Source organism: Anabrus simplex, chromosome 10 (genome assembly GCF_040414725.1).
Source record: "Anabrus simplex isolate iqAnaSimp1 chromosome 10, ASM4041472v1, whole genome shotgun sequence".
NCBI lineage: Eukaryota > Metazoa > Arthropoda > Insecta > Orthoptera > Tettigoniidae > Anabrus > Anabrus simplex.
Genome location: NC_090274.1, coordinates 18,393,795 through 18,465,883, shown reverse-complemented (window position 1 = coordinate 18,465,883; position 72,089 = coordinate 18,393,795). Strand labels below are relative to the sequence as shown.

The window sequence follows — 72,089 nt, the reverse complement described above, 5'->3', positions numbered from 1 at the left end:
GCGGTAGAGGTGGGATCCCTTGCTAAGTCCGAGGGAAAAACCGAACCTGGAGGGTAAACAGATGATGATGATGATGATGAAACACCAAATGTGTCACCAGAGATCTTTTACATGCCGACATCGTACGACATGGAGTATCGAATGGACTTTTTTCCGCCCTTCAAAAATCCGACTACCTCTGCCGGGTTTGAACCCGCTATCTTGGGATCCGGAGGCCGACACTCTACCACTGATCCACAGAGGCAGCCACAGAAAAGAAACATGAACTTTCATAATAATTTTATTGGCTTTTCATCCCTCTAACTACTTTTACGGTTTTCGGAGGCGGCGAGGTGCCGGAATTTAGTCCCGCAGGAATTCTTTAACGTGCCAGTAAATCTACCGACACGGGGCTGTTTGCATTTTGTATGTTACTTATGTTTTATGAAAATCTACAGCCTGTTTCCAGTCATGGAATAAATGAAGCCCCAATGAGCGGCGAGGATAACAATTGTGCCAGCTGCCAAAGCCTGTCGCACTCCTTTGAGGCAATGACTAATGACTGACAGAACAAATGAAATTATATTGGAGAGTGTTGCTAGAATGAATGATGACAGGGAAAACCGGAGTTCTCGGAGGAAAACCTGTCCCGCCTCCGCTTTGTCCAGCACATATCTCACATGGAGTGACCGGAATTTGAAGCACGGAACCCAGCCATTAGAGGCCGGTGCGATGCCGCCTGAGTCACGGAGGCTACACTTATGTTTTAGACTGTATTTAAATACAGTTCGTTATTTGATTTTAATACTGAACCTGTAAAGTTATTATAGGCATAATTACTTACAAAAGAAAGCTTTGTATAGTTTGTATGAATTCTCCTGTAACCGAGCAAGTGGCCGTACGGTTAGGGGCTCGCGGCTGTGAGCTTGCATTCGGCAGATAGTGGATTCGAACCCCACTGCTGGCAGCCCTGAAGAGGGTTTACCATGGTTTCCCATTTTCACACCAGGCAAATGCTTGGGCTGTACCTTAATTAAGGCCACGGCCGCTTTCTTCCCACTTCTAGCCCTTTCCTGTCCCATCGTCGCTGCGACGTCAAGCAACTTGCAAAAAAAGAGAAATAAAAGATATGTAGTTAGTCATTTCTTAATGAAGATGCACTGTATTTAACAGGCTGGTTCTTTTACTTGTACAAAGCAACAGACGAAACTCGTCAGGAAGGGCATGAAGCCATAAAACTGGGCTCAGTCCACCTGAAGTGCGGACAAAGCCAGGAAGAAACATTCCAGTTGACACGTAATACTATATCTCAGAACCTGAAGCTCGTGTCTGTTTGTTTATTTGTTTGTTTGTGTGTGGCCTATAAAAACTTCTCCCAAGGTAATGTGAAATGTTAGGCTGCAGCAATTAGAACTCGCGGTCTGCGTCACCCGTGCGTAGCGAGTTTACAAGACGGGACCAAGACATCTGGCGTGAACTACTGCGCAGGAACACAGGGCGACCCGCAAGTCGTCTCGCTTAAACCTTGTCCATGAGCGCGAATACCTCCTTGTAAGCTCATGGGACTGTTGATGGACGTGTTCCTATACTCCTCTTCACCCCGCTCCCTCTCCTGACAGAACACTGGACTACACGGCTTTTTCTGTCTGCCCACGAGAGCGGAAGATGGCCTGCCCAGCTTCAGGTCAAAGTTTAGCTCGTTCGTGCTTTGAGATGTAAATGCGCGCCGCAGAGAATGCAACTGTTTTCTCTCTGTGTTTGTAAAACATCTGCATTTGACTCTCAATAGCTAGAGATCATTCCTCACTTGAGGTACGCTCGCAAAGTGCGGAAGGTCATCTTAATGGCTCTAGCTCAAGAATAACTTCCTCAGAGGTAGAGTATCGGGTTCAAACCCCGTAGCGGTAGCCGGTTCTTTGAAGGGTCGAGAAAAGTCCGTTAGTACGATGTTGGCATGTAAAAGATCCCTGGTGATACATTTGGTGTTTACCTAAGAAGATTTAAAAAAATGTTCCACAGATCACGGAGCAAAGATCCGGTATTCTCTGCCATCTGCTAGAGGGAAACGGAACGTCGAAACTGACGGGAACGCTGCCTAGATGACCTCAAATCCTTAGGCCATACGATTATTATTTCATTGCTTCATCCTTTGTTGTCCCTTCTTCCTCCAACACTCTTTCGTCTGCTTACTATGTCTCCTTTCCCTCTCCTCATACCATTTTCAACCTCCCAACCTACTTTGGAATCCTTCCATTTTTAACAATTTCTTTCTCTCTTATGTCGTTTCTTCCGAAATCTTCCTTGACTTCATGAATCCAGGTTGTTGTTGACTTCTTTTCCAAAGATATTTGAAGATCTGTTTTGTTAATCTGTTTTCATCCATTCTGTGTAAATGTCCAAAACAATATCAATCGCCTTTTCCGCATTGTTTCTGTTATGTTTTCTATGTTCCGGTATATTTGATCATTCATCATCATCATCATCATCATCATCATCATCATCATCTGTTTACCCTCCAGGTTCGGTTTTTCCCTCGGACTTAGCGAGGGATCCCACCTCTACCGCCTCAAGGGCAGTGTCCTGGAGCTTCAGACTCTTGGTCGGGGGATACAACTGGGGAGTATGACCAGTACCTCGCCCAGGCGGCCTCACCTGCTATGATGAACAGGGGCCTTGGGGAGGGATGGGAAGATTGGAAGGGATAGGCAAGGAAGAGGGAAGGAAGCGGCCGTGGCCTTAACTTAGGTACCATCCCGACATTCGCCTGGAGGAGAAGTGGGAAACCACGGAAAACCACTTCCAGGATGGCTGAGGTGGGAATCGAACCCACCTCTACTCAGTTGACCTCCCGAAGCCGAGTGGACCCCGTTCCAGCCCTCGTCCCACTTTTCAAATTTCGTGGCAGAGCCGGGAATCGAACCCGGACCTCCGGGGGTGGCAGCTAATCACGCTAACCACTACACCACAGAGGCGACTATATTTGATCATTACTTCTTGATTTCCAGAGCTCTGTAGTTCTTAGCGGGCCGAGTATTTTCCATATAATTTTTCTTTCCAGAACGCCAGGCTGAGTGGCTCAGACGGTTGAGGCGCTGGCCTTCTGACCCCAACTTGGCAGGTTCGATCCTGGCTCAGTCCGGTGGTATTTGAAGGTGCTCAAATACGACAGCCTCGTGTCGGTAGATTTACTGGCACGTAAAAGAACTCCCGAGGGACTATATTCCGGCACCTCGGCGTCTCCGAAAACCGTAAAAGAGTAGTTAGTGGGACGTAAAACAAATAACATTATTATTATTATGCTTTCCAGAACTTTTAATTTATTTCGTTTGTAATTCAGTAGTAGACAACCAGGCATTCCGGTTTGACTACTATGTTTTAGTGTTGCATTTTGAAATTTTTAGATAAACATTTTTTCTTGTAGATATTCCTAGTTATACCGTATGCTCTTTCCACCTTGCATATCGTTTCTTCTACAGCGAACGTTTCCAAACCATTTTCTTAAATTGTTTCTCCCAAATATCTGAATATTTACCTTCCTTAGTTGACTCATTTCTCTCATTAGAAATTCTGGAGCATTTTTTAATATTTGTCATAATTTTTTTTTTTACATTAATTCCTAAACCTGTTCTGTTGGCTATTTCTTCCAAGAGATTGACTTGCACTGCTGCAATTTTCATGTTTTCTGAAAGCATGGCAAAATCATTTGCAAATGCTGGACAGTATAATTCAACACTTCTGTTCTTTCTTCCCAGTGCTACTGGTGATAGATTGTGTTCTTTCAGCTTTTCATTCGAAATTCTTACTATTTTCTCCAGGACGCAGTTGAATAGGAGTGGAGATAAACCATCACCTAATTTACACCTGTGTTTATTCCGAATGGATTAGATACTTCATCCATAACTTTAAATTTTGATATGGTCTCTGTATCTAAGATTATTATTGTTATTGTTGTCAGAAAGAGTCTGTACAGTAGGTATGAGGCCAGACCACCATGCTGCTCCGTGACTCAGCGCGTGCTGTCAGAGCAGATACGTGCTCCATGGCTACTCAACTCACTGCTCCTACAAGCAGAGGACACAACGCCTTGCCTCCCACGTTGTAGACATAGTTCAAACATAAACTGTTAATGGAAGATCAATAATAACAATGACTTACTTATTTCCTTTAATTCCAGGTGAAACATAGGGTCTCGACGAAATTTTGTCCAGCTTGTTCTATCTGCCGCCAATGCTTTCACCTCCCGCCATGCCTTGTTAACTCCAGATATCTCCTTGTCTATGGTTCTCTTCAAGGTAATCCTCGGTCTGTCTTGCCTGCGACTACCTTGTGGATTCCAGCTCAATGCCTGCCTTGTGATACTTTCTTGCGGTGTGCCCAATAGATCTCCATTTTCTTATTATCTCTTCCTGTATGGGATTTTGACTTGTGGCCTCCTAAACATCTTTGTTTGAGATGGTCTTTGGCCACCATACCTCAAACAACGATTTATAAAAGTCTGTAACCTTGTGGTAATATCTTTGGTCACTTTCCAGGTCTCACTTCCATACAGTAATACATATTTAACATTTGAGTTGAATATCCTTAACCTTTTTATACGAATGTGAGGGGATCTCCATATTGGTCGTAACTGTGCAAAAACTCCTTTGGCTTTATTTATACGACTCACCACAACTCCGTCCGACTCGTTGGCTGAATGGTCATCATCCTGGCCTTCGGTTCAGAGGGTCCCGGGTTCGAATCCCGGCCGGGTCGGGGATTTTAATCTTCATTGGTTAATTCCAAAAGCCCGGGGGGCTGGGTGTTTGTGCTGTCCCCTACATCCCTGCAACTCACACACCACACATAACACTATCCTCCACCACAATCACACGCAGTTACCTACACATGGCAGATGCCGCCGACCCTATCGGAGGGTCTGCCTTACAAGGGCTGCACTCGGCTAGAAATAGCCACACGAAATTTATTTATCACATCTCCAAAAGCACCTCCATTCTGGCTTACCATGCAAAATTCCTCTACCCTTTCTATACAATCCGTTCCATCTAGAGTCAAGATAGCAGTAATAACAATAACGTATCTATCGTATGGAATAAGTATCAATTTGACTATATCTACAACTACACACATATTTATCTTCCAGAAGCAAGCCACCCCATAGCAACCTCCGTCAGTTGTTGCGTTGTGTTACAGAGTGCACACAGTCACACTCACAGATCTGTGTTCCTTCCAGGTTCTCTCTCTCTCTCTCTCTCTCTTTCTCTCTCTTTCTCTCTCTCTCTCTCTCTCTGTTCGTTTAGTCGATTCCGACTGTCCGTGACCCCATGAACTAAAATACGCCAATTTATTCTGTCTTGCATTGCCTCCCGAAGATTGTCCAAGCTGGAATTTAGTACTTTCGTGATGCCATCAATCCATCTCATTATTTGTCGCCCTCTTCTCCTTCTGCCTTCGATCTTCCCCAGCATTAAGGTCTTTTCTAATGAATTGTGTACCGGGCGAGTTGGCCGTGCGGTTAGGAGCGCGCAGCTGTGTGCTCGCATTCGGGAGATAGTGGGTTCGAATCCCACTGTTGGCAGCCATGAAGATGGTTTTCCGTGGTTTCCCATTTTCACACCAGGCAAATGCTGGGGCTGTACCTTAATTAAGGCCACGGCCGCTTCCTTCCCATTTCCAGGCCTTTCCTGTCCCATCGTTGCCATAAGACCTATCTGTGTCGGTGCGACGTAAAGCAACTAAAAACAGAATTGTGTCTTCTCATGATGTGTACAAAGTAGCTTTGTTTTTGTTTCAGGATTAGGCCATCCAAGGAACACTCTGGTTTTATTTGCTGTAAAATTGACCTATTTGTTCTCTTCGCAGTCCATGGGACTCTAAGGGTTTTCCTCCAACACCACAATTCAAAGGAGTCTATTCTACGGCGTTCAGCTTTTCTTTTTCCAGGTTACCAGGGGTTAACTCTGCATCTCCGAAGTCTGTTGAGGGCCCTCCCGATTTCCCAGTCGGTATCGTGACCTGCAGAAAGACTTTCTTCGACCTTCTGACGCACGTGGTATGTTGAAATGAAATGTCGTATGGCTTTTAGTGCCGGGAGTGTCCGAGGACATGTTCGGCTCGCCAGATGCAGGTCTTTCGATTTGACTCCTGTAGGCGACCTGCGCGTGATATGATTAATTGCCATAACCGAATCCTGGCTAACTCATGTCTCGCAGTGAGCAATGTTGTGGAATGCACATGATTTTAGACCATCCGTTAGTGTCTGACGACCAAAGAGCAGATTAATGTGATATTTGACTGGCTTTGCCATAACTGCATGGCGCTATGCACAAGTGTTCAGAGAACGAAACCTTAACTTAACTGCGACGATTGCGAATTTTATAAATGTATTTCATTCAATGCATTCCAACAAATTCAACAAGTAAATAAACTTAAATATCTTGGTTGTTGGATAACGGATGATTTGAATCCAGAACTGGAAATTAAGAGGCGGATAGAAATTGCAAGATCAACATTCAAGAAGATGAAGACATTAGTGTGTGATGATGCATTAAATTTAAAACTTCGGCAGCGAATGGTGAAATATTATTTTTTGCTAGTGGCTTTTCGTCGCACTGATACATATAGGTCTTATGGCGACGATGGGATAGCAAAGGCCTAGGACTTGGAAGGAAAAGGCCGTGGCCTTAATTAAGGTACAGACCCAGCATTTGCCTGGTGTGAAAATGGGAAACCACGGAAAACCATCTTCAGGGCTACCGACAGTGGGATTCAAACCCACTATCTCCGGTATGCGAACTCACAGCTGGGCGCCCCTAACCGCACGGCCAGCTCGCTCGGTGTGATGTTATAATAGGTCTACTCTCCTTTATGGGATTGAAGCTTGGATTTAAGAGGCCACCATCAAAAGACTGGAAGCCATATAATTTTGGCTTCATAGAAGAATGCTCAGAGTAATGCGGACTGACCATGCCACTAATGAACAAGTATTACAGAGAGAAAACTGCAAAAAAAAAAAAAAAAATGAACTGGTAACCACCACCAAACGCAGAAAAATTGCATACTTATGGCATGTTTTGCGTGGTGAAAATACGCAGTTTTTAATCTAATTTTGAAAGACAAAACTGAAGGGTGCCGAGGAGTAGGCAGGAGGAGAATAACATGCCTTAAGAATATTAAAGACTGGGCAAGCATGAAAAGCACTCTCCACATTGATCGCCAACGTCCGGGAGACTGGGCAGGGCACATAGAAGAAGAAGAAGAAGAAGAAGAAGAAGAAGAAGAAGAAGAAGAAGAAGAAGAAGAAGAAGAAGAAGAAGAAGAAGAATTGCATTTCTCAGGAATTTTCGATCAGCCTTTTCCACTTTTAGATAGACCAATTTAATTTTCACGACTAAACCAATTCACGCTGAAATATGCTTCTAACTTTGACCATAACATCCATCCGCCATTTCCTGGACATGGCTTCTTGTTATGTTTTATTCTCACGTCGTAAGGAATTTAATTTCATTTGTAATTATCTGGCAAAAAGTAGCTGTACATATTTTTACAAGTTGCTTTATGTCGCACTGACACAGAAAGGGCTAGGGGTGGGAAGGAAGTGCCCGAGGCCTTTAATGTACAGCCCCAGCAGTTGCCTGGTGTGAAAATCATAAACCACGGAAATCCATCTTCAGGGCTGCCGACAGTGGGGTTTTAACGAATACTAAATGCTAGCCCAACTTGAGCGACAACAGCTACGGAGTGGTTTCAAATTCAAAATATTGAAAACAAGTAACATTAACAGCGGGGCAAGAAATCTAATGTTTCATCCAACTGGCAGCTACACAGCTTTCCGCTCGGAGATTCCAATCTCTTGTTTCTCGATCACATATCAAATTCCACTATTACATCAGTCCCTCACTGATTTTTGTTCGAATGCTGATCTTCCCATGTTCGTGTTACCTACTGGCTTTCACACTTATTTATGTATCTTCGAATGGGGGAACAACCCTAATGTGTCTAAAACAATACAAATAAACTCGGAAAAAAATGTAGATTTTCTGACAAGCTGAGGTAAAAGTACTCATTTAAAAGTTAATCCCAATGAAAGTGAAGCAGTTTGATATTACAAGGGTCCTGGTGATCTTAGAATGCATATCAATCTGGTGCTGTATCACACAACCTGAATATTCTTCCATAGACGAGAATGTTCACACAATAATTTATTTCACGTTTCCATGTATTTATAGTCCGGCTCCATGGCTAAACGGTTAGCGTGCTGGCCGCTGGTCACAGGGTCCTGGCAGGGACGGGAATCTTAACCATAATTTGTTAATTTCTCTGGCACCGGGGCTGGGTATATGTGTTGTCTTCATCATCGTTTCATCCTCATCACGACGCGCAGGTCGCCTACGGAAGTCAATTCAAAAAACCTTCGTCTAGCGAGCCGAACTTGTCCTCGGAAACTCCCGGCACTAAAAGCCATACGCCATTTCATTTTCATCTTATTATTATTATTTATCGATACGGCCACCCGTGGGTCACGTTTACACAATCTTCCTCCTGTCACGCAGACTGATATCCTTCTCTTTACACTCTCGCCAAAGATTCTTGAGTCTTTGACTTTTTCTTGCTCGTTCTTCCAGCGAGATGTTCCATGGCTTCGCATGTTGCTCTTCAGAGACATCCCTCATCCCCGCAAACTTCTTCCTAAATGATGTCCTTTCTTTTATATCCTCCTCCTTGATACCTATTTCTGCCAAGTCATTGTGAACCTGTGTAAGCTATCCCGGGTGTTTTTTCCACCTTTCATCTATTTATAGACCACACACTTAATTTTAATAAAGTTAAATATTTCCCAAAATAAAGTCATCCTGTTGTTAAATCAAAATCCGGCATTTTCGGAAAGAATGCCCTGCATTTGAAAATTCTGTCATGGAAAACCCAGCCTGAAGATCGGCGCTCTCTACAACTTAATCCAGTCCTCTCAAGGTAATTTTGACCTCCGTAAATAATAATTTCGTGTGGCTATTTTCAGCCGAGTGCAGCCTTTGTAAGGCAGACCCTCCGATGAAGGTGGGCGGCATTTGCCATATGTAGGTAACTGCGTGTTAATGTGGTGGAGGATAGTGTTACCTGTGGTGTATGAGTTGCAGGTGCGTTGAGGACAGCACAAACACATCAGTCCCCGAGCCAAGGAAATTAACCGTTTAAGGTAAAAATCTCCGACCCGGCCGGGAATCTAACCCTGGACCCCTGTGTCCAAAGGCCAGCACGCTAACCGTTTAGCCCTGGAGCCGGACTTTGACCTCCGTGAACTACTTATTCAGAATACGCGGCAGAGCTACTCAGAAGCACTCCACGTCTCTGATGACAGATACAGTATGTTTACGCGACAATGGGTCACCCAGTGGAAAATAATAACTGTACCGGGAGGTACACCTCCACTCCGCTAAATTAAAATGTGCGCCAGTTGAAACTCCTCTGCTGGAGGAAGTCTGAACTTTATCTACGCTATTAATTCTCTACCTTCTCAGAAGATGTCACCACGTGGAAAATTTTGAGTTTTTGAACTGTCATTTTTGATGTGTTTTTGTTTCGCTTGAAGTAAGAAGTGTGAACTTTCTCTTCTAGAGGACACTACTGAAGATCAACAATAGTGCACCCTAGTGCGGAGTCAAAGAACTATTTTGTTGGAGAAATTTTTATTTCAAATGTTTGTTTCTTGCTAAATTTCTTTCTGTTATTGTTTAAGTTGGCTGTATACCCCTCTTTTCCCCCTTGTTTTAGATTTATCCAATCCCGAATTTCTTTTAGTAATTTCCGACCAATCCGATGTATCCTCCCCCATCTTGGATATGTTTCTGTACCCTAGCCAATAAAGTAATTGTGGGCGGGTGTTTTTATTCCCCTAACGCCTAGAAACTTCCGCGAGAGGATTTAAACTGCTGATTTTAGGGTCTCCGGGCCACTTCTGTTCCATATTTCAGTGTATAAAGTACATAGCAGGAGGCGGGAAGCGCCTCTTTCCTCGGCAGCGGTCATCAATAAGGTAATGGCCGATTAATAAATTCTTTCTTTGCTAGCTCAGCAGTTTAACTCTCGGGGCGGGTGCGAAGCGTTCCTCCATGTAACCTTTTCCTAAAATGTAACAATCTTTCTTCTATTCTCTTTTAAGCTACCTTCTGGGATAGAGAGTGCTAACCCTCTCGAGCTCCCACTCTTATTGTTTTGAGGTGAACTTATTTTTTCAACCTATTCTTCGTTAATGTAAAACAAATTGCTCTTTTCTAAAGTCACCTCGGTAGTATGGGATTAGCCCTTGCATTAGTGGCCTAGAGCCAGATTAGGTTTTTTTAAAAACAAGTGTATTAGGAGTGCAGATTGCCTCCTCTCAAATTGTTATTTTAGAGGTCATGTAATTGCCCCTTTTCATTTAATAGACCTCAGTAAGTTGGGTATTGTACCCCTGTGTCTATGTCCAGTGAGGACAACTTGAAGGTGGAGTTTGGTGTGGCCTGGGAGAGGCTTAAATTTTGAGAGCGAGTGGCTCTTTTGAAAATTGAGTGTTGTATGCCTCGTGGAGGCTTTTCTGTGTAATTTGGAGCAAGGGCTCCTAGGTATGAATGGGGTTTTCTGCCCCTCTGTTAAAACTCGTGTTTGGGGTAAAACTGAGCTGATTGCCCAAGCTGTGTAAAATCAGGGCGCGAAGCCCAATTCCTGTAAATATTGTAACTACCCTTTTTGACTTGCTACTTTGTACCTGCCATGCTTGTTATTTCTTGTTTTTGAAAAGAAAATATAACCTTGTTAAATTTTAAATTAATTTTGCTTTCGTAGCTGGAGACCTATTCACACCCGCACCTTCTTTCACCTCTACCTACCACGGAAAAACTCCGTAACAATAATAATATAATGAAGTACTCAGAAGAGGAAAGAAAGGAGAGTTCAAAACAATGATCATTGTTTCTTGTGCCTGAGTACAACCTTAAAATAATCGGACTGTCTTCCTGGAAGAAATAAAAGCTCTGTAACCTGTACAATTGGTACTGTTCTGAGTGTGAAATTTTAGACTTGTTTGTTTGTTTGTTTGTTTGTGTGAAGTGGTTCTGTTTCCTTGGCCTCACAGGACGGTAATGCTCTACTGAACTTGTGGACAATACTTTGGGGGGAAGAATAGCCGGGACCTTTTCTTTTAAAATGTTCTGTGTTGTTTGTTCTGGGAATTGATTGTTAACTGAGCAGATGGCTCATCCGTACCATTGAAGTGAAGGTTTCCTTGGAAACTACTTGCGGACAACGTGACCAACCTTTATTTATTTAGTTTGTTTCGACCCATAAAGGATTACATAAAGCAAATTATGATTTGTTGTTGTTCCTTACCATGAAAAAAGCAGGAATTGATTGGACGGATAGACGCCTCATACTAAATTTATGCAGAATACTGATTTAGAAATCAGTGGGACAAAGAAAAATGCCAAAATAATAAGAGGAGTTAGGCAAGGATGTCCACTGTCTTCTTATCTCTTCAATCTGTTCATCGAAGAAGCCATCGCAGTCATGAAGGAGAAAACAACGGGGATCAAAATTAATGGCAAAGAAGTACACTCTATAAGATTTGCTGATGCTATTGCCATACTAGCAGAAACATATAATGATCAACATATTAGCAGAAACTTTAGGCAAATGGAACCTCAAAATTAATACAAGGAAAGCAAAAACCATGACAATATGTAAAGACAAGAAAACACCTATAACACACTTAAAAATTGGCCCTGATAAAATAGAACAAGTGAAACAGTTTTGCTACCTAGGAACCCTGATCACGAGTGATAATCGGAGCATATCAGAAGTCACGAAGAGGATAGCCATGACAAAGTGAGCATTCCAAGATAAAAAGCATCTGCTGGCCAACAAACATATAGATATACAAACTAGGAAGGCCTTTGCAAAAACCTTTGTATGGAGTGTGCTGCTGTATGGTTGTGAAAGCTGGACATTAGGAATGCAAGAAAAGAAAAAAAAAACTAGAGCAGTTGAAATGTGGATCTGGAGAAGAATGCAGAGGATAAGTCGGACTGAAATGAAGAGCAATACCGAAGTCCTTAGAGAGATAAGAGAAGAACGGAATCTGATAACTGAAATTGAAAAACGGAAAATAAAATTTGTTGGTCACATTCTGCGGCATGAGGAGTTCCTTTGTAATGTCATTGAAGGAAAAATTGCTGGACAAAGAGGAAGAGGACGATCCAGAGTGTCCTACTTCAAGAACCTGCTTCTGAGGATGAAGTGCAAGACCTACGCTGAGTTGAACAGACTGGCTCAAGATTGACAACTGTGGCTGCAGCGACAAGGCTTAGCCTTTAGAATATGATGATGATGATGATGATGGTGATGTTGTTATTTTACTTGTTCTTCCAGAATTCTTTCATCATGTCGCTAGGTTTAGCTCGACGTTCGTCAGTCCATTTTCTCCTAGATCTGCTGGGCTTATCTTCTGAAGCAACTTCCCAAGTGTAGATCTTATGTCTGAAAGTTTTGCGGTCTTTGATATCTCTAGGTATAATGTTGGCGTTATTGAGATCAGTTTGGACTTGTTTGATCCAAACCGTTGTCGTCTGTAATGTTCGTCAGTGCATCAGTGTTTTCTTTGTTAGTCGGTTGTCATCTAGCCTCATAAAATTTCAATAGTCGTTTGCGGAAATCTGTTTCAATGTTTGAGTATTTTTCTGTGATCTTGTGTGACTGTAGATGATATCCTTCATTTGGGCCAAGGATTTTTCGGATGATTTTCCTTTCAGCTTTCTTGATATTTTCGAGATCCCCTTTATAATTGATTTCTTTTTTGTTGCTATTTGCTTTACGTCGCACCGACACAGATATGTCTTATGGCGACGATGGGATAGGAAAGGCCTAGGAATTGGAAGGAAGCGGCCGTGGCCTTAATTAAGGTACAGCCCCGGCATTTGCCTGGTGTGAAAATGGGAAACCACGGAAAACCATCTTCAGGGCTGCCGACAGTGGGGCTCGAACCCACTATCTCCCGATTACTGGATACTGGCCGCACTTAAGCGACTACAGCTATCGAGCTCGGTATATAATTGATTTTGAAGGTCTCACTGACATAGAGTGTTTCAGGTTTGACGACCGTCGTGTGTAATGTCAAATTTTTGTGTTAATGTTCATGGGTTCTTTTTTTGTTATAGATGTTCGCGGTTTTCCCAAATGCTTTCCGCATTTTGAGTTGACGTGTTTTTGTGCTATTTTTTTGTACCAACCTTCATTTTTATAGAATATTCTTAGGTAAAGTTTTAAGTATCTGGGGATCGTTTCTCTTACTACTACTACTAAAATATTTTCATTCCTCCCTTGAAGAGGGAGGCGGGCCTCTTAGTCGGTGACGCCATCTCTCAGGCCAGGAGATTTGTTACGGTGAAGAAGATGCACGGAGAAGGTGAAAGGTTGGCGACCGTGGCCTATACGTTTTGTGTCTCTCGTATCAGAGAGTTGTTATCAGGCTGTATTTAAGGTGTGACCTAAAGAACAGACTGTTTTCCTGTGTTCGGCAAGAGTTAAGGCAAGGGCTGCTGACTGTACGTCTGTAACTATGGACGTTACCCCAAGCGAAAGTACCTGCGAACGGATCTAAAACCCTGAGTACCCCTTACTTGACTGTATTCCCTGAGAGGTTGTTTCTCTGCTCCTCCACGTGTCTCTCGGTAAACATAGAGTATTCTAATGTACTTCTTACGTAGGATACCTAAATTCTTTTCACAAGTTGCTTTACGTCGCACCGACACAGATAGGTCTTATGGCGACGATGGGATAGGCAAGGGCTTAAGGGCTAGTTGTGAGAAAGAAGCGGTCGTGGTCTTAATTAAGGTACAGCCCCAGCATTTGCCTTGTGTGAAAATGGCAAACCACGGAAAACCATTTTCAGGGCTGCCGAATACTGGATACTAGCCGCACTTAAGCGACTGCAGCTATCGAGCTCGGTGAGACTAAATTCAGGATCCACAGTCTATGTATATAATTCTTGTACAAATCATTTGTTTTGTTTACGGTCTGTTTAGAAATAGTGAACTGAATTCTTTGATAGATCCGTTCTGTGGTTGGAATGTAGGTATAAGTGTCGGCCATATTTCTGTTAATGGAAGGATGTAACGAGTTGCCGTCAGAGTGAACAATAATACGTGACAAAAATACAACTTTCACAAGTAATTTAGAGGGGGCGGACACAAATCTATTCTCCCATAAGGAGACCTTTCCTTTTCGAATTCGTGTATATGTGGGAGAAAAATATAAGAAAAGGCTGCTTTATTCCACACTGTAACGAATTAGACCTCTCTATACACTAAAAAGTGTACAGAATGACACTTTGCACTTCACACTTTCCGTACAGTTTTATTTTTAAAAGCGGCTCTGATTGGCTGAACTTCAATTAGCTTACTAACAGCTTCTCTGATTGGTTCAAATTTCCTCTCGACATTTTAACACTCTTCCATGTACATAATTTTTTCACGTGCTGTTGCTGGTCATGGCCTCCTCAATCATGCGTGATTTGAGTGGTGTCATGTCAACAGCGGCGAGTGATTACGGGGGCAGTGGCTCGCCCCCTCCCCCACCACTTTGGATAAAATATTAAGTTTTTTTCATTTTAGCAGCCTGAAGCTAAAAAAATTGAATTTGCACAAGTCCTGGTGTCTTGTTAGCTAATTGTTTCTTTTAATTCCTTTCATTATTAAGAAAAATACTTAGCGGAAGAAGGGTAGCGAGGGTTTCGCTAAGGTCTAGGACACTGGGGAATGATTCATCCAGTTCCCATGCGCATTCGTCGATCTGGCAGTCGCATTCAGTAAATGTGTGTGTGTGTAATTCTATCTAGTATATGTTATTTTTTAGTGTGTAGTCAAATACTAAGTGATTTTAAAATTATTCTATTTAATCGTAATACAACTGTAATTCACTTTGGGAGTGGCGACCCCTTCGTACTAATAGCCTATATCTGCTTCATTCATTCCATCCCTGACCCGGTCAATGACTTTTTTTTTTTTTTTTTTTTGCTACGGGCTTTACGTCGCACCGACACAGATAGGTCTTATGGCGACGTTGGGAGAGGAAAGGCCTAGGAGTTGGAAGGAAGCGGCCGTGGCCTTAATTAAGGTACAGCCCCAGCATTTGCCTGGTGTGAAAATGGGAAACCACGGAAAACCATCTTCAGGGCTGCCGATAGTGGGATTCGAACCTACTATCTCCCGGATGCAAGCTCACAGCCGCGCGCCTCTACGCGCACGGCCAACTCGCCCGGTGGTCAATGACTGGGAAACAGGTTGTAGATTTTCATTTTCACAACTGTAATTATTGTTCCTTTGTTAAATTTTTTATTGCATGATAATGAATAAAAATCTCAAAAAGATTCTATTACCGCACTTAAGTCGGTTGACTGTGAACCTTTACCTCTCTGCCGAAATTAGGTAATCCATGAGTGAATTTTTGAGAAAATGGATGAAAAATTTGAAATTTTGTTTTGACGTCATAAAATATCTCAGGCCTTCATCTATCGAAATATTGCATCACCAAACTGTAATCGCCATTTTTGAAGTCCCTGCGGCGATTTAAATGTGTCGCGTAGAGAGCACTACGCCCACTTCTTCTGTGCAAGAGTCGGATATAGGCCTACCATAGCAAGAAACGAGGTTCTACCAGTGGAAAGGACCAGAGGAACAAGAAGAGCATCAGGAGAGCAGGAGAAAAAGAAATCTGAGGGACCCATATATGTACCAGAAGGATTTTAGTGTGAGCAGACGTTTAATCGCTGTTTTCTCATACAAAAAATTTTCAGTACCTTCCTATATATAAAATGTCCCTTAAGATGCAGTTTTTGAGATAGGCACTTCAAACATGCTACATTAGTTCACATATGTATGGTGAATTGAAATTGCGGTTGGTTTTCTTCTGGAGAAAAGATACTACTTTTTAAAATTACTTTTTGCTGATATTTAAGAAAAAATTATGAGCGCATCATTTTTTAAATCTAGAGGATTATTTATCATTACACATTAAAACCAAGGGCAATTTTAAAAATTGCGTGTATGATGAACATGTTGAGAAAATATGGAGTCGAGAAAATCAAATTTACAATACGAGGGACTTTTCTCTATGGCAACCCATAAAAATGAAGTAATTTGACTATATCTTTTGAACCAGAAAAGCTACTGAATTGAAAATTTATAAACAGCCTTCTGATATCATATTACATCTTTGGTATACATTTGAAAAATATGGCTTTGATAGTTTAGGACTTTTGAATTTCACTCATGGGTTACCTTAAGGGGGGGAGACGCAGCTTAACACGGGGAAAATAGCCCAAAATTCATTCGATTGTTAAATATGCTACAAACGTTGTTGACAAATGCTGCACATATCCCAGTATTGGCATGCATCAGAGCAATCAGAAGCAACTTCAATAATGTCAAAATTCTAATTATAACAATTTTAAATAAAATGTTCAAAATTTCCCGCCTTTTAAACAATATATCACGGTTTTCTTTATAACTCTATTACTGTTTCACGGATAATTATGAATTTTTCAGGGTTTCCTCCCATAGTGTTGCACTACAATCTGCACCTCAATCAGATCAATAGGATTTAAATTAGATTTTATATAACGTATTTATTTACAAAAATATTTATATTTTCAGGTGCTCGGAATAAAAACTCGACAAAAATATCTAAATCACAGTCTATGTTAGTGATTGAGGTTCATTTTGTAGGTGGAGGTTTGACACACACTTTAAAAAAAGGAAAAGTGCGAAAATTCTTATAAACTTGGAATTTATAAAGGAAACAGTGATATATTGTTAAAAAGGCGGGGAATTTTGAACATTTTATTTTTAAATATTATAATTATTAGAATTTTGTTATTATTGAAGTTTCTTCTGGTTGCCAGGAAGCATACCAATACTGGGATATGTGCAGCAATTGTCAACAACAATTGTAGCATATTTAACAATCCAATAAATATTAACCTCTTTTTTCCTTTGTTAAGCTGGGTCTCGCCCCTAGTCGGTTGACTCTAAAACTTTACTTCTCTGTCAATATTCGCTCAGAGACAACTTACCATTTGCACCTTTTTTTTCTTTTTTCAATTTTGATGTAACCTCCCCCCTGTCTGCTATATGACTCAAAACTGGGTACGTTTTATTGTCTATAAATTGTTGTGTCCCCCTCTCCCTTCCACTTCTAATAGCCAATCGGCACAACTGCATGCCAACATTATTTTGGATAAAATACGTACATTCGCCATAGCAGGGCAACAGCCACTAAAGTGATAACTCATTTACCGAGCGAATGGCTGCGTGTTTACTTACATTCAACTTACATTCGGGAGATAGTGGATCACAACCCGTAACATTTCTTTCGGTGGTTTCCTATTTTCCCACTTCCAGTCCTTTCCTGTCTCATCGTTGCTATAAGACCTATCTGTATCGATGCAACGTAAAGTAAATTGTACGAAAGGCCCAGTCGTTTCGAAATTCTGTCCGGACGTCGAGATTCATTCGTAACGTAGAACATCACGTCCCACGTCTGTGATGTCATATGTCATTTAGCGCACACCGCAGCCATGACACTAAAAGGACATAACACTACATTACTCTGTTACTTTGGAGTTCGTGTGAACATATCCCAGTAACTGGTCTCATCATTGGATTATATACTTTAAAAAATGTGACGAACGAGTACCTGATAACCCCCTATGGGTGGAGGACGCATCCTCTGCCTGTCGTAAGAGGCGACTAAAAGGGGCGACCAAGGGATGATCAAATTAGAACCATGAAACTACTTGTGATTAGTGGGGAACACCAAGGGGCGCTTTTACTTGCGCGTAGTACCACTATGTTGGGTACCAAATAGGTTGTGATTAGTAGCATTATATGAGCGACACCATGGGATGACGCAACCCATGGTTCTGGCTTGCCTATGATTAGTACCCACTATATGAGGAACACCAACGGGATAGTGTGGGTCCCTGTGGTTAGTACACGTATGTGATGAACATCATAGGTTTGCGTTGCCTGTCAATGGCGCCGCAATGGGCGAAACACAGTAGGTCTGTAATACATGTGCGAATTTCATTACCTGTGTGGAATACCGCGAGTCTACGCTACTCTTGATTAGTACCGCAACATGACTTTTTTTTTTTGCTAGGGGCTTTACGTCACACCGACACAGATAGGTCTTATGGCGACGATGGGATAGGAAAGGTCTAGGAGTTGGAAGGAAGCGGCCGTGGCCTTAATTAAGGTACACCCCCAGCATTTGCCTGGTGTGAAAATGGGAAACCACGGAAAACCATCTTCAGGGCTGCCGATAGTGGGATTCGAACCTACTATCTCCCAGATGCAAGCTCACAGCCGCGCGCAACATGACAAATACCATGGTTCTACTTTTCTCGCGATAAATACCATTATGAGGGGCCGATGACCTGGATTTTGGACCCGTTTCGACAACAAGCATAATCGATTCAGCATCGTGCTATAGAAGCAGTCCCCTGGTGCCAGCTTCTGTGTATGTGAGGCACTGTGGGTCGAATTCACTGATCGTTTTACATTCACACCCATCCATCCATTCATTCTTCATCCTCACACTTTGGATTCTGGTCAGAGGAGGATTTTGGACTTTTAAATTGTCATCTCATTTCGTACCATTAGAGGCCGATGTTAGGCCCCTTTAAACAACAAAGATCATCATCATCATCATCATCATCATCAGTATCTGGGTAATACCATCACTTCACAACTCGTCATCCACATTCTCCAGCACATACACCTTTTAAAGGATTCCAAGTGGGACACTGACGAAGACTTTAGATCTCATTCTGATACTTCAGCAACTTTGTTAGTTTTGGCAACAATCCTAATACTGCGAGTTGTGACTGAGAAACTATACCTGTAGCAGTAAATATCCTTATGTCACCTTCCTTCTTTATTTACATCACAAGTCACTAGGTAATTACTTCCTATTTCTCTGCCTGAAGGAAGTCAGCATAAAGACATTGCAGCTATCCAGAAATGTGCTACGCATAAGGTGAAAATCATGCTATAAGCATACACACATCATCAATATAGACCGCTGTGCCTTTCACCGTTCAGTCTGTAAGCCTCTGTGAATTTACTAAACGTCGCCACAATCCTCTCTTTGCAACTAGTGCTGTGGTCTCATTTAGTTCTATACCTCTTATCTTTAAATCGTTAGAAACTGAGTCTAACCATCATTGTCTTGGTCTCCCTCTATTTCTCTTACCTTCCATAACAGAGTCCATTATTCTCCTAGGTAGCCTATCCTCCTCCATTCGCCTCACATGACCCCACCGCCGAAGCCGGTTTATGCGTACAGCCTCATCCATCGAGTTCATTCCTAACTTAGCCTTTATCTCCTCATTCTGAGAACCCTCCTGCCATTGTTCTCACCTGTTTGTACCAGCAATCATTCTTGCTACTTTCATGTCTGTTACTTCTAACTTATGAATAAGATATCCTGAGTCCACCCAGCTTTCGCTCCCGTAAAGCAAAGTTGGTCTGAAAACAGACCGATGTAAAGATAGTTTCGTCCGAGAGCTGACTTCCTTCTTACAGAATACTGTTGATTGCAACTGCGAATTCACAGCATTAGCTTTACTGCACCTTGATTCAATCTCACTTACTATATTACCATCCTGGGAGGGCACACAACCTAAATACTTGAAACTATCTACCTGTTCCAGCTTTGTATCACCAATCTGACATTCATTTCTGTTGAATTTCTTACCTACTGACATCAATTTAGTCTTCGAAAGGCTAATTTTTCATTCCATACTCATCCCACCTATTTTCAGGGTGTAAGATACTGGACTGCAGGCTTTCGGCACAATCTGCCATTAAGACCTAGTCGTCAGCATAGGCCAGACTGCTTACTAAATTTCCACATACCTGAATCCCTCCCTGCCACTTTATACCTTTCAGCAGATGATTCATGTAAACTATGAACAACAAGGGTGAAATATTACAGCCTTGTCTAACCCCTGTAAGTACCCTGAACCAAGAACTCATTCTACCATCAATTCTCACTGCTATAAGCAGCCTTTACAAAAACCATCAGGGACACTGATAGTGGTTTATCGATTTCAGAGGGAGCAAGAGTCATTAGTCGTCAAGATTCTCACAGTGTTAGTGTTCGAACTTGAATAACAGGCTGTATAACTATAATTTTGGACATAATAAGGAGTTTTCAGCGACTCTACTATCACAGGTCCAGTCTCAGCATTTACATGATTTGCAGATAGTGAATCTCTAAAAACCATCCTCATTGTGAGGGTACAACTCACCGTGTCCTGAATACGTGCCTACAGCTAAACGATGCCTAGTATAAGAAGAGGAACGTTAGTTTCTGAACTCAGATTTGTTCCAAACATCTCTCTAAATCCAAACCTATATGCAGTCTTGAAGTCTGGTCTCCCTCGTATTTTCACACTTCTTTCCTTTAGGACGAGGAACACAAGGGCAGTGTTGCCAACTTATATTTTCAAGATCCGCTAAATACTATTAAAAATCCGCTAAAATTCCGCCAAGAAATCCGATCTCAAATAATGAGCAATCAAAATGAGCAATAATATTAACAACAACAACAATAATAATAATAATAATAATAAAAATAATAATAACAAAAGTAAATGTCTACACTCACCTGATCTGTGAGTTTCACTGGGATTAACCCCCTGCCTGCAAGCCGGCGAGCTAAAACTTGTAGACGTTTTACTGCCGGGTGCAAACTAGGTGAATTCCCTACCTCAAGGGCCACACGTAGAACAGGCCAGTTCATTGAAAGGTCTTCCTTCATAGCGTAAATATATATGCTATTCTCTCACAGTTTCAGTATCTGTCGTCATTCGTTAACTAAGAGATGCCCACCATCATAGGAGGGTCTGCCCTACAAGGGCTGCACTCGGCTAGAAATAGCCGCACGAAATTAAATTAAATTAACTAAGGGATAAGTACCCATTCCCCACGCATGGCATTTATGTTACCACGATCTCATAACATCGAATACAACTAACATGTTTTCCTCACGTGACTGCTAGCTGCTGACAAGAAATACGGAATAGCTCGGAGACAGACTGGAGTACAAATTTGAGAAAAAAAAACGTGAAATGGATTAAACGCTAAATTCTGCTATAATAAATGTAGAATTCCGCCAAAAAATCCGCTGTCCGCTAAATGATACATTTCTCCGCCGATAGTCTTCTAATTCCGCCAAATTTAGTGGAAAATCCGCTAAGTTGGCAACACTGCACAAGGGAAATAATAATAAAGAAATACTTTCATATACGAAAATCAATTTCATGTTTTTATTGCATTTCATATCACATTGAGATCATTTATGGTCAATATACACCGTTTCTTCTGTCTGAGATCCATAAAGTAGCAAAAATAGTGTTGTGTCATAATATTTATAATTCATGTGTCACAGCAGAGTTAGTTCATACAGGCACTTGATGGTGCGTCAGTTATGAAATTCACGAGGGTATAACAACACAGTCAGAGACAATATCTTCATAAATAAGAATGTGTGTAGCTTCAGTCTCACTACATTTAGCTATAGAAATGTCAACAGAAAATTTAACAATGTTTAGGACATTTAAAAAGAAAATAATTATTTGTCAAAATTAGAGAATAGCATACAGTAAGAATGAACGTCCGCCAAAAACTCTGACTTCGTTTTTAACACGCGTGGACAATAATAATAATAATAATAATAATAATAATAATAATAATAATAATAATAATAATAATAATAATAATAATAATAATAAATAATAATAATAATAATAATAATAATAATAATAATAATAATAATAATAATAAATAATAATAATAATAATAATAATAATAATAATAATAATAATAATAATAATAATAATAATAATGATAATAATAATAATAATAATGATAATAATAATAATAATAATAATAATAAATAATAATAATAATAATAATAATAATAATAATAATGATAATAATAATAATAATAATAATAATAATAATAATAATGATAATAATAATAATAAATAATAATAATAATTAATAATAATAATAATAATAATAATAATAATAATAAATAATAATAATAATAATAATAATAATAATAATAATAATAAATAATAATAATAATAATAATAATAATAATAATAATAATAATAATAATGATGATGATAATAATAATAATAATAATAATAATAATAATAATAATAATAATAATAAATAATAATAATAATAATAATAATAATAATAATGATAATAATAATAATAATAAATAATAATAATAATAATAATAATAATAAATAATAATAATAATAATAATAATAATAATAATAATAATAATAATAATAATAATAATAATAATAATAATCGCACAGACTCTGCAGGCCACCGCGTACAGAAAGCTAAAATAAGCTACGCTGTGCTAAGTAATGCCAAGCTATGTTGTGCTATGTCACGAATAAAAATATAAACTGAACTGCGCTAGGCAGTCGTTCAAAGGTGGCGAATTAATTTAGGAAGAGGCTTTTTTATTGACTTCTGTCGTGGAAGATGAAGAAAGAGAAAGAAACAGAAAGAAAAGAAGATTATGTATACGTAAAATTCGAAGGAGAATGAGGTAAGGTAAGGTAAGGTAAGGGTTATTCTGCCCGAAGGCAGGTCCAAACCTCCGCAGAGCTGTTCGTGAGCCGGAGTTTACGTGTGGTAGGGTGGCCAGTTCCTTTCGGCTCCTCCATTTCCTTACCCCCCCCTCCCACCAACAGCGCGTGGCAACCCATCCAACTCCTGACCACGCCCAATGTTGCTAAACTTCGGAGATCTCACGAGATCCGGTGTTTCAACACGGCTACGGCCGTTGGCAAGGAGAGAAAATCATGGTGAATTCCATCATTTGATTCAAGCAATGCATGGAAGTGATGATGAATTAAAATTTATTTCCATCTAAATCCAGAATAGTTTCATCCTCTTATTACTAAGGATGATGTTAAGAAGAATAATGAATACGAAGTACCGTAATTATAGAATGTATGGTAAAAATGTGTGTAAAGGCAATAAATGATACGAAAAATAAATGTCCAGAGTTTCATCTATTTCTTTCCAACAGTTGTCTTTTATGGTTATCTTTAATAATTTGACAGACAAGTGTAATTTTGTATATCTTCAATCTTTCTTTGTTCCTTTCGTCTGCCTTCCTTGATATTTAACAAACACATAAACAATTTAGCAATATAATAGCCACACACTATGCTAAAAGCCGCGCATGGCCAAAGCCAACTACAGCAATAAAAATCGCCTAGCTTGGCATGGCTTTGGTTAGCGTAGGAGTATGTGTATGCCATTCCATGTAACTTCATTGGAGCGACCTTTCTTCGTTCGGTTGCGTAGCATAGCTTAGTGGCCTTTGGACTTCCCATATGTCAAATTCAAGGTCATCTATGTTAAGGTAAGAGAACAAAGTATTTTCCGTAAAAATAGATTCGTTTGTAGGTCTTTACAGACTGATGAATGAATTGCTATTTGACTGAAGCTACACACAAACATTATCACAAATTTGTATCAAAAAGGTTTAGACATCTTAAACAAACTTGCTGCTGTTATTAGTTTAAGAAACAAAGTTAGGACATTTCTTGTGTAATTTTTACAAAACTAGATCATTTGGCAAATATTAACAGAATTATTTGTGAGCAAAAATAATTTTACAGCACATTCAGACATTGAAAATCTACATCATAATATGGGATTTATTTCTTAGTTCTCTACATTTTTTACGTAAGAAAATATTTAATATTTTGTCATTTTTTTGTAAGGGCACACCGTGAGTTAGGCACTTGATAATACTGAAAAATAACACTTTCCCTAATACTGTATGCAAGTGAAATATTTGAATATCATCTTTTGATAAACAGTTTGATTAATAAAGGGCGACAGTAAATATTTGGTCCTATCTTAAAAATGTTTAAACTTCTGACCATACTTTTATTTTAAAATTTGCATCACAAACATAAGTTATTTTTAATTCATTAAGTGTAATTGATATCAGAAGCGAAATATTTCACATGCAAATTACCACAATGTTTTGCAAACACTTAAGTAGATATCCAGAGTATTTTGAAAATATATTGCATAATTTGATCACATTAATAATAGACTCTTTAAGAGATTATCAATGTGATCATAACTTGTAAGCTTTGAAAGGTTCTACAAACTCGGTATCTGAATAATTCTGATCAAATTAATTAATTACTTATGGTAATACATTTCTTAGAGTGTTTAATATTTGGGTAATTTTAATTAAAGTTACGTTTGTTTGCAGTTGAGAAAGATTTGTTAGGTTTGTTAGGCTTACAATATGAACGCATTGCTGGTTTTTAAATCCTTTCAGTTCACAACAAGAGCAGGGAACGTAAAACGAAACATTAATCACCCAAAGAAAATATACATTTAATTTCAATTTCAAACCTTTGTTCATAGTTCGATCTTCTCATTTACATGCAATATTCAGCATAAACATTTACTCTGCGGAAAGCTTGTTCATGGATATGTTAAAGGTATATCGCTTTTTGTGGCATTCGTTGTTTACCTGCAAAGGAGCAGCATTCGTGTGCTACGGTCGTTTACTGGCAAATTAGATGAAGTCTGCATTTCAGAAGATTATACAGTAACAGTTAACCTGGACGAGATTCGTGTTCGACACTGGTTTATTCTAGCTCATTACATGTGCAAGAACAAGAGGTCTAGAAACAGGAATTATTAAAAAACTGAGTTAAGTAAACACAGAAACAAATAATGTCGAAGTGATTCCGAAAATTTGTGAGGAAGAATCACTTATGTCCCTCTTTCATCAGTGTCATAACATGGGATCAAAATCTGATGAACAAATTTTCAAAACTGAATATTGAAGTTTTTAGTTTTATAAGAGTCTAAGTACCAAAATCCAGATTTTACAGCTAATATTTTAAAATGGGCCTATATACACTTTGCAGTAATTTTTGGAAGGGTCTGTGGACCAGCGAAAGCTTGTGCCAACGCTCATTCCTATATTCACATGTTATAGATGACTTCGTGTGTGGCGTGTCCCATGTAAAATCGCAAAATACCCTGCGATGAAGAATGCTTTGAAGAAGAAGAAAGAGGTGGCTCACAGGAAAAAATTCGGGAGTATGGAAAAAAGATTTTTATGCATTTTATTGTATTTAAAAATCCCTTTTCATGTTCTTTGCCCTGATTTTCAAAGTTGTCATTTTGTTGTGTATTTTAAGTTGGCACATAGCCCCTTAATCTCATTACTATGTTCAAAAATCGAATAAACAAATGACTTTATTTGTTAAAGGAATATCATATGGATGATTTTCATATGGATGTTTCCTAACATTAGGAACATGATGCGAAAATAAGTGTCTAGACTTGATCTTTAAATGTTTTTCTTTGTTATTCGCAAAATTAGCATTTGGCAGTTAAGAGTCTTATGAAAGTAAAAGCTTCAGTTCTGTAAGGGAATGATTAAAAGGAACTAATTCATAACGCGCAAATATTGATACCAAAATAAAACAAACAGAATATTCTTCAAATAAATTCACACGGTTTGTCAAAAGAACGTTTGTGAATTTCTGCTTCTAGATCACTAACTTTACCTTTGTTTCGGAATCTCCTTCGGTTACTGAAGACGCCCATCGTCAGCTGTGGGTGTTGTCTTAAAATACACAAACTTTGTACCAGTTCCTATTTAAATCTCTCTTTCACTATACTGTTAAGCATATCTCTATTATAAAAATAAATAAATTAAGTTTGGACTAGCATTGACAGGCTACTATGAGGGGACCGAACAGAAATATTCAACCAAAATTAGTTTGCTTTCAAAATTTGTAGATTGAACGCAAGTTTCGTAGTACGAAGGAAGTCCGTATATGCGCTAAACGTTAGCACAAACACATCAAAATTTGCATTCAACAAAGTATGTAATGAATAAAGCTTTGTGTTGATGTTTTCTCCAACTTGCTAAAGGTAGACAGAAGCTGGAGATTAACACCTATTCACAAAGACTCTTTGTTTCATTATGTGTTTCCTTTGTGCCTTTATTTCCAGAATATGAATGGAATTGTAAGCGGTATTTCTGTTCGCTTCCCCCAAATGAGTCTTTGTGTTCTCTTTCTAGTAAGCCACCTCGGCGCCCCATGGACGATACGGCTTCATCTGCGACGAGCTCCCAGAGTTGTAATTCTGGTTAAGATGGTGGTGGCCTGCGCCTGGGAACGAGTTCAGGTTCATGTGGTACTGGTGGGGCGAGTAACCCCCAGCACTGGCTCCAGGCGCTGCCCCTAACGAACTAGTTGACCCGCTTGTCGCAGGTGTCAGTTGTGTTAACGTCGTGTGAGGTGACTGTAACCTTGACGACGCCGTGGTGGACGCCGTGCTGGTGGCAGAAGGCTGCGAGCAGGGTTGGGAGGACGCGATGTCGAACGGAGGCATTGTCGGCAAGGGGTGTGGGTTCAACGTGTTGTCGTGGTGGTGATGGTGATGAGGGTGTTGCGGCGCGGTCGGTACCGGGGGTGGCGGAGGAGGAATCATCTGGCCACCAGGGGAGGAGGTACCTCCACTGCCGTACCCCCAAGGGGCCGTCGCGGCCTGCTTAGCGGCCAACTCTCGCTGGGCCGCGAAACACTGCAGGTGCGACATCAGCCGGAGTCTCAGCGGGTCCTGGATGTCCATACCCTCCACAGTCACCAGATAGCGCGCCACCTCCGCAGCACACTCGCGGAAACCGATGTTGTGGTAGTCCATGGCGAACTTGTGGGGATCGTAGGCTAGGGCATCCATACCTGAGACACACAAAACACACCATTATATTAATTTATATCCTGTACGATACGCTCTGGCACCGAACTCAGTGCCTCTGCCAGATAGTCCTTCATCTCGTGATCCAAAAGTAGGGGGTTGGTTCCCAATTGAAGTCGAAGGCATCTGCGAGAGTTTAAATGATAAGGTTAGGGGCACATATTTCGTCCCCTTAGCAGATTTGGACTTGTAGAAATTCAGAAATATTATGGACAAGGCTAGAAATTGGTATGTATATTACTGAACATATTCTCCACCTACAGACAAGTTACAATGACACTCTTATAACGTAAAAACGAAACTACCAAAAATGTGTTCGCAATTTCGTCCCCCACCAAATTTATGAGAGTTGCAATTAATTTTAATATATTTTCCCCCAAAACACTTTCCCTATAATGAATTTCTTGAAGGCCATTTATGAAAAAGGTTTTTGGTATTCTTTTTAACATAGTCTTTCAGTGTTGCTCGTGGGATGTTAAAAGTCTTACTTCTGCGTTTATAACCTACTAGAAAATATAACTCCGTTGAAGTGTAGAGCAGTTAGGTACGTATATTATAGATATAGCATATAATAATTTTATCGTAATAGTTCTATTAGTCTGCACGTTTTCTTTGCTTTTCTTTCGAGAGTCAATATTAATATTCATTTCAGGAGTAGGCCATATGGAGGGACTGAGGATAACTACTGTGCTGACCTCTTTGGGCCGGGTGCCATGTTTCCTCGATAGCATGTCCGAGAAGTTCCATTTCTTACAATAATATTTCTAACACACTTTTCAGGCAATTCTTTTTTTCTGTTCAGCTTCTAAATCACTCACAAATACTTGTATTAAATTTTTATTCATCATATTTCCGGACAGGTTATTCTTTATTTGTGCTTTTAGTGCACGTTTTCAATTATAGTATAATCATTTTTGTAAACTGCATGTATCGAAAATTAAGATTAAAATAATCAATACCATCTCCTGGCTCTATGATTTTCGAAATTATGGGAGGTGTGTATTATCTTATCTTAAATCTCTCGTTAACACTATGGTTGTGAGCTTTTCAATAACCCATCAGTGTAAATACATTTAGCCTTCTTTATTTGCTTGAATACTAAAAAATACTGCATTTAAGAACAGTGATGATAAATTTTATTTAGCGAAGATCATACGGATATAAAAAATTATCCATACATAGATTTTATTACCATCCATTGATACCAACATTTTACAATTGAAACTCTTCACATCAACTGAACATGCGTCATTTTGTCGATTCACCGCACGTTTCTTCTTTCTTGTCAGATAGTGGGTAGAACTTCTCCACCATGCCTCCTTGACCTAACGCAGGAAGCTTTCGTAGAGGTGATGGCTCCTCCCCGCCATCACCCGTGGCGACCATCCAGTAAGTCGATGCGCTTTGTCGCCCCCGGAATCCTTTCGGACGCGCACCTCATCCCGCGTATTTGTTAATATCTCCGAAGTTTCAGTCGTTTCCGACACTCGGGACTGAATCCCCAAACAGAGAAAACCCCTGTTCTGAGGAGCAGTACCTCGTGTCGAGTTCGACTGTCACCCCGACGATATTAACAAGTACAGTGGGGTAGTACCAACTGCGATCGCAGCAGGCTTCCCCGTAGTGATGGCCCCTCCCCGCCATCACCCGTGGCAACCATCCAGAGAGTCAGCACGCTTGATCGCCCCCGGAATCCTTACGGACGCGTGCTGGGTGTACGGGGAATAGCGACAACTTTTCTTATCCTTCTTATATGAACTGAATGCGGACTGCACAGTAAGCGACCTGTTCAATAATAGTATGTTTCTGTCGTGTCTTATTGTTGACTGCGCACCGAATGTGTTGCGATTATGGAGCAGAATGAAGGCTTCTCCCAATTCCATTATATCCTACCAGAACTTAAAATTATAGGTATATTACACTAAGGAATAAGGTCGTAAGAAAATAGAACTCAGTTTCTCTCGTATATTATATTGTTTCCTTCCGGAAGATTGTTGAACTGGGCTGTGAAACTTCTGCCCTCGCATTCCGTTCTGGACACTTTTCCCTTTAAGGATATCAAATACTGTAGTAATGTTTCTACCTCAGTCCTGGAGATGGTGCAGCACGCTCAATGATCAGTGATTACTATGTGTCGCATGTATGAGAAGCTGCCACTAACGTTTTTGTGACAATAATGAGATTATACGTTTCCTTAGAAACAAATCCGACATGTCAAGCTTCCAAAAACTAAACCGTAATATCATTTCCAGTTATCCAGAGAACTTCCTTCGTGATATACAGGCCGTATCGAGGCTTTCATCCACCCAAGAGTCCACATGCATGTCCCATAAATTCTAAATACTACCTTACATTGCTATATAAAATCTTCCCCCACGAGCTACATCTCACACTAATATAACAGTTAACCTTTTTTTAACTCTCCATCACATACTTTCACAATTTCTGTGAAGCCTATACAGGAACATGAAACCCCCAGGGCTCTTAACTTGGAAGCGTGGGTTGGCGAGCAGGGGGCCTTTTGATATATTACACAACTCTAAATCACAAAATAAATCTAGTGCTTTTTCTAAATCTGGGGTATACAGATTCAAATGTAACAACTGCAGCTCCTCGTACATCAGTCAAACTGGACGCAACTTTAATATCAGATACTCCGTACATATCAACGCCATTAAATACAACAGATTCTCTGTTATAGGACAACACATACGAGACTCCAAACATAATTTCACCAATATTGAAAAAGACATAAAATACTTAAAATCATTAACAAACGCCCCCTTCTAAACACTACTGAAAATCGTTTTATTCACCTTGACCAATACTTCAACCCTAATTTCAATTTAAACGACATATCTGAAAAAAAATTCCGGAGTATCACTATTCATCTCAGCCACCCTGAAAATGATGAATTCGGCTCTATTTTCTATTCTTCTTCTTCTTATTATTATTATTACTCACTCCTCGCTCCCGCCCCGAAGGGGACTGAAATTGGACTTTAAAATCCGGAGTGTCACTATTTATCTCAGCGATCACGAAAACTGTGAATTCAACACTATTTTCTATTATTTTTTTAACTCGTCCCCCAAGGCCCCCCTTTAAGGGTGCTTGTGGTGTCTTTCCCCCATGAGTTGTTTTTCCTGATACTAAGTCATAAGTGTACCAAGTTTTGTTGAAATCGCTCGAGTGGTATAGGAGATGCAATACATACCTACATACTCACCTATAGATTACATAGACTCGCCTTTGCTCGTTGGGAACCCCCAGTTCCTCTTCGTTAGGAAGGGGGTGATAACTCTTGTCATTCCATTGTTGATATTCTATATTTTTAAACGTTTCTTGAATATTTTACACGTCTAATACACAGTTACATTCTTCAAAATGGGCAGACCTATCAATGTTGGTACTATGACATGAAAGTACATCTCGATCACGGCATGTTGGATTGCTATTTCAAAATAATAGGCATAAGAATGCACCTCCTATCAAGGAAGGTACTTCGTAAGTCAATGCGGCGTGTTTTCATCCTCCTATATACAGCAAATATTATCCTCATCACGACGTGCAGGTCGCCTACGGGAGTCAAATCACAAGACCTGCACCTGGCGAGCCGAACATGTCCTCGGGCACTCCTGGCACTAAAAACCATACGCCATTTCATTTAGCGGACTATCATGGTATAGCGTAAGCTGCTGTCGCCTAGCGACAATCTTTCCATCAAGTCGATCCAATCTTGGTGCGGCTTTGCAATTTAATAAAATTACATAAAATTACTCATAATAATACAACTACTTTACCGATTTCGTTCAAACCACTTCATAATCCCTTTCAGATGAAATAAGAACAAATTGTGAAAATTTCAGCAAAATCGGTCCAGTAGTTTTTGAGTCTATTAACGTCAAATACAGTATACCAACATCCAATTATTTATATATATATCATCTTGACCCTAACTGCCTAGATCACTGTGGATCAGTGGTAGAGTGTCGGCCTCCGGATCCCAAGATAGTGAGTTCAAACCCGGCAGAGGTAGTCGGATTTTTGAAGGGCGGGAAAAGTCCATTCAACGCTTCATGTTGTACGATATCGGCAAGTAAAAGTTCTCTGGTGACACATTTGGTGTTTACCTGATAAAATTAATTAAATATCAGCCATAGACGCCCAAGAGAGTTTTGTTTTACTCGATCTGCCATCTAGTAGGCGTAGAGTAAAACAGAACGTCGAAACTCAGGAGCAGACAGTCAGATGGCGTCAAATAGAAATGTCTGCACACGGTAGATGAGGCCATACTATTATTATTGTTGTCTAATAGCCTTTTTCATAGCCTCCTTATTCCACTGCTTGAAAAATAATAATTTTATAAATCATCATCATCATCATCACCATCATCATCTGTTTACCCTCCAGGTTCGGTTTTTCCCTCGGACTTAGCGAGGGATCCCACCTCTACCGCCTCAAGGGCAGTGTCCTGGAGCTTCAGACTCTTGGTCGGGGGATACAACTGGGGAGAATGACCAGTACCACGCCCAGGCGGCCTCACCTGCTATGCTGAACAGGGGCCTTGTGGAGGGATGGGAAGATTGGAAGGGATAGGCAAGGAAGAGGGAAGGAAGCGGCCGTGGGCTTAAGTTAGGTACCATCCCGGCATTCGCCTGGAGGAGAAGTGGGAAACCACGGAAAACCACTTCCAGGATGGCTGAGGTGGGAATCGAACCCACCTCTACTCAGTTGACCTCCCGAGGCTGAGTGGACCCCGTTCCAGCCCTCATACCACTTTTCAAATTTCGTGGCAGAGCCGGGAAGCGAACCCGGGCCTCCGAGGGTGGCAGCTAATCACACTAACCACTACACCACAGAGACTGTGGATTTTTAAGATAATTAATAGTAATCATATTATTATTATTATTATTATTATTATTATTATTATTATTATTATTATTATTATTAAGCAAAGCAAAGTCATCTCCGTACAGGCCATGAAGGCCGTTGGAGGGGTGGAAGGTAAAGGCCTCCACAATCCGTAACCTCGGTACTTGACGGTAGAGTGGTTATCTCTACGCCCGGCCACCTTTGCCCTCAGGAATTAACCTGGTACTCATTTTTGGTGTAGGCTGAGTGATCCTCAGGGCCATGTGTACCTACGGAAGTGGAAAACCCACGTCCTCCCGGCCGAACCGAGCACGTCCTTATCGCCTCGGCCAGGCAGCCCCTATTCTTCTTCTTCTTCTTCTTCTTCTTCTTCTTAATATTATTATTCGTAAACTAGGTTTAACGTGACGTTAGACGTGCTACTTGTATACTTCAGCATGACTTGTGTGTCTTCTAGCAGCTGTTAGTGAATGGAACACGGTCATTTTCGTATGTAACTGTCCTACATTGCCAGATGGAGCTAATAAAGAACGGCTTTGTGTTCACCGCGAAATCAACGTACTTGCTGCTTTACTCATCTTCAGGACTACGATTTAGGTGACATGCCATCTTTTAGTTGGTTTCCAACAGACATTGCTAACTTGCACAGAAATCCTGATCATAGTTCCTACATTGTAGAAATGCTAGTTTATTATTGTATTTTTAGATCATTTTCTAAAATTGCACCTCTTTATGTGGTCATTTATTAGACTACTTTTTACTTTTTAAAGTCATTTTCAAATTTCGTGGCAGAGCCGGGAATCGAACCCGGGCCTCCGGGGGTGGCAGTTAATCACACTAACCACTACACCACAGAGGCGTACCGATTATTTTATTATGTTTGAGGATTTTGAAGCATTTACAGCGTGTGGTAAGGATATGATCACAACTTTACGTGAGGAGGAATACGGAGATTTGAGAATCTTCACAACACTTTGTCAATTTGGGGACTAAATAAACTTTGTTCACCACTTCTTGGAAATGTCCACAACAGTCGAGATTTTCTTCTGAACACACGGAGCAGGAGAGGCTTAGGAATGGGAAGGAAGCGGCCGTGGCCTTGATTAAGGTACAGCCCAAGCATTTGCCTGGTGTGAAAATGGGAAACCACGGAAAACCATCTTCAGGGCTGTCGACAGTGGAGTTCGAACTCACTATCTTCCGGATGCGAGCTCAGAGCTCCGCGTTCCTAACCACACGGCCAACTCGCCCGGTAAAAATTGATTCATGACGCATCCGAATATTCTATGCAATACAACTGAATGATATTCGAAACTCATTCGTTTTCTTCTTCTTCTTTATCTGTTTACCCTCCAGGGTCGGTTTTTCCCTCGGACTCAGAGAGGGATCCCACCTCTACCGCCTCAAGGGCAGTGTCCTGGAGCGTGAGACATTGGGTCGGCGGATACAACTGGGGAGGATGACCAGTATGTCGCCCAGGCGGCTTCACCTGCTGACGGGGTATGGAAGGACTGGAAGTGATAGACAAGGAAGCGACCGTGGCCGTAAGTTAGGTACCATCCCGGCATTTGCCTGGAGGAGAAGTGGGAAACCACGGAAAACCACTTCCACGATGGCTGAGGTGGGAATCGAACCCACCTCTACTCATTTGACCTCCCTAGGCTGAGTGGACCCCGTTTCAGCCCTCGTACCACTTTTCAAATTTCGTGGCAGAGCCGGGAATCGAACCCGGACCTCCGGGGGTGGCAGTTAATCACACTAACCACTACACCACAGAGGCGGACCGATTATTTTATTCGACTATTTAAATAATAGGATGGAGGTTATTCGAATATTTGAAGTATTCGGTTATCCCATGACTACACGTAGCGTCAGGCGCGCCACTGGTCACGGTGACTTGTTTAACACATCCTTCTGCTTGAAAATACCAACATTGGTCATTCAACGACCCTGTCAAGACAATCGATACATCTATATGATGTGTTTATGTGCCTGGAGGGCCAGTGGCCATTTAAAAATTGGAATGCCAGTCGCTGTCCAGCAGACAGCTGTACGCCCGGAGCACATACACCCTGGGTCCCCAGAGGCTCTACGGTTCCCACGGCTAGCCAGCTTGATCTCTGCTAGACCTCTCAAAGACTCGAGCAGCAAAACGAGTTCTTTGCCTGCAGCAAACTCCCTTGCTCCCGCGTTCATCAGCCAGCGATCTGTATTGGCAGTGTGTGCGCAACCCGGACCTCGCTTCTGCAATCTACATTTACCACGCAATTTCGATACATCAGAGGAATACTATGTCAATTTAATCAGATAATGTGTTTCCGTAGTTTAGGATTATTATTATTTATTTCTTAATCTATTTATCCTCTAGGGCCGAAAACCGAAAAGCAAGGGATCCTACCTCTACCACCTCAAGGACAGTATCCTGAAGCATGAAACTTTGGGTCGGTAGATCAACTGTGAAGGAGGACCAGTACCTGTCCCAGGCGGCCTCACCTGCTTGGCTGAACAGGGGCCTTATGGGGGAATAGGAAGATTGGAAGAGATGGGCAGGGAAGAGGAAAGGAAGCGACCTTGGCCTTAAGTGAGGTACCATCCCGGCATTTGCCTGGAGGAGAAGTGGGGAAACCACGGAAAACCACTTCGAGGATGGTTGAGATGGGAGTCGAACCCTTCTCTACTCAGTTGACCTCCCGGGACTGAGTAGAGCCCGTTCCAGACCTCGTGCCACTTTTCAAATTTTCGTGGCAGAGTCGGGAATCGAACCCAGCCTCCTGCGGTGCCAGCTAATCACACCAACCACTACATCACAGAGGCGGATAAATATTCTACTTATTATTTATCTTTATTTATTTATTTCTTTCTTACTCCGTTTACCCTCCAGGGTTGTTTCTTCCTTCGGACTCAGCGAGGGATCTCACCTCTACCGCCTCAAGGGTAGTGCCCTGGAGCGTAAGACTTTGGATCTGGGATACAACTGCAGAGGAGGACAAGTACCTTGCCTAGGCGGCCTCACCTGCTGTGCTGAACAGGGGCCTTGTGGGGGATGGGAAGATCGGAAGGCATAGAGAAGGAAGAGGAAAGGAAGCGGCTGTGGCCTTAAGTTAGGTATCATCCCCACATTTGCCTGGAGCAGAAAATGGCCCACGGAAAACCACTTCGAGGATGACTGAGGTGGGAATCGAACCCACCTATACTCAGTTGACCTTCCGGGGCTGAGTGGACTCCGTTCCAGCCCTCCTACCACTTTTCAAATTTTCGTTGCAGTGCCGAGAATTGAACCCGGGCCTTCGGGGGTGGCGACATGAGTCTAACGTATTTGAGCACCTTTAATTACCACCGGACTGAGCGAAACTGCCAAATTAGGGTTAGAAGGGCAGCGCCTCAACCGTCTGAGCCAATCACTCCAGTTTATCATCCCATCAACTTGGTGAAACTTGACTTTTTATCCCAGATACCATATACTATTAGGCCTAACCGCAGCCCATTCAAAATATTGTCTAGGTCCCCTGTCCCCTAGTGGTTTATTCCGGTGGAAATAATACGTTTTTCAATGGGATGCTCTGTTAATTGCAATCTTCTTATCTGCACTACAGTACTGTAATTAGAGTTGAATTAACATCACGTGTAGAAACCTTCGAAACAGAATTGTCGTGCGTGCCAAAAGAACGCTGAAACAGTATTACAATTGGAAAGAAAAACCGCTCCCTAAATTCATCACCTGACTCGGCTCTGGCTGGAGTCAGATTAAGTGGATCCTTATTAAGAAAAAAAAAGGAGGAAAGAACTAGTTGAAGAGAGCGTGTTCCCACGGGTCGGCGCGTGCTGATCCGCATGGCGGAGCTGCGGTTAGGTCGACCACTGTCCTGGCTCGACTTCCTTTTTTCATCCGCCGAGACTCAATGGCTGATCGAATCGAGAAGAGAGCGTTTACAACTGTCCTGCAGTCAGGCACTATTTTATGACTGAGCAAACAGTAAATATGTTGACACTCTTATCTCTCTGCCGCCCGGCTCCATTGCTTAGTGGTTAGCAGTCCTCGGTTCGATTACCAGCCGACACGGCGATTATGAAAATTAATTGGTTAATTCCGAGGCCTTGGGGACTGGGTGTGTATATAGTTCTCAGCTTTAGAATTCATCACAGTTAGGGCTTCATTCCATTAACTACTTTTACGGTTTTCGGAGACGCAAAGGTGCCGGAATTTAGTCCCGAAGAAATTCTTTTACGTGCCAATAAATCTACCGTCACGAGGCGGAAGTATTTGAGCACCTTCAAATACCGCCGGACTGAGCCAGAAGCGAACCTGCCAAGCTGGAGTCAGAAGACCAGCGCCTGGACCGTCTGAGCCATTCAGCCCCGCATTATTATTATTATCATTATTATTATTATTATTATTTGTTCGTATCGGCCTACTAAAAACCAGGTTATTTCAGCTGTCTTCACTGGCCCCAGTGTTCCTTCATTTGTTGCCGGTGTTAGTTCCTTTCCTCCGTCCACGCTTTTCCCGTCTACACCTTTGGCCCTTCATGAAAGCCCTGGTGGTTTTTTAGTTTCTCAGCACATTTATGAAGGGTTCACACTGTCGTTGGAGAAGACATAATGTATGAAATGACTATCTGTGAATATTATGGGGAATAGAACGACGAGAAATAACTCCTGAAACCATCAATAATGGCGAGAAAAATTGATGAGAGTACAAATCTCTGCAGTCTTGCCAACTATGTTAATGAGCATCAGTAACGTTCTTAAAAAGAATTAGAGTGTCAATCGAGGTTGTCCTCACTGTCAAAAGGACGCATCTTATTTAGCTAGCACGTCTCTTTAGTGACAGCACATTTTGGAGTTGTTGAGGATGCAACCAACCTTCGACATGAGAGCTCGACATAGCACAACAACCCAACACAGGGAAAGGTATTACCGAATTCACCCCGAACCTGTTAAAACTGGATGTTGAAATCACTGTTTTACAAATTCCTAAATGGCGCCTGTCTACAGGAGCGGCATTCCCTACAACCTTTCACGTGGTAAATCGCTATAACCTCATACTTTTTCAGAGGTGACAATCAGCACGATATCTTCGTCAAACAATAAAATTGCTCGGTGTTCTTCTAGAGAACAAAGTGATTGTTGGAGTTTCTGGAAGAATAAGGGTTACCGGGCGAGTTTGTCGTGCGGTTAGGGGTGCGCAGCTGTGAGCTTGCATCCGTGAGATAGTGGGTTCGAACCCCATCGTCGGCAGCCCTCAAAATGGTTTTCCGTGGCTTCCCATTTTCACCTTAATTTGTACCTTAATTAAGACCACGTCCTCTTCCTCTCCACTCCTAAGCCTTTCCTATCCCCCCGTCGCCATAAGACGTAAAGCAAATTCTAAAAAAAGAAAGAAGAAGAATAAGATTTCGTGTCTCTTGATATTTACTGTCACTGAAGCCAAACCAAAAACATGTGGCATGCAAGGGTGGCCGTGTGTTTAGTTCGTCTTTACGCTCGCCTGGTGGATACTGCGGGCCTCTTTTTTGTAACCGTGTTGAATATTTCAGGCAAGTATTGAAAGTTCAATAATTGAAAAGATCGATTGGAATCATATATCGAGCACTGTACACATTATTATGCTATTAAATGTTCGCTACGCATGTTTGATGCTGTACGTCTAATAATATGACTGCTGCTTGCAACAGGGGTTAATGCATATTAATACGAGTACTTTTGAATTCGTACGTCCAACAACATGGCCGCAACAGTGGGCTACTCTGTTTATGGGCAGCGCGGCTCTCTTACTAGCAGTTTCCCGCTGGCTCCGCCCGCAATGTTCAAAGTATAATGTTGTTCGTTACTATCCTCACGGATGTATTTACAAAGTTTCGAGTTAATGAAATAAATCGCATGATCTGCTGTGGTAACAGTATGTAATATTACGTCAACAAAACACTAGAAAATACATCACACAAAGCAACTGAATTAAACGTTCCTTGGAACAACACTACACCTTCAAAGATCTTCGTAATGGAGACAAATGTACTCATAACTTTTCTCAGAATCTACCAATTTAAGTAGTTATTACCTCAAAATAAAGCGCTTGATCCACTGAGTGTTTTTAGACCAAAACAAACTGCATACCTCAATTAGAACGAAATGTATGATTGCTTTTAATAAGAAAAAATGTGAAGAAATGAGACGTCAAATTGAATGTGCACTCATAACTTTCGTCACAATCAACCAATTTGAATAGATAAGAGCTTAAATGAAAAGTGCTTGAACCGCCGAGTGTTCGTAGTCCAAAATGAACTCCGTACCTCAATTAGAACCAAACATATGATTGCTTCAGAGAGACAAAAAGAAAATTGAAAAAATCAGATTTGAGGAAGGCAGAAGGTAAGTGATTTTTAGTACCTGATTGACAAATCTGTGCACGAATACCTTTCAGTTAAAAAAAGAATGAAGGAAATCGACCAGATAGAATGGCCGAACTGACTGACTTTATTTTTCATAAATTTTTGGAAATCGACCAGATGGAATGGCCGGACTGACTGACTTTATTTTTCATAATTTTTTAAAATATCTAGATTGATAATTCCTTGGATACAGAACAATGTTAGAGGAATGTGTGAGATAGGGGAACAGAAAAGAGACCTTACATTTTCTTACTCTGCCCTCAGCAGTCAGTGGCTGGCTGGCTTCATCAGGATCCAGTTTCGTCTAACGAGGAGCTCTCCGTTCTACCTGGCTACCATGATAGCAGCACCATCAAATTACTGAGCCGTTCTAGTGTTTCATTAAATCGCTAACCCTGAGGTCACGGCGCACGGCCTGCAGGCACGACTGGAGGGTACAGTCCCTTCCCTTTTACGAGGGTGCTCTGACCGCTAGCCTGACCACCGCTTGCTCAAAGTAAACAATAACGAGCATTTTTCACTAATCAGCCTGTTGTCAGCGTTGTTACATACAAAAAGCTCTATCACGCTACAGCACTTGGCCTACCAAGCGACCGCTGCTCACCTGGAAGACCTGCAGATAGCGAGTTGACGTATAGTCGGCCCGACGAAGCCTCTCAGCCGTTATTTCTAGATCGGGGCCACTATCTCACCAGCAGCTCTCTCCTTAATTTTTCTTACATAGGCTCAGTGGATCTGGAGCCATATCCAGATAAAAATCGCTGACTTCACTGAGAATAGAACCCAGAGCCTCCTGGTAAGAGGCAGATCTCTAGAACTCGGCACCGATATTTGGCGTTTACCCGACAAAATTAATTAAAACTGGCTCATAGATTGTGCGACAGACACATCTTATTGTCAACTGGTAGAGAAAAAGAGAACGTTGACTTTGATATTTAGGTACTACATTTGCCTGCACATGGTAGCTGAGGCCATGCCCGTCAGTTCTATATGCTCTGACACCGTGGTTAGCCGGTTCGAGTCCCGTTGGTCGAAAACATTTTTACCATCAGAACATTGGCCGGTAGGGTAGGGGAGGAGGTGGTATATAATTTCTAATCACTAAATTCTGTGCCAAATATATGGATTCAGTTTCAAACCTTTCCGCAGTGCTCATATGGAGTGAGGACATATGGCGCTGTTGATGGTGATTCGTCCGTCGGATGGGGACGTTAAGCCTTGAGCAGACCCCTTCGTGCTATCCGACAGTACCGGGCACCTACTAACACATGTTACGTCCTGCATTTCATCTCATTAACTCCTCTGATGAGGTTGACGTCGGGAAGGGCATCCGGTCGTAAAAAACTCGCCAGGAAGCTTCATCTCACTTCATACCAAACGCCGTAGAGAAACAGGACAAGGGATGACATATATTCTTCTTCTTCTTCTTCTTCTTCTTATTATTATTATTTCTTAATCCGTTTACATTCCTGGGTTGGTTTTTCTCTCGGACTCAGAGAGGGATTCCACCTCTACCGGCTCAAGGGCAGTGTCCTGGAGCGTGAGACTTTGGGTCGGCGAATACAACTGGAGAGGAGGACCAGTACCTCGCGCAGGCTACTTTACCTGCTATGCTGAACAGGGGCCTTGTGGGGGATGGGAAGATTGGAAGGCCGTGGCCTTAATCTAGGAACCATTTTGTCCGGAAAAGAAGTGGGAAACCACGGAAAGCCACTTCGAGGATGGCTGAGAAGGGAATCAAAGCCCCTTCTACTCAACCGACCTCCCGAGGCTGAGTTCTCGTGCCACTTTTCAAATTTCGTGGCATAGACGGGAATCGAATCCAGGCCTCCCGACGTGGCAGCCAATCACACTAACCACTACACCATAGAGGCGGTTATTATTATTATTATTAGTATTTTTCTTTGATTCGTTGTGCCCAATTATGGAGCGCGTTTGAACTTATTTTGCACAATGTTTCTTCTTCTTTTCTTCCTAATATCTCTTCATTTTTTTCACTGTGTTCCTTTCTGCGTGTTTCTGTCCAGCCTGTATTTTTTCTTGTTGGTTTCTCTGCAAATTTATGTTTGTTTACTAAGCTTCTAAATTTTATTCTATCTTGAATGGTTTCGTCCTCAGTACCCATTTCTTGTAGATCTTCATGAATTTCTGCTAACCAATTGTTGCGGATTTTCAGAGTTAGAGCTAGATTTAGAATTTTCTTTGTCAGCCTGTTGTTAACCATTCTGTGTAGGTGTCCGCAGAATTTTAGTCGTCTCTTTCTGATGGTATCTGTGATTTTTTTCTGTGAATTGAAAAATTTCGTGTGGTTTCTTTTTCATCCAAATTCCATTTTCGAACTTTGGTCCTAGGATTTTTCTGAGAATTTTCCTTTCTTGTTTCTCAATGCTTTTCATTTGTGACTTGCCGCCAATGATCAGTGTTTGAGATGCATATAGTGCCTCTGGTTTGATGGCTGTATTGTAGTGTCGTAATTTTGCATTTTTTGATATACATCTTTTGTTGTATCTGTTCCATGTGATTTTGTAAGCCCTTTGCAGTTTAGCAGTTCTTTCTTTGTTAGCTTCCTGATTTAACCCTGCTGGCTGAATAATTTCACCTAGATACTTGAATTTGTCTACTTGGGAAATTATTCCACATTTGGTGATTAATGCTTGATTGTCGAATCTTGATTTAGTTCCTTCCATAAACTGCGTCTTTTTAAATGAAATTTGAAGCCCGGTTTTTGCGGCTATTTCATCCAATTTTTCTATGGAGTGGATTGCTTCTTGTCTGTTGATCGAAAGGATCGCAAGGTCATCTGCGAAAGCTAAGCAATCAAGGTGAATTTTGTATTTAAGAAGTCTGCCAATGTTTATACCTTTAGTTTCTTTTCTCCATTATTATTATTATTATTATTATTATTATTATTATTATTATTATTATTATTATTATTACACGTTGCTTTACGTCGCACCGACACGGATAGATCTTAGGCGAAGAGGTCTAGGAGTGGGAAGGAAGCGGCCATGGCCTTAAGTAAGGTACAGTCCCAGCATTTTCCTGGTGTGAAAATGGGAAACCACAGAAGACCATCTTCAGGGCTGCGGACAGTGGGGTTCGAACCCACTATCTCCCGGATGCAGGCACACAGCTGTGCGCCCCTAACCGCAGGACCGGTAGAGAGCCTTAACAGTGCCACCATTTTGACCATGCGCGAACAGTTGCACTAAACAGCTGACCAGGCGATACAGTTCTTCGGTTACACGAACGAAGTGTGGCCGCATGATAAAAATAGCAGTGGGAAGGTTCAACCATACAGACACACACAAAACTTAGTTTCAGATTGTTAGAGCAGGTCAGTCCCAGAATACAAATGGATTACCTAGCGAGATGTGAGAAAATAGAAAGAAACTTGGTCCATATTATCCACTCATTAATTCTCCTACAGACTGTAATTATGTTGCGCAAAGTGGTGTCCGGCCAAGCCAGTTTCCCACAGGTTGCCGAGTGCCCGTACTAGATTGCACATTAAATGTTGCCGCCGGTGGCTGCCGATACATACGTAGCAGCCTCCACCAATGAGATACAGAGCTCACACTCCTTGAGGTGTGCTTCGCCACTAACTGTGGCCAAGGTTGGATTGTGGCTCTACACCTCTGTATTCGCGAGACGGAGAGGGACTGGTCTCCACCGTTGGCTGTCAAGAGAATGGTTTTCCGTGGTTTTCCATTTTCCTCCACTAAGGCGAATGCCGGGACAGTTCCTAGCATAGGCTATGGCCGCCAAACCCCTCCGAATATCACACTACTGGCACCGGCCTTACCGTCTAGGAGAGAGGTTCTAAACCTATTATGAGATTGTACCCCTGGTGCCATCCTGCCGATCGTAACACACATTATTAACTACTGTTTAACCCAAGGAATTTTCCCTACGGCGTGGAAGGATGCCCTCGTCATCCCAATCCCAAAAAAGGATGGACCCAGTATTCCTTCAGATTACCGACCAGTTTCTATCCTACCACCCCTGTCCAAAGTGCTGGAACGCCTGGTACATGAGCAAATCCTTACGTACTTACATAAATATGCTTTACTCGACTCTTACCAATCAGGCTTTAAGAAAAAACATAGTACCATGACAGCTCTGCTGAAAGTGACAGATGACATTAGATATGCAATGGACAACAAACAAGTGACAATACTTACTCTTTTAGATTTCAGTAGCGCATTTGATTCTGTCGATCCTAGGTTGCTTCTTTCCAAATTATAGTCCTTAAACTTTAGCCAGAAAGTGCTGGAATTTTTCTATTCTTACCTCACAAACCGCCGGCAGTGTGTGGTTGCAAATAATAATAAATCAACGTGGCGAACAAAAAATATTGGTGTTCCACAAGGGTCAGTCCTAGGCCCTCTCCTATTCACTTTATATATAAATGATATCACCAGATCAATTAAGCACTGCAAGTACCATCTTTATGCTGATGATCTGCAAATTTATTACCACACTAGAACTAATAATATACAACAAGCAATATGTAATGTAAACGCTGACCTTGAGCAAATAGATAGCTATGCAATTAAAAACAACCTTAAATTAAATCCCCATAAAACGCAAGCCATTATCATCGGTACATCAAAGAATCTTCACATTTTAAAACAAAATTGCATTCCTCCCGTAACTTTAAATAGTACTGTTATACCTTATTGTGAATCAGTTTCTAACCTTGGTGTTATTATAACGGAAACTCTAAACTGGTCAGCGCAAGTTAAGAATATCTGCAAAAAGGTTTATTGTGGCTTGCACCCCTTAAAACGTTTCAGAAATGTATTCCCTCGATCACTAAAAATTCAACTTGTTCGGTCATTATTATTTCCCATTTTTGACTACTGTGATGTAATTCTTACGGATATAACAAAAGAATTAAGCTTGAAACTACAACGCACTCAAAATGCTTGTCTTAGATATGCTATGGATTTACGGTATGACGCTCGAGTTTCTCCCTACTATAAACAATTATCTTGGTTACGACTAGACGACAGGCGTAAACTACATGCAAATACTCTTATGTACCAGGTACTTTCGGAAGACATCCCTGCTTATCTCTCCAGCAATTTTCGTCACCTTGGTTCTTTACATCTCCATGATACTCGCTCAGTGTCCCTCCTAGAAATACCTGTCCACCGAACAACCACATACCATCGATCATTTACTATCACCGCTTCGGGATGGTGGAATGCTCTTCCCAAAGACATCAAGGCTGCTGCATCAAAAAGTATATTTAAAACCTCCTACCAGCAGTTCCTCGTTAAGTGCTTCCAGCAAGGTACAGTACCTGTATGAGTGGAACGAGTGATTGTGTGTGAAAATGATATGAGATTATTGCACAATAAAATAAATATTGGTTTAATATAATAATTTAAATTAAATTAAAAACATCCACATTGTATTTACGAAGTAGAAGTAGTCTAAAAATAGCTAGTAGTAAGTACAGTATTTAACTTAGATCTAGTCTTGCAAGGATACAATTAGTTAAATTTTCACTTAGTATTTTTATTAAGCTTATTAGTATTTTTACATTCTTATTTCTTTTGTTGTGTATTGATATTTTTCCCTTCAAACCTGTATTATGTAGGCAGTTACTTTTTCTTTCATTCTTCTTTGCATGTATATATTCATATTTTTGTCTTAAAAATTAGTGTTATTTGTAGTTCTTAGTACTTTAAGTTAATGTCATTGTATGGAATAATAATAATAATATGTGTGTGGTTAAGTGTAAGAAAGGGCCAAGAGCCCTAACTTCGCCACAGAAAATAAAGGCTTTTATCTATCTATCTATCTATCTACCCCTCACACATGGCTAAAAGTTCTATGTATCCCCACGAAAAAAATCCCTAAATGATAGATTTAAAAATTATGAGTACCTGGCTAATTATTAAGGCATTTTAAATTGATTATCAAACATTCGTTTAAATACATATCGTAAATAATACGAGATTGTGAAATGAAATACATTTTTATAACACATCCCAAAAGTTTGTGACTGTATCGAGTATAATACAATGATAAAAAAGAAACATAAGATAGCCTGTTTGTACGAAAGTTTCACAAAACGCTAGATTTTAGCCTCAATATCAAATTAATAATAAGGATAAAAATGTTCGAGTCCACTTCTGAGGTGTAGTGGTTAGGATGAGTAGCTGCCACCCCCGGAGGCCCGGGTTCGATTCCTGACTCTTTCACGAAATCTGAAAAGTAGTGCGAAGGGCTTGAACGGGGTCGACCCAGCCTCGGGAGGTCAACTGAGTAGAGGTTGGTTCAATTCCCACCTCAGCCATCCACGAAGTAGTTTTCCGTGGTTTCCCACTTCTCCTGCAGGTAAATGCCGGGATGGTACCTAACTTAAGGCCACGGTCGCTTCCCTCCCTCTTCCTTGTCTATCAGTTCCAATCTTTCCATCCCCCAACAAGGCCCCTGTTCAGCATAGCAGGTGAGGTAGCCTGGGTGAGGCACTTGTTCTCCTTCCCAGTTGTATCACCACGGCCCAAAGTCTCACTGCCCTGGGATCTCTCGCTGAGCCTGACGAAAAAACCAACCGTGGAGGGTACACGGTTTAGGAAAGAGTGAAGATTTATTGCGGATATCTTGATACTGTTTTCTGTCTATTTCATTCCCGGATAGTTTGAGGCTGCACCCCGTCTAGGAGGTCGGCCATATTCCGTCCGCGGACGGAATGAACTCTTGTACAGAGGGAGAAAGTATACAATTACTTTTCTTCCAGGATGACAGCGCCAGCGAAATGAATAGAAAATGTAGCAATGCTAAAACAACCAGTTGGCAGTTGCCATCATGGAATTTTGAGAAAAGGAATTGATTTCGAAGTGATCACTCTGTCTTTAGGAAGTGAAAGCTTGGTATTCTCGTAATATCTGTTCATAACAGACATGGAAGTTGCTGGTATGGAAATGTGGGAACAATGCCAGGAAGGCAATCGCGATAAACAATGAACACTTAAAAGGAGTGATGATGTTGGATGAATCTGTATGTAAAAACCGGCTTCGCTCGCTGGGTCATGGGAGGCTAATATCTGACAATAATGGATTCTGTCACGGAGGGTAGGACGAGAAGAGGGAGGTGACGGTTGGGGGAAGCAGGTTTTAAATTATTTTAAGGTAACAGAATAAGTAACAGTGCTCATTGCAAACGGTCATTCACAAAAGCTCGCAGACTAAACACTGGAAAACATAACAGGCTATTTAAAGAAATAGGCAAGAAAACTTATTTTTTAAGTGGAATAAGGATAAATCAAATCAACAGCCCCGAAGCCCTGCATATTATCTCGGCCGTTATTCTTGGCTCTCTAGATGGCGCCCACTAACTCACTGTCAGATAGCTCCTCAATTGCAATCACGTAGGCTGAGCAGACCTGAACCAGCCATCAGATCCAGGTTAAAATCCCTGACCTATTCGGGAATCGAACCGTAAAAGGCAGGCACGATGCTCCTGCACGGCGGGACGGGAGGAATAAGGACCATTTTTAATTTACAAACATCCCATATTGATTGGCCGAGATTCCTACTGTTACCATCCTGACCTGACTGAGCTCCACACAACTCATGCCACTTTTATTTTCTCTTGCACAAATACTTCATTCTCGTTCCTTCTTGTTCTTTTTTTATTTCTCCTCACGTGTAGCAATTTTCTTCCTCAACATCTTCTTGATTTGTGTCTCGATACCACATTTTTATAACTCGTAATTTATTTATTTCACCCACGGGTTTTCTTCTTCCCCTAGAATGTAAGGATCTTCTTTGCTATTCGTTTTAGAGTTAATTCTTCCATAAAAAGTCAGTCTCCTCTACTTCACTCTAGCTGGAACCTTCTCAAATTTACGTACAGCTCATTGGTCTCAGGCGGAATTTGACCTTAAAATTCTGTTATTTCCTTGATTCGCAAAATCTTTGTTAACAACTTCTTTCCAACTTCTGAAAGTCTCTTTCTAAATATTGACCATCGTACTGAAATGCCTGCATTTGACGAGCTAAGACAAGGAAGTCTGGTGATAGAGTTTCAACACCAGGTCCATCTTTCTTGTTCGTTCATGAATACTTGCTACCTTTTCATTGATATTCTGGATCACAATCTCACCAAGATAATTAAACTTGTCGACTCTCCTGATTTGGTTCTCTTTCTCTACCCGGGATCTCTGGCTTCAAAGTCTCTTTTCGAAAGATAACTGTAACTGTAACCATAATTTTTTCGCGGTTTCATATTATTATTATTATTATTATTATTATTATTATTATTATTATTATTATTATTATTTCCTTCTTAATCCATTTACCCTCCAGGGTTGGTTTTTCCCTCGGAGTCAGCGAGGGATTCCACCTCTACCGCCTCAAGGGCATGAGACTTTTGGGTCGGGGATACAACTGGGAACGAGGACCAGTCCCTCGCCGCCGCCGCCGCCGCCGCCGCCGCCGCCGCCGCCGCCCCCCCCCGGCCTCATGCTACGCTGAACAGGTGCTTTGTGAGGGGGGGGGGGATGGGAATATCTGGTGTGATACACAAGGAAGAGGGAAGGAAACGGCTTTGGCCTTAAGTTTTGTACCATCCCGTCATTTGCCTGGAGGAGAAGTGGGAAACCTCGGAAAACCACTTCGAGGATGGCTGAGATGGGAAACGAACCTACCTCTACTCAGTTGACCTCGAGGTTGAGTGGACCCTGTTCCAGCCCTCGTACCACTTTTCGAATTTCGTAGCAGAGCCGGGAATGGAACCCGGGCTTCGGGGGGGGGGCATCTATTATTATTATTATTATTATTATTATTATTATTATTATTATTATTATTATTATTATTGCTAGGGGCTTTACGTCGCACCGACACAGATAGGTCTTATGGCGACGATGGGATAGGAAAGGCCTAGAAGTTGGAAGAAAGCGGCCGTGGCCTTAATTAAGGTACAGCCCCAGCATTTGCCTGGTGTGAAAATGGGAAACCACGGAAAACCATCTTCAGGGCTGTCGATAGTGGGATTCGAACCTACTATCTCCCGGATGCAAGCTCACAGCCGCGCGCCTCTACACGCACGATTATTATTATTATTATTATTATTATTATTATTATTATTATTATTATTATTATTATTATTATTATTTAAATAGGACCCCACGGTATAAGGGTAACTCACCTGCTTATCACTGGGATGTCTCGAGTTCGAATCCTGGCCAGATCAGGGATTTTTTACCTGGATCTCAGGGTTGGTTCGAGGTCTACTCAGTCTACGTGATTATAGTTGAGGAGCTAACTGACGGAGATTTAGCGGTCCCGCTCTAGAAAGCCGAGAATAACGGCCGAAAGGATACGTCGTGCTGACCACACGACACCTTGTAATCTGCAGGCCTTCGGGCCATGTGTTTTGTTTTTCCTTTTTTGGCTACAGTAGGATGTTGTCAATTACCATTTCCCTGACTCTGAGGAAGGCATAAAGCACGTTATTGCGAACTGGGTATGTGGGTATGCAGTCGGAGGGTGCGGGCGGAAGAACAGGTGTCGGTGTCAAACGGAAGTAGGTCACACCGGAAGTGCCTTCACAGTGCCATGTGGTCAAGTCTGTTGGAACAGGAACAGGTGCTTCACCACTCTGGAGGGGTAGACTTTCAATTTCTTTCTTTTGTTTTGTGTTATAGCGTTTTGCTTACTGATTTACCAAGTTTGTCCGCCAGAAACTGAGGGGTAGAAAGAGGAATGCCAGATCTGCACGGCTGGTTCCTGTTTCAGTTAGAATGATTCTCTTTGATCATGGTACTACATATTTGAATGGTCAGAGTCTAAACACAATACTGAATCTCTGGAAGCCCCAGCGGTAGAGCTCTAGCAAGCGAAGTGGTCGGCGCGACGATGCTAGTCGTGGCAAGATGGCGCCTCAAATGTTTTCACGTAATTGAATAACTTCAAGCCAGCTGGAAATCTCTGACCTGGTTGGGAATTCAATCCGGAACTGCTAGGTTAGAGGCAGGATCGCTACCTCTATTTTAATTCTACATTCTCTGGAAGTTTACGAATAATATCTCAAATCTACAGAACCATGGAGTAGATCTCTCCTATATAATAAAAATTTTCCAGACTACAGTATTATGCCGTGATCCACTGCTCTTAGGAATGAGAGCAATGGACCACGGCATAATAGTCCGGAAGATTTTCATTATATTGACACCGGCCGTGAGAGCCTTCATACTTTGATAGATCTCTTCTGTTTCTTCAATTCTTTTACCGATTAATGTCTTGAATCCGGGGCGCTACGTAGTAAACTTCATTTCTTTCCGGGTATTTCCTTTTTGAATTAATATTTGAGATCCACTAGCTGAACACCTGTTAATCAAATTTTAATGCTTTTTTCTACAGTCCTTAAATTTGTCTGAATAATAATAATAATAATAATAATAATAATAATAATAATAATAATTCTACCGAGTGAGTTGGCCGTGCGGTTAGGGGCCCGCAGCTGTGAGCTTGCAGCCGGGAGATAGTGGGTTCGAACCCTAGCCCTGAAGACGGTTTTTCGTAGTTTCCCATTTTCACACCAGGAAAATGCTGAGGGCTGTACCTTAATGAAGGTCTCAGTCGCTTCCTTCCCACTCCTAGCCCTTTCCTATCCCATCGTCGCCATAAGACCTAACTGTGCCGACGCGCCGTAAAGCAAGTTGTAAAATAATAATAATAATAATAATAATAATAATAATAATAATAATAATAATAATAATAATAATAATGTATGCGTGTTCAAACATGGAGCAATATCAACCATGCTTGGTATTGGTACACGTATGACTTCCTATCCGAAAAAGAAATACTGTGGGCACTCCTAGGACTCAGGGTGGGGAGAGAGTGACATGAAAAAAAAGTCTGAAACGATTAATAGTGTCGAAGGCGTAGTTTCTTTTTGGGATCGTTCACATGAATAGTAATACTCTGGGTGCCGTTTAAGTCCAATCCAAGTTTATCCCCCATCGCCATGTTGGGGGGGGGGGGGGGGCGGGGGGGGGTAGGGGAGGGGAGAAGGGGGTGAAAAAGAATATGTCCAAAATGACCAAGATTATGGATGTACAATATGTCTGTATGTTGCAACATATCTCAGTATACTATCTGGAAAGAAATACTGTGGCGGCTTTCTGAAATCCTAGCACTCCTTGGGGGATTGAGGAAGAGGAGTAGGTGACATGTAAAAATAATCTTGTTTTTTTTTTTGCTATTGGCTTTACGTCGCACCGATTCAGGTATGTCTTATCGCGACGATGGAATAGGGAAGGCCTAGTAGTTGGAAGGAAGCGGCCGTGGCCTTAATTAAGGTACAGCCCCAGCATTCACCTGGTGTGAAAATGGGAAACCACGGAAAACCATCTTCAGGGCTGCCGACAGTGGGATTCGAACACACTATCCCCCGGATGCAAGCTCACAGCGGCGTGCCCCTAACCGCACGGCCAACTCGCCCGGTGTAAAAATAATCGAAAACGACCATATGTATTAGAGTAGAATCCATAGTTTTCAATGTCGCTGAGATAAATAGTGACACTCTGGACGCTGTTTAAGTCCAAGTTCAGCCCCGTCAGCATCAAGGGGGTGAGAAGGGGTGAAAAAGAAATTATCCAAAATGATCGAGATTTGTGTTCATTCCACAGTTTTTGGTGACAGTCTCAATGCCAGCTGGAGTCGTGTACATGATATCTGTACCACGAGGCGTACATACATAGAATTATCACGCATTTTTATTATTTATTCGAAAGGATCAGTTAGTTTTCAGGCACTCTGGGCTGCAACAAGGACGAAGTTCAAAATAATCTAAAATTTAATCTTAAAATTAAACACATACAAAATGATTCGTAACAAATCAGTCAACGTCACGGTAAATACATGTACAAAAATTTCACTTCACACAACAGGTAAGTAATATAAATCCTAAAAGGAAACATTCAAAGAACTATCCGGACCACGCCGGGTATTACTCTTTTTCGTCCAATTCTGCAAATCATTCAATCTCCATCAGTCATTAATAAAAGAAATTGCAGCAACTCTCTTGAAATATTCCGTCCAAATCCAGAAGAACCATATCTCCCAAACTTTTTAATGCAATAACATGCTAAAACTCACAATTCCTTTTAATATTCATATTGTCTTTTTGTGTATTTTGTCCTCAGGGACAATTTCCAGTTGGGGAAAGTCGAATAATAATAATAATAATAATAATAATAATAATAATAATAATAATAATAATAATAATAATAATAATAATAATAATGTGGATGGAGAAATCTTTGAAAGAGTAAGAGCATTTAAATATCTTGGGGCATTACTCAGTGAGAGGAATGAGATAGACCAAGAAATAATGGCTAGAATTCTAGCACGAAACAGGTCAAGGTTTGCAGTCGGAAAGCTGTTCAAGTCCCGGCTTCTATCGAGACAAACGAAGATAAGGATCTACCGGACTGTAATACAACCCGTGGTCCTATACGGAGCAGAGACCTGGACTCTGGCCCAAAAGACAGGAAGAAAACTCGTAACATTTGAGAATGCTGGGCTGAGACAGATTTTTGGACCAGTGAAGGATAGAGGAGAATGGAGGAAAAGGAAAAACTTAGGACTTCAGGAATTATACAAATTGCTAGACATTGTGGCAGTGATTAAAGAGAGGAGGATTAAGTCGTATGGACACGTAATGCGTCGAGAAGGTCAGGTAACCAGCCAGGTGGTGGAAGAAAACATCAGAGGCAAAAGACCAAAGGGAAGACCACGACTAAGATGGATAGATGGGGTCAGAGAGGATATGAGCAGAATGGGACTAACCGAAGAAGAATACACGGATCGAAAAAGGTGGAGGAGGCTAATTGGCGAGGCCGAAAAGCGACTACAGTTTGTGTGGCCAACCTAGTAAGTAAGTAAGTAAATAAGTAAGTAAGTACGTAAGTAAGTAAGTAAGTAAGTAAGTAAGTAAGTAAGTAAGTAAGTAAGTAAGTAAGTAAGAATAGTAATAATAATAATAATAATAATAATAATAATAATAATAATAATAATAATAATAATAATAATAATAATAATAATTGAATGTCTCGCATTTGCAGATGATATAGTCTTTATAGCAGAGAATATGCAAATTGCAACTAAGTAGATTGAAGTCCCCAAAGAAACAGCAAACAAAACAGGATTGCAAATATCTTTTGAGAAAACGGAGTACCTGAACATAAATACTACTGACCCAACCTGGACAATGAGGACCAAGTACGGTGACATCAAAACGGCTACAAAATTCAAGTAATTAGGAGAGATTTTGACTCCAAACATGAATGAAACTTCATTTAGATTATGTCAAAACACCTAGAAATCTAAGTCACTCTCCTACCAGGCCTACAGCACGATAGTCAAACCTGAGTGTTTATACTCAGCTGAGACAATAGCCACGAAGGGACTCTCAGATTTGAAAAAGAAAGAAAGATCAGAAAGATTCTTGGACCCAGAAAATCATCAGACAAGTTTGCGTTTCGCATGAGACCAAACCAAGAACTATACCAACAATCTGAAAACATCACCACCACAATGAAAAAGAGGAGATTAACATTCTACGGACATATTAAAGGGATGGGATCGGAGAGACTCGCCAACAGGATCCTCACCTTCCAGGAGAACAGGAAGTCACAAGTACCACGGGTAAAAGAAATCCACCGAGATTTAGAAAAATGTGGGATCACGCAAGAAGATGTAACAAACAGAAAAATCTTCAGGCACAGAGTTGCGGAGGTGAAGGACCTAACTGATGAGAAAACGAGGATGAACAGAGTATTCTTGGCAGAAGAACGAGCACGAGCAAGCCAACGGATGAAGGAATACTGGCGACAGAGGAAGGAGAAAGAACTTGAGAAAGCAATGGAAGTTGCGTAATCGCAACCCATAGATGACTGAAACGAAAATAATAATAATAATAATAATAATAATAATAATAATAATCTTTCTTAATCCGTTCACCCTCCAGGGTTGGTTTTTCTCTCGGACTCAACGAGGGATCCCACCTCTATCGCCTCAAGTTCAATGTCCTGGAGCGTGAGACGACATTTGGTTGGGAATACAACTGCAGAGGAGGACCAGTACCTCGCCCAGGTGTCCTCACCTGCTATGCTGAACAGGGTCCTAGTGGGCGGATGAGGGAGGATTGGAAGGTATAATCAAGGAAGAGGGAAAGAAGGAGCTGTGGCCTTGAGTTAGTACCATCCCGTCATTTGCCTGGAGGAGAAGAGGGAAGCCACGGAAAACCATTTCGAGGATGGCTGAGGAGAGAATGCAACCTCCTATTCTCAGTTGACCACCAGCGGCTGAGTAGAATCCGTTCCAGCCCTCGTACCACTTTTCAAATTTCGTGACAGAGCCGGGAATCGAACCCTTGACCCTCTGAACCGAATGCCTCAACGTTGAACATTCAGCCAAGGAGTCGGACAACCCAAATAATAATTGCCTTTACAGATATTTTGAGCATAATCGTTTAAAATGTTCATGTTTTGATTTCTATCTGACCTCTATCGGAAGGAAGTTCCATTCACCAACAATGAAGGAGCGGGCCTCTCAAGGTGTTCTGAAAGGCTGTGAAATAGTTTATGTGGCTAGGCTGGAGAATGAAGGTTTGTAATATGATTTTGTACGAGTGTTTGAGGAGTAGCCATTCGTGGTCATATAAAACTGCCTGTTGCCATTTCTTGATGGATGCAGTATTTTTGTATCCGTCTCTTGGCACAGGCCAGAGCAAAGTGTAGCTTCCCCCAGAAGTCCCAGTCTCATCCATGGCTGTGGCAATATGGAAGCTGCTGGGGTATGGGTGGTGCTGAGTAATGACATTTGGAACACAGTTAGTGTCGAGTGTTATGGAAGGTGTTGCTCATAGGGTCAGTCGTGCTGCAGTAGCACCTTTTGGTCCAGTGAGGAAAGCAATGGCAAACTACCTCACTCGTCATCTTGCCTAGTACGCCTCATTTGGGCTCTGCCATTGGTTTTTGCGGTTTCCTTATAATTGCATAGCCTTTGGTGGTGCTATTTGAGGATCCAAGCAGCCTCTGGGCTGATGACCTAACAGACATAAAACTGGGTAACGTGATCAGATAAGTAAGTATATAAGGTCGCTCACCCTTGGCGTGCAGCATCTTGAGATGATCAACGGTCATCTGCAAGATCTCCGCCTTCTCCAGCTTCGCCGATCCTTGCTTCTCGTAGGCAGAAGGAACCAGCCTTCTCAACTCCGTAAGACTCGTGTTGATCCGGTCCCGGCGTCTCTTCTCGATGATACCGCGTCTCTTCTTACGGCTTAGCAGCTGACAGCTGTCCGTGTCTCCGGGGGACGAACATCTGAGGAGAAACACACAAGAAATTTAATTCCGGCCATGACAATGCACTTTTATTGTGATGTAGGACATGCCACATGTCAGCCCTTTTCAATAACATAACGATCTACACAGACATCTAAGTAGTCACAATATTTCTAATATTAATTCGCTGAATACAACATGAATGATGGCCAGGTTACAACCCCGTGAAATTAAGAAATGCTACGGCATTAAAAAACTTGAACAAACACTGCTTCTAAAATCTTCCCTTCCGACCCCTCAGTGAAGATCTCCGTTCCCGAGGTCTGGATACCGAAAATTGAGAGACATTTTACAAGGTTCCATTTTATAAAAACATTTTTCCGTTGTTGTGTAATTAGGTAGTCTTTAATTCGTTTTCCTTAGTAATCTAAACAGTGGAATTGTTCATAGCAGTGAATAAAAGATGTAGTGATTAGAAATTGTATTCACCACCCCCCCCTACCCTGCCGGCCAACATTCTGATGGTGAACATTTTTTCGACCAACGGGACTCGAACCGGCTAACCTCGGTGTCAGACCGTTTAGACTTCAGCGCCTTAACGATCATGTCCACCAGCCTGGCTTTAAAAAAATCTTTTATTCACTGGTAATTTGTCCGTCGGATGGGGACCTAAAGCTTTGAACAGACCCCTTGGTGCTATTTGACAGGAGTATGCTATGTGCCGGCACCGGGTTTCACCCTCTCCCTTCCTACGTCATTAACATCATCTTATTTACTCCTCTGATGAGATTAACGTCAGGAAGGTCATCCGGGTGTGAAAACTCACTACGAAGATCGATGTCGCTTCATACCTAAGCTCGTAGAGAAACGGAACAAGATTTTAACATATATACTATTACTCCAATCGAAAAATAAGTTATATACTTTTTCGTTTAAATAAGCGGACATGGTAATAATAATTACTAATTTCGTGTGGCTATTTCTAACCGGGTGCAGTCCTTGTAAGGCAGACCCTCCGATGAGGGTGGGCGGCATCTGCCATGTGTAGGTAAATGCGTGTTATTGTGGTGGAGGATAGTGTTATGTGTGGTGTGTGACTTGCCGGGATGATGGGGGCAGCACAAATACCCAGTCCCCGAGGCAAGGGAATTTACTATTTAAGGTTAAAATCTCCGACCCGGCCGGGAATCGAACCTTGCACCCCTGTGACCAAAGGCCAGCACGCTAACCATTTAGCCATGGGGCCGAACAGCGGGCATGGTGATAATTCTTTATCTACTAGTGGAAATTAGCGGCCACGGCGTAGTTTCCAGCAGAGAATAAACACTTAATATACTATTACAATATCTCTTTGATGTGATACAGTACATCTATTATACACATTAATCTGTTCCGTTTCACGATAAGTCACGTCTATATGTTGTAATAAAGGACTTTCTAGAGAAGGAAACCGGACCTTGCTGGCCGTGTTGTAGGCAGACAAAATAAGACAGCCCTAGTTTCAGTTTCTGGTAGTAAGTCCCTAATCTATTTCTAGGTATGGAGGAAAAATGGCTACCTGAAGCAAATGAGCGAGTCTAAGAAGTAGGAATACAATCTCGACAAAAGACAAACGCTGCAGCGTATCTGAGCACGTGTTCCGATGGCTAGACAAGTAGACAACAGAGTTGTGTGGAACAAGGTGTAACATGGATTGTGTGTGCGATCGCAAGCGAATCTGTTTATCTTTCTTATACTAAAGTGGCGTCAGTTTTTAATTCTTTTGTGTGAGTGTAGCCTATTTGATGTGCATACGAGTATAATGGCATTGTGACAGAGGATTGGGAAGGCTTCACGAACGATGTTGAACTGTAGCAGGTAATGTACACATGTTTCAACCTTTGTAGATGTATTGGCAAGTGTAGTGTGAACGATACCTGAAGTAGCACAACGGAGAGATTGTGTCTGTACACGTCTTAGTTTATATCTCGGATTAGGTGTATGGGTAGGTTCACTTCAGGTTATGTCTCTCCGTTTGTTTATTCAGTGACGAAGTGTCAAAAAGTAATGTTACGGGGGGCACGCGGTTTTCTTATTTTCAACGTGATACGAGCTCTATCGGAGACAACAGAAAACGGACAGCTGACCCTAGCCGGCCAATAGAAACAAAGAAAATGGTCTCATATCTCAGATTTACCACTGTTGGTTTTTATACTTCTCTAAGTAAGAATGTTATTACCGGCGGATTGGTTGCTCTGGAAAGGAAGGATCTGTCCCGTACGCTATCTGCGACATAGTTTCACGTCAGGGGAAATACCATAGGCTAATTTATTTTTTGTTACATCAGAAGAAAACAACGACTTTATTGAAACATTCGACTAGCCGGGTTATCGACTAGACTCTATACTGTTTGACTGGTTTACAATGGTTTAGCAATATTAAATGGCCATAACACGAAATGACGAATTTCTCACTTAATATTAACTGCATAGAAAAAGTGTACGTACTTTATGAACATTGTATAAAGCGTTGTTATATTTTATGCACTTTTACCTTAATAATAATAATAATAATAATAATAATAATAATAATAATAATAATAATAATAATAATAATAATAATAATAATAATAATGTCGCCTCTGTGGTGTAGTGGTTAGTGTGATTAGCTGTCACCCTCGGAGGCCCGGGATCGATTCCCGCCTCTGCCACGAAATGTGAAAAGTGGCTCGAGGACTGGAACGGGATCCACACAGCTTCGGGAGGTCAACCGAGTAGCGGGGTTTCGATTCTCACTTCAGCCATCCTCGAAGTGGTTTTCCGTGGTTTCCCACTTCTCCTCCAGGGAAATGCCGGGATGGTACCTAAGTTAATGCCAAGGCCGCTTCCTTCCATCTTCATTGTCTATCCCTTCCAATCTTCCACTCCCGACAAGGTCTTTCCAATCCCATCGTCGCCATAAGACCTGTGTCGGTGCGACGTAAAGCAAATTGAATTTAAAAAATCGTTTGTCAACAGTTGTTTGAGTCATCAGTCGTGTACTAACCTTTTAATTTCTACGCAACTGATCTAATCTGCTCTACTCCTACCGTTCTTAACCGCCTACACCTCCCTCAAAAGCCAACTGAACAAGGCCTGGCTATCTTAAGATGTGTCCTATCATTCTATCTCTTCTTCTACTCAAATTTAGCCACATTGATTTCCTCTCACCAACTCAATTCAGTATCTCTTCATTCGTGACCCGATCTATCCATCTCACCTTCAGCATTCTTCTTTAACACCACATTTCAAAACCTTCTATTTTCTTTCTTTCTGAGCTAGTTATCGTCCATGTTTCATTTCCATACAATGCCACGCTCCAGACGAAAGTCTACAAAAACATCTATCTAATTCCTGTATCAATGTCCGAAGTGAGAAATTTGTTTCCTTAAGAAAGGCCTTCGTTGCTTGTGATAGTCTGCATTATATGTCCTCCTTACTTCTGCCATCGTTAGTACTTCCTTTAATACTTCATTTCCTAATCTAATATTTCCAGCATCACCTGACTTAGTTCGACTGCACTCCATTACTTTTGTTTTGGCCTTATTTAGTTTCATCTTGTACTCCTTACCCAAGATTCTGCTCATACCATTCCTCAGTTTCTCCACATAATCTGCAGTCTCAGATAAAATAACAATATCAGCAGCTCTCAAAGTTTTGATTTCCTCTTCTTGGACTACTGCTAAATGAAACATCACAATGGCATATAGAAACATGATGAATTATACGCCTATCACAACAATAACGGTGCCGGGTACGTCTCGATACACGAACCAGGGATGGTGGAAATCAAAGCAATCCCTGCAGTTTTCTTGGCGAATATGATTTTAATACTAACTGCGAAACATCTAGGAAAAATCCCATAACGTGGCTAGTTCGCCAAGCTCTGTGTTTCCGCACTAAAATTAGATAATTATTGACAATATGGATGGTTGGTTTGAAACATACATACATACATACATACATACATACATACATACATACATTATCATTATAGACTGTTATGCCTTTCAGCGTTCAGTCTGCAAGCCTCTGAGAATTTACTAAACGTCGCCACAATCCTCGATTTGCAACTAGTGTTATGGCCTCATTTAGTTCTATGCCTCTTATCTTTAAATCGTTAGAAACCGAGTCTAACCATCGTCGTCTTGGTCTCCCTCTACTTCTCTTACCCTCCATAACAGAGTCCATACAGAAATTCTGAAAACACAAGTAATAGAGGCTATAGCTTCTAAATTTGTAGAAAAAGCTTTAGATATATATTTTCAAGGTGGAAGATGCCACCAGTTTGAGAAATCATCTTCGACTTATTGATAGGGGGAAACAATACTTTCTCACAAAATATTACGTATGTTGCAGAAACTTGGGTAATGAGGCAGAAAGCTGTGACTTGGATACATGTAAGTGAAATTAAATTTCCGACAAGCAGGATAGAGTGACAAGAATGGATAACCGAGCTCGATAGCTGCAGTCGCTTAAGTGCGGCCAGTTTCCAGTATTCGGGAGATAGTAGGTTCGAACCCGACTGTCGGCAACCCTGAAGATGGTTTTCCGTGGTTTCCCATTTTCACACCAGGCAAATGCTGGGGCTGTACCTTACTTAAGGCCATGGCCGCTTCCTTCCCACTCCTAGCCCTTCCCTGTCCCATCGTCGCCATAAGACCTATCTGTGTCGGTGCGACGTACAGCAAAAAAAAAAAGAATTGACCTGACATATCCAGATATGATGGAAATATGGAAATTGAAAGCAAGACCATTTTGTCAGCATGTAAGTTGAGAAATAATGAATACAAAGAAGAACAATCAAGTGACATCGTTACTGGTTTCCAACCAAGGAGCTCGCGATTAGAATGTCGACCAACACATGGGATATCTCAAAACATAAAAAGTTACATGTTCGAAATTGCTTTCTTGTCTGTACAAAGAAAAATTGAGCAAGTTAATTATTTGTCAAAGGAAAGGAAAGCATACTGAAATAGACGCCAGAAATTGAAGTAAGAAAATTTCAGCCGGATGGTAAAATTATGGTTGTGTTTTATTTCTTAACACTATTTTAATGTAACAAAAAATGTACAAATCAGTTCGAGACGGTTTTATTCAAATCTTCCGTCATAAATTGTAAAAAATAGTAACTATGGGCCAATAAGGACTGCCAGGCGAACTCTCTTTTGTTCTATCAATCATCAATCAATCAATCATCACTGATCTGCATTTAGGGCAGTCGCCCAACTGGCAGATTCCATATCTGTTGTTCACCTTGTTTTTTCTAAAATAATTGCAAGGAATTTGAAAATTAATTAAACATCTCTCTTGGTAAGTTATTCCAATCCCTAACTCCCCTTCCTATAAAGGAATATTTGCCCCAATTTGTCCTCTTGAATTCCAACTTTATCTTCATACTGTGATCTTCCCTACTTTTAAAGAAACTACTCAAACTTATTCATCTACTGTCATTCCACGCCATCTCTCCACGGACAGCTCGGAACATACCACTTAGTCGAGCAGCTCGTCTCCTTTCTTCCAAGTCTTCCCAGCCCAACCCTTGCAACATTTTCATAATGCTATTCTTTTGTCGGAAATCACCCAGAACAAATCGAGCTAGTTTTTCTTTGGATTTTTCCAGTTCTTGAATCAAGTAATCCTGGTGAGGGTCCCATACACTGGAATCATACTCTAATTGGAGTGTTAGTATCCAAAATCCAGTGCCTTTGTGTAATAATACTTGCAATCTGCCAATATTAGCGAAAGTGAACTGTAAAAAAAAAAAAAAAAAAAACAAAAAAAAAACTGTATATTCTATTGCTGTCGACTTTTAAGAGGAATTTATTGAAGATCATCGACCAGTGGAAAGTTTGAAGGGTGTCAGAAGTTCAAAGTAAGAAGAAAAATATATGTGAGAAAGAAGTGATCACGATGTTATTTTGTTCCCTTTCGGTCCATTTTGTAACAAGATTATAAGGAAATCGAACGGTTTTAATTTTTTGTCGTCATGTAGTTGTGAAACTACTCTACTCGCAAACCGATTATCTCTAATTCGATTCCCGCCGATTTAGGGTACGATTTTCAACAGGAGAGTGAGATACCAGACCCACTCTAAGTCCTCAGAGAAATATCGCAATGTTTTGTTAAAGGAAAAATAAACCAGACGTTGGAGGTAACATGTATAAGAAGCACACAAAGGCAGTGGATTTTGGAGACTAATTTCGGTTACTTTTGTATAGAAAACACTGCATCCGTGGGAGGAAATAAAGTGAACTATGCTAAACTGAATCAAGTTATATTAAAACAAAAAACAAAAACCAACAACGGAGTTAACGATTCTGAACACAAGCTTACAGCATGTTTCTTCTTATGCCAGGCAGAATAATGCGATCTGAACTCTAATTTACGTCAAGGAGATTGTTGAGTCGTACTATTGGTAGTACCATGCTTAACATTGCAAAGTGATGTATCTAACGAAAGGAAATACCCTAACTTGTTCTTTTTCTTTACTTTCGCCCACGTTGTATTCCTATGGGGCGTAGAATAAGTTCAGAAAATATCTAAAAAATTAGCTAAAATTCGTTCCACCAGGGCATCACCCCGTTTATGAGGACTGGACGCCACATCAGAAGTAAGGTGACTTAGAAAGGGAAGATTAACGCAGTTTCAATGAAACTACAGGACACACTTTACTTTGATCAGTAATTACTTGTGTTATTCTTTGCATTGAACAATTAAAATCCACCCTGCTTCCAGTCATTTGACCGGGTCAGGAATGGAATGAATGAAGCCCCCTTCTAGCGGCTAGGATAGGAATTGTGCCGGCTGCCGAAGCCTGTCGCACTCCTCTGGGGCAATGATTAATGACTGACAGATGAAATTAAATGATAGTGGAGTGTGTTGCTGGGATGAAATATGACAGGGAAAACCGGGGTACCCGGAGAGAACCTGTCCCACCTCCGCTTTGTCCAGCACAAATCTCACATGGAGTGACCGGGATTTGAACCACGGTACCCAGCGGTGAGAGGCCGGCGCGCAGCCACCTGAGCCACGGAAGCTCTTGATCAATGTGCAATATCAATGGTAGTTATGGACATTTCAATGCGCATTATCTTCCAGATGCGTTGTGCAATTTATATTACCGAATGAGAGTGTGAAATACTGAACTAATCATTCACCACTGATCTACATTTAGGGCAGATCACCCAGGTGGCAGATTCCCTATCTGTATTTTACCTACTCATTTCTTAAATAATTGCAAAAAATTTGGAAATTTATTGAACATTTCCCTTGGTACCGTAAATTATTCCAATTCCTAACTCGCCTTCCTATAAACGAATATTTGCTCCAATTTGTTCTCTTGAATTCCAACTTTATCTTCATATCGTGATCTTTCCTACTCTTAAAAACACCAAAACAGAAGTTCAAGATAACATTATTTTCTTAATGCTCGACAAGTTCTGTTGTGTGTACAAGGTAGGTAAAACCTTCTACAGCTATAGCCATACTGGAAGTAAATAAGTTGTAGGAATGTGCCAGGTTTTACCTCAAATGTTATCGAAATCATGTTAATGTCACTTATTTCTCATTAGGTCAAGTTCTGCAATGTTCATGCTATTCGGCTCAGAAAAGCGTTTGTCATTAGTCAAAATTCCGCCTTCTTCGGGTAGGATTTTCTTGCAGAATACGCATGAATTTATTAGCTGACTCAGGGTGCTCAATTAACCTCATATAGCCGGGTTGGCTGGCTAAGACAGTCGAGGCTCTGGCCTTCTGACTCCAACTTGGCAGGTTCGATTCTGGCTCAGTCCGTAAAGAAGAACTCCTGCGGAACAAAATTCCGGCACTTCGGCGTCTCCGAAAAGCGTCTAAAGCAGTTAGTGGGACGTAAGAAAATAACATTATATATCTATATAACCTCATATAAACATCAGAAGGTGGTGAAAGGAAAATAATAGCCAAACACTTGAAGGTGCTACAGTAATGCAATAAACACATGCATGGGGAAGGTACTCACTGGTCTTTGGAGGATTCCTCAGAGAAGACGTCATCACAGTCATCGCTTTCGCTTAAGGTCCTCTTCATACCAGAGCGCGCCGTGGGGGTAATTTGGGGGGTCCATGCGGAGGTTCCGCTGTACCCCCAGTGCAGGGGAGGTTGGGGGTCCACCGTGGCGTCGAGGGTTCCTGACCCCCGGGGGACCACAACTCTCCACAGGGTCACGATTAAGGGCCGGACGGCACAGTTCACTGAAGATCTGCTTGAGAAATCTTCACTTGACAGTTCGGCAAATCAAGTCACTAACAATCACACAATATACTTCAATTGCTTTAAATATTAGTTAAATAAATAAAAATGTTTTTTTTAATACTCTGAACACAGTCTAGCAATGCGATATCACAGTTATCTCAGGAGAAACACGCAACAAGAACACTCCGGATGACACACAATTCAATGATAAACAATGGAATTTATTAAAACAATTAAACGGTAACAATGTCTCTTGATTGATTATCAGTCTGGAGACGACACATTCAATCAATCGTCAATCGACGCACTTCACTGACGAGGAAGAAGAATCGAATCAAAATCAAACAAGTGTCACGTTTCGGAATGCAATTAGAAAAGATGTCGTCGAAGATACAATCGTCGATCACGTGTCTTGCACACTTCTTATCTCGAGCTCCAATTAAGTGTTGGCACACACGACCGTCTTATGTTCGCCGGAAGGTACGGCCATGTGGCGAGCCGTCTGCAGTAGGCTTTGAGCAACGTCCTAACGCGTGCACGGCCTGCTGACAACTGAAATGTTATGTAGTATTAAAGAGGCGGCCGGTCTAGCGGTCGGCACACACACTGCAGCCCCCTCCACTCCGCTGTTCTGTTGTGGGTGTCACAATTATACAGAGGGGTGGCTGGCCCCCCTCTCTCTTCCAGGGTGTGGGAAACTAGAGCAACAAGGTGGTAAGGGGAAGAGAAATATACTGTGGGAACCACTCTCGCTAGTTCTCCCTTCTGAATTAATATTACTGTATTGTTGACGTCAGGTAACTTAGTGTATCATCTACGCGTGCAGGACCTGTGGCATTAATAATGAGCTCTATTCCACCACCGGGGTGACCAGATCACCAAGAGAATAATATTGAGAATCCATTCCCCCTGATGGTAATTTTACAATTAAAGGGAGTTTCAGGTCGAAATATTTCGTCGACATGAAATGACATGGCGTATGGCTTTTAGTTCCGGGAGTGTCCGAGGACAAGGTTGGCTTGCTTGGTGCACGTCTTTGGATTTGACACCCATGGGCGACCTGCTCGTCGTGATGAGGAGGAAATGATGATGAAGACGATACATGAACTCAGCTCTTGTGCCAGCGAAATTAACCAGATATGGTTAAAATTCCCGACCCTGCCGAGAAACGAACCCGGGACTTCTGTGGCCAAAGGCCAGCACGCTAACCATTTAGACCCTTATAACTAGGACTCGGAAATTGAAGATCTATAAATTGCCTAAAAGAGACCTATAAAACCCACCTCTTTGGTGTAGTGGTTAGCGCGATTAGCTGCCACCCCCGGAGGCCTGGGTTCGATTCCAATCTCAGCCATCGAAGTGATTTTTCCATGGTTTCCGACTTGTCCACCAGGCAAATTCCGGGATGGTACCTAACTTAAGGCCACGGCCGCTTCCTTCCCTCTTCCTATCTATCACATCCAATCTTCCCATCTCCCCCACAAGGCCCCTGTTCGGTATAGCAGGCGAGACCGCCCGGGCGAGGTACTGGTCCTTCTTCCCAGTTGTATTGCCAACCCAAAGTCTCACGCTCCAGGACACTTCCATTGAGCCTCGCTGTGTCTGAGAGAAAAACCAACCCTGATGGGTAAACAAAGTAAGAAAGAAAGATCTATTTTTAGATTAACATAATTTAAAACAAGGAATTCCGTGTTTGTTAAAAAAAAAATGTACTTGCAGAATTAAGAATAAAATATCTTTTCTACCTAGAATGAATTCAGCGAACCCGCAATGGACATCCTGGAGAAAGAAATTGAAATTAGTATAACTGGAATAATATTTGGCTTAACCACACTAGGGTTGCAGAGATTGGAGCTCTGAAACCTTGTCTCAGTTGGTTTTGCAGATTCTTAGCTGTAAAGTGTCGTCGGTTTTCAGACAGGAGGTTGCAAAACATAGAGAAACTTCTCTGCACATCAACATTTTATGCTTTAATTTATCTTTCACGTAACTTTGTACCGCTCATGTTTTTCAAGCTATAATTTCGTTTGATTTTTAGTTCATTTTCTCCTTTCAAATATATGTATTTACTAGAGAAACTGTTTTTAAAGAGGCGATTGTTGAACTAATGATGATTCGAATTGAGAATGGGCAGTCGAAATGTGAAGTTGTAAAGAAATAACTGTTACATTAAGACCTAAACCCACCATTTTCTGGCCTACAGTGACACAGAATGAACATAGAGTCTTCTTCGGACACTTCCGACCCCTACTTATTACTGGAGCCCGGAAGTTCAGGCATTTATTTTTGCTGAAATAGGCAAGCAAATTAATCACTTAACATTTAGGAAAAAAAGGCAGAAAAATAATTAAAATGGGCACTAAAATAATGAAGATGCTTTATTGTAAGCTACGTAAAACACAATCTTAAGGCCCCAGTGGGTGGTGATGATATAATGACGTCAACGGTATCCCCTGTCTGTCGTAAGAGGAGGTGAGTAAAATTAGGACCAGGGCCTCTCAATTTGGGAGTGTATGTTGGCGACCACGGTTTCCCTAGCTGAGTCTGGCCTTGCTTTCACTTGTGTCGTGTTCCTCTTTCTTACCTTTCCTGCCTGTCCGACCTTCCTTGATCAACTCTTGTTCTTTTCCGACCCCGACGGTAGAAGATTTGCGAGGCCAAGGGGGGCTTGCGGTCCTTCCCTTCCTTTAACCGATATCTTCATTTTTCGAAGACCGGGCGAGATGGCCGTGCGGTTAGGGGCGCGCGGCTTTGAGCTTGAATCCGGGAGATAGTGGGTTCGAATCCCACTGTCGGCAGCCGTGAAGATGGTTTTCCGTGGTTTTCCATATTCACACTAGGCAAATGGTGGGGCTGTACCTTAATTAAGGCCACGGCCGCTTCCTTCCAACTCCTAGGATCTTTCCTATCCCATCGTCGCATTTAAGACCTATCTGTGTCAGTGCGACGTAAAGCCAATAACATTATTATGACCCCACCAACAAAGCCGGTTTATATGTAGACTACATCTCAGTACCCTCCTGTCATTGTTTCCGAGGCAGATAATAATAATAATAATAATAATAATAATAATAATAATAATAATAATAATAATAATAATAATAATAATAATAATAATCATCATCATCATCTTCTTCTTCTTCTTCTTTTCCTGCCGCTTTTCCCACACCTGTGGGGTCGCGGGTGCGAACTGTGTCGCACATGTGGATTTGGCCCTGTTTTACGGCCGGATGCCCTTCCTGACGCCAACCCTCTATGGAGGGATGTAAGCACTATTGCGTGTTTCTGTGGTGGTCGGTAGTGTAGTATGTTGTCTGAAGATGGTGAGGAGAGTGTTGGGACGGACATATACACCCAGTCCCCGAGCCAGAAGAATTAATCAGAAGCGATTAAAATCCCCGACCCGGCCGGGAATCGAACCCGGGACCCTCTGAACCGAAGGCCAGGACGCTGACCATTCAGCCAACGAGTCGGACAATAATCATCATCATCATCATCTAATAATCAGCCCGAAACCTTCGTTAAATGGTTAGCGTTCAGGCCTTCGGATCAAAAGGTACCGGGTTCGATTCTCGGTCGGGTCCGGGATTTGAATCCTGTCTGATTAATTCTTCTGGCTCCGGGACTGGGTGTTTGTGTTTGTCCCAACACACTTCATATTCAGACAACACACCTCCCCCATTACAGTCACCACAAAAACATGCAATAGTGATTAAATCCGTCCACGGAAAGTTGGCGTCAGAAAGGGCACCCGGCCGTAAAACAGGGCCAAATCCACATGTGCGACACAGTTCGCACCCGCAGCCCCACTAGAGTGGGAACAACGCTGGAATAATAATCATAATAAAATACCTTTTTTAAAAATAATACATACATCCCTTTAAGGACTTTGACCTGTTACAGCTTATAACTCCTGGTCATAAGTATTTTATTTAATCTGCTGTATATACAAAAATACATCTTAATCAATTCTCGATATCGGGTTCCTCCTTTGTTTAAAAAAAATGTATTTCTTTTGTCTCTTGCTCTTTCACTGCCTTCTAAAATCTGCTACAGACCTAACCCAGATGGCCTGCAGGTACTAGAGTGCCGACGACCTCAGTCTATTGCGCGGATTTCTTGAGCGGTGCCGTATCAGACAGAGTGAACATTGCCGGAGCCTTCAGTCGAAATTAAAAATAAGCCCGGGAAACGAATTCAGAGTCTGCGGGTAAGAGGCAGATAAAATATGATACGATATGAGCCTAATAATAATATTAATAATAATAATAATAATAATAATAATAATAATAATAATAATAATAATAATAACCAATATATAGTCCACTCATATAAATAGCATATGGATTAAAAGAAAAACCGCAGACCTGTACACAGCAGTGAATAAGTTTACAGGTGTCGTACGTAGGAGACGCTTGGAATTCCATGCTCACATCTGCAGAAAAGACAATAATAGATTTGCTAAAAAAAACTGTTCACTGTAATAAAAACGAAGAAGGTCATGAGCAACTGCTTGGAAATATTAAGCAGGATTTACAAGAAATAATCGCTAAAGGTGATACCGTAAAAACATGTAATGACTTTTGAATTCTGGTTGAAAATCTCACATTCGTGGAAAAAGCTACAAATACCACTGGAAAACAGTGTAGAGAAGAACGACAATAGCATCACAGCGAATTCATGAAGAGATTTTGGGAGGAGAAGAAGAATAGGAAGAAGGGGACCAGCCCGAGCAAGTTCAAAAGCGCTCTTTAATTGGGCATAACGAAGAAAGAAGAAGAACCAAGTTTCTTCAGCTTGTCCCAACTATTTCCGGGGTCGCTGGAGTCACCCAATGGCGGGGCTATAAGGCTGGATGCCCTTTCTGACGCCGCATGAGTTCTGAGATGAAAATCTCAACCTAGGAACGAGCGGGACTGGAACCTAAGCGTTCTGGGTGGGAGGCCAGCATCTACGATATCGAGCTAATCACACGCCCAATAATAATAATAATAATAATAATAATAATAATAATAATAATAATAATAATAATAATAATAATCTCCTACGGCTGGCCAAGTACAGGATGACTCAAAAGTGCGTTATCATTTGACGAGGCAATACTTCACGGAGTATTGAAGGTAGAGAGGTAATAATTTACACACATGTTTGGCATGACATGTGGTTTTATTGACAACAAAATAAAGTGCACAAAATGACCTGTACCTTAAATAAAGTTACGGCCCTTTCCGTCACATTCCTATCCCATGTCGCCGAAAATCTATCTGAGTTGGACCGGCATTAGAGCACTAGATAGCAGTCGCACTGCTTGGCATTCACGACCGTGTTCACTGCCTCTCATATCATTCATTTCCTCTCTTGACCTCAGTAAGCTATCTACGCACACAGCGCTCAAGGTGGATCGAAGATAGAAGTGGGATCGTTGAATGAAACGCTAGAGACAGCACCCAACCTTCCGGCTCATAATCACTATTCCTAGCAATCGAAAGCGCTATCTAAAACATACATTGTAATGGAGAGTGTTCTTGCAAACTTCACTGAACTACTTCAATAGTCTCCTTTTTAGAGAGTAGAGACTTTTCTCTAAGTTCCTACATCAGGTTGTCGTTAGTATCTGCAGAATGTTTTGTTCGTTCGTTTGTTTGTTTGTTTGTTTGTTTGTTTGTTTGTTTGTTTGTTTGTTTGTTTGATCTTGATATTGATAGTTAAAGGCTGACAGTTGATCTTAAATATAACAACACTTTAGTGACGTAGAAAGCTTGCTTGCTTGTTGTTTAAACGGGGCTAACATCTAGGTCATCGGCCCGACGTAGAAAGCAAAGAGTGTTTTAAATGGTAGCGTTCAGGATTATAGGAATCATTGGTACAGTGATTCATTGGTAACGTATAACACAAGAGTAGTATTTCATAAGGTCGTGAAATTACCAGTGTGTATGCGGTAGTAGGTAGATTATTCGACAATGCATTGTTAAGGTATAAAGCAGAGAACATTTTAGGAGGCTTTGAAACTGACAGATTTTCATGTTGTAGCATTAATTACAATAAATAGAGTGTTGTGTGGCCTTGACATTGGCGGAGTTGCTTGTAGCCTTGATAGAATGGTCGCAATGTCCCCCTCAGATGGCGTGAATTAGGAATAACCTATCACCTATGTGAGTGACGTAGAAGAGTTCACACGCGGCTGGGGGGGAGCGACCCGTGGGAACGGCTGATCGGGAGCCCTCACACGCGCCGGGCCGGCGTGTGTCTGTGCCACGCTCCCGGCTACCGACACGCCTCCAGGGCGCCACCTCTACTCACATGGCCGATTCTTGATACTTTAAATACGTTTTGATCGAGCAAGTTGACCGCGCGCAGCTGTGAACTTGCATTCGGGAGATAATGGGTTCGAACCCCACTGTCGGCAGTCCTGAAGATGGTTTTCTGTGGTTTCCTTATTTTCACACCAGGAATATGCTGGGGCTGTACCTTAATTAAGGCCACGGCCGCTTCCTTCCCGCTCCTAGCCCTTTCCTATCCCATCGTCGCCATAAGATATATCTCTGTCGGTGCGACGCACAGCAACATTTGAAAGGAAAAAAGTACGTTTTGATTCGTTTTGTCAATATTTCATCCTGTATAATAATATTGAGACCCCGCGTCCGCAGTAGTGTTGCAAATAATTTGTCGATTGGGAAGTGTTAAGCACGGAACCTGCAGTTTTTGTGAGTGTTAATATTGTGACTATAAATAAATAAATAAATAAATAAATAAATAAATAAATAAATAAATAAATAAATAAATAAATACATGGAACGACAGAACAACAATGTGCACACCATGCATACTGTATATGGATCCGTAAAAAGAGTCGAAAAATTTAAATATTTTGGCGAATACATAAAAATAGGAGGATCAAACAAGGCATCTAACATAGAACGAACGGAAAAACTCCAGAAAGCATACAAACTCACATGGTCACATTATAATAAGAAAAGCATATCAAGATAGGCCAAACTTGGACACTACAGAACAGTCGTATTACCAGAAGCACTGTATGCGTCAGAAACGACCACAATTGGAGCATCAGGCATCATGGAGACAAAAGAAAAAAAAAATGAACGTAAAATACTCAGAAAAATTACACAGAGATGGCATATGGATGAAACGACGTACCGAAGAGCTGTACCAGCACACCGACAGACTCACAGACAAGATCAGGAAACGCAGACTAACTTTATATGGGCATATACAGAGAATTGACAACAACAGACTTACAAAGAAAATATTTGATGTAGTAAACAGTTCAAGTAAGAAAACAAATTGGTATCATGAAATAGAGGAAGACTTAAGGCAGGTGGGGATCAACAGGCAAATGATAGGAGACAGAAAAGAATTCAGAAACAAAATTAGGAATTATATAAAATTTATGGTAAATGAGAAGAAGAACACAGAAGTATTGTGGACAGAACAAAGGAAACAGGAGCACAGCCAAAGGATGAAGTGATTTTGGGAAGAGAAGAGGAAGAAGGGAAAGAAGTGAAAGTTGTGTCGTCATGAGATATTCGAGTTCAAACACTGTCCATAAGGGCAAAAATGATATGAATGAATAAATAAATAAATAAATAAATAAATAAATAAATAAATAAATAAATAAATAAATAAATAAATAAATAAATAAATAAATAAATAAATAAATAAATAAATAAATAAATAAATAAATAAATAAATAAATAAATAAATAAATAAATACGTCTTTGGGAATAGAAATCAACTACCACCTGGATTCAAGAAGTCAAGAAAGACCTGGAAAGGAACAACATACGAGAAGAAGAATTATTGGAAAGAAATATTTTTAGGAAGAAAGTCTTACAAATGGAAGGATTCCAAGGGAGGAAGGAAAAGAAAATAGGCACAAAGTGGATTGAAGACAGGAAAAAGAAGCACAGTGAAACAATGAAAGAATACTGGAAGAAAAGGAAAGAACAACTAAGGAGGAAGAACTGAAATTGTAACGTGGTCCTTAGAAGGCCGGAACGCAAGAAGGAGAAGAAATACGTACATACCCTTTTCATGGATGACCAGCAACTAGCAAGTAATACATCCATACATACTGTATTTCAACTAACAAAAGGAAGTACTTACAGGAGGTGAATATTGTTACTTGGGTAGTAAAATAACTAACGATGGAAGAAGTAAGGAGGACATAAAATGCAGACTAGTAACTTGCAAGCAAGAAAGGTCTTTCTTAAAGAAAGAAATTTGCTCTCTTCGAACATTGATATAGGAATTACAAAGACGTTTTTAAAGATTTCGTTTGGAGCGTGGCATTGTATGGAAGTGAAACATGGGTCATAAGTTTCATAATTCTAAATTTCTTTTTCTTCTATTTATTTACAGACAATACACATAAACAATCTCAAGGCAGAACAATGAAACACCGATAACATTAGTGTAAAAAGCATCCAAGTAACACTTCATAGAGGAACAGCTAAATACTGAATGACATTGGATGACGTACTTCGACATACACGAAGTTTAATCCACAAAAATGGCTTAATTCCTTATAATAGTAACATCCAGCTATGCTTCTTTCCTCATGGGATATTTCAAGCTTTGCAAGAACGACAACAAACCGTGGTTCCTATTTTGTTGCTGTCAAACGAATGGCATAGGTGAACAAAAAGCACCTTTAGACGAACATACTTTCTACAAACTACCAACCTAAAGATTCCTTCCATTGATGAAGATGTTGCTTTGCACAGTTTGTTAAATTGTTAGATAATTTTAAATGTATTCATGTAACAAATTTTGTTTTTTAATTGAAGTTGCACATTTTATAATTTTTGTACATTTCACCTAAAGTAAGGCCCTTTTTTTGTTTACGAAAAATAGGAAGATTCTTAGTATAAGGTCATATTTGTATATATTGGTTCCAAATGTTCAACTCAGACAAGACCTGGGTCTTGACCTTAAGATTGACAATAGGCTGAAGATGCCCAAAAACTGAGCGAAACATGTACCTATGTAGTGTATATAAATCACTTAGAATTTAATCACCACAAACGGTGAATTGTATTGAATAGGTGGCTACAATACATTTTATTCTAATAGAATCTTACTTATTGTTATCTTCAATACGGAACAAACATGAGATTAGTTACTTGTAACCCAGGACTTATTCAGTTGATTGGATACTTCCTCCACCACCATCACCACCGGTTCAGTTGGTTTTTGATGGAACTGTAGGTGGTAAGAACGGTAGTGTAAACCAAGGTATGAATATGACAACTAGATTGGGGCAGATGTAGGATGTAGTACAGTGAAACCTGTTAACAACGGAACCTGTACATAGCGGAAACCTGGTATTGACGGAAATAATCCATGGCCCCATGCGATTAACACTAAAGGATGTAAAAAAGAGGTACATGCACTTAGCGCAACCTGCCCAACGCGGAAATGGAAACAGTTTCTCAGCAAACAGCGGAAAAATAAATTATCTGAGTAATTTTTCATTCATGATGAGAGCTGAATTTTTTACAAGTTTTTGAATCGATAATAAAGTTACTGGTTATCTTCGCACTAACCATATCATTTCCGAAGCAATCGCTACAATCCAAAATGGCAAGCGCGAGTTTTGAAAGTGACACTGATTTCGAATCACAAACACGGTCGGAAATTCGGCAGAAACGTTCAATGTTACTATCACTTTATTCCACAAAAGTCAAAGAAATTGTATGAGAAATTCTATCCGCAGTTCATTGACTGGAGAAGAGTTGAGTTAATTTCCCGTCTAAAATTTCTAAATCAGAACGGTGCCCCGTACATGCTGTTGATCTAGTCTGGAACACTCAGCCAATACAGTATCATCCTGTCATCTGTGGCAACAATCACCGTTTCATTACCAATAAAGGGTACAGATCTCTGCACATGGTTATGAGGGTGTTTAGGGGTTGTAGTAAGGATGTCTCTGGTAAGACCCCAAACAGAGTATGGTACCAGTGTATAGGACCCTCATCAGATTACTTGATTCAAGAATTGGAAAAAATCCAAAGAAAAGCAGCTCAATCCGTTCTGGGTGATTTCCGACAAAAGAGTAGCGTTACAAAACTGTTGCAAAATTTGGCCTGTGAAGACTTGGGAGAAAGGAGACGAGCTGCTCGACTAAGTGGTATGTTCCAAGCTGTCAGTGGGGAGATGGCGTGGAATGATATTAGTAGACGAATAAGTGTCTTCAAAAGTAGGAAAGATCACAATATGAAGATAAAGTTGGAATTCAAGAGGACAAATTGGAGAAAATATTCATTTGCAGACAGGGGAGTTAGGGACTGGAATAACTTACCAAGGGATATGATCATTAAATTTCCAATTTCTTGGCAATCTTTTAAGAAAAGGCTAGGAAAACAACACATAGGGAATCTGC

General features: G+C 41.2%; 1 protein-coding gene across 1 annotated transcript; it reads right to left on the bottom strand.

Moving 5' to 3' along the window:
- Window positions 1-26,010: 26,010 nt before the first annotated feature.
- On the bottom strand, window positions 26,011-61,594 carry Hey (Hairy/E(spl)-related with YRPW motif). The gene is made up of 3 exons (XM_067154808.2): window positions 61,455-61,594; window positions 53,261-53,478; window positions 26,011-26,845 (listed from the first exon to the last, which is right to left on the bottom strand). Exons 1-3 carry the CDS (start codon window positions 61,520-61,522, stop codon window positions 26,178-26,180), a joined length of 954 nt encoding a protein of 317 aa, XP_067010909.1. The 5' UTR covers window positions 61,523-61,594; the 3' UTR covers window positions 26,011-26,177.
- Between the last annotated feature and the right edge of the window lie 10,495 nt (window positions 61,595-72,089).

What these genes read in the sequence shown, in the direction of transcription:
- Hey (XM_067154808.2), bottom strand. Translation starts at nt 61,522, where the DNA reads ATGAAGAGGACCTTAAGCGAAAGCGATGACTGTGATGACGTCTTCTCT. An exon ending in GAGGAATCCTCCAAAGACCA is followed by an intron (nt 53,479 to 61,454) that starts GTGAGTACCTTC and finishes GTTTCTCCTCAG; the next exon opens with ATGTTCGTCCCCCGGAGACA. An exon ending in CAAGATGCTGCACGCCAAGG is followed by an intron (nt 26,846 to 53,260) that starts GTGAGCGACCTT and finishes TGTGTGTCTCAG; the next exon opens with GTATGGATGCCCTAGCCTAC.